Source organism: Solanum lycopersicum, chromosome 4 (assembly GCF_036512215.1).
Source record: "Solanum lycopersicum chromosome 4, SLM_r2.1".
NCBI lineage: Eukaryota > Viridiplantae > Streptophyta > Magnoliopsida > Solanales > Solanaceae > Solanum > Solanum lycopersicum.
In genome coordinates, this window is record NC_090803.1 from 67,308,146 (window position 1) to 67,369,093 (window position 60,948).

The 60,948-nt window shown below is 32.0% G+C and overlaps 9 protein-coding genes and 8 non-coding genes across 21 annotated transcripts in view; 15 read left to right on the top strand and 2 right to left on the bottom strand.

The window, feature by feature from the left end:
* LOC101263111 (uncharacterized) overlaps positions 1–733 on the top strand; it is a 3,477-nt gene extending 2,744 nt beyond the window's left edge. Inside the window, exons 4-5 of the mRNA XM_004238311.4 lie at positions 1–69; positions 389–733. The exon at positions 1–69 is cut by the window's left edge and continues 507 nt beyond it. Of these exons, the coding sequence (XP_004238359.1) occupies positions 1–69; positions 389–502 (183 nt within the window). The 3' untranslated portion in view covers positions 503–733. The remainder of the gene's footprint in view (positions 70–388) is intronic.
* Positions 734–5,638: 4,905 nt separating this feature from the next.
* On the top strand, positions 5,639–8,628 carry LOC101263701 (uncharacterized). The gene is made up of 4 exons (XM_004238313.5): positions 5,639–6,034; positions 6,114–6,236; positions 6,317–6,387; positions 8,139–8,628. Exons 1-4 carry the CDS (start codon positions 5,774–5,776, stop codon positions 8,461–8,463), a joined length of 780 nt encoding a protein of 259 aa, XP_004238361.1. The 5' UTR covers positions 5,639–5,773; the 3' UTR covers positions 8,464–8,628.
* Positions 8,629–8,960: 332 nt separating this feature from the next.
* Positions 8,961–9,066, top strand: LOC112941418 (small nucleolar RNA Z279/snoR105/snoR108). The gene has a single exon (XR_003246702.1). It is a non-coding gene; the product is annotated as a small nucleolar RNA Z279/snoR105/snoR108 (small nucleolar RNA).
* Positions 9,067–13,543: 4,477 nt separating this feature from the next.
* On the top strand, positions 13,544–15,729 carry LOC101264003 (uncharacterized). The gene is made up of 4 exons (XM_004238314.5): positions 13,544–14,167; positions 14,522–14,584; positions 14,696–14,770; positions 15,133–15,729. Exons 1-4 carry the CDS (start codon positions 13,706–13,708, stop codon positions 15,514–15,516), a joined length of 984 nt encoding a protein of 327 aa, XP_004238362.2. The 5' UTR covers positions 13,544–13,705; the 3' UTR covers positions 15,517–15,729.
* A 523-nt stretch (positions 15,730–16,252) lies between these two features.
* Positions 16,253–16,350, top strand: LOC112941412 (small nucleolar RNA R72). The gene has a single exon (XR_003246696.1). It is a non-coding gene; the product is annotated as a small nucleolar RNA R72 (small nucleolar RNA).
* Positions 16,351–17,223: 873 nt separating this feature from the next.
* On the bottom strand, positions 17,224–19,871 carry TUB (beta-tubulin). The gene is made up of 3 exons (NM_001247878.2): positions 19,364–19,871; positions 18,152–18,421; positions 17,224–18,064 (listed from the first exon to the last, which is right to left on the bottom strand). The coding sequence occupies exons 1-3, from the start codon at positions 19,764–19,766 to the stop codon at positions 17,382–17,384; spliced, it is 1,356 nt and encodes a 451-aa protein (NP_001234807.1). The 5' UTR covers positions 19,767–19,871; the 3' UTR covers positions 17,224–17,381.
* Positions 19,872–21,623: 1,752 nt separating this feature from the next.
* On the bottom strand, positions 21,624–27,447 carry LOC101264320 (uncharacterized). 2 transcript variants are annotated; one of them, XM_004238315.5, is made up of 13 exons: positions 27,030–27,447; positions 26,849–26,936; positions 26,540–26,726; positions 26,352–26,442; positions 24,804–24,839; positions 24,578–24,676; positions 23,742–23,872; positions 23,543–23,591; positions 23,367–23,456; positions 23,234–23,287; positions 22,695–22,760; positions 22,041–22,138; positions 21,624–21,954 (listed from the first exon to the last, which is right to left on the bottom strand). In XM_004238315.5, the coding sequence occupies exons 1-13, from the start codon at positions 27,105–27,107 to the stop codon at positions 21,885–21,887; spliced, it is 1,137 nt and encodes a 378-aa protein (XP_004238363.1). In that variant the 5' UTR covers positions 27,108–27,447; the 3' UTR covers positions 21,624–21,884. The 2 variants fall into 2 exon arrangements, with proteins under 2 accessions (XP_004238363.1, XP_025886672.1); XM_026030887.2 differs by having other exon boundaries at positions 26,540–26,693; positions 27,030–27,319.
* A 2,824-nt stretch (positions 27,448–30,271) lies between these two features.
* Positions 30,272–30,367, top strand: LOC112941421 (small nucleolar RNA Z161/Z228). The gene has a single exon (XR_003246705.1). It is a non-coding gene; the product is annotated as a small nucleolar RNA Z161/Z228 (small nucleolar RNA).
* A 71-nt stretch (positions 30,368–30,438) lies between these two features.
* LOC112941408 (small nucleolar RNA Z105) lies at positions 30,439–30,509 on the top strand. The gene has a single exon (XR_003246692.1). It is a non-coding gene; the product is annotated as a small nucleolar RNA Z105 (small nucleolar RNA).
* A 436-nt stretch (positions 30,510–30,945) lies between these two features.
* On the top strand, positions 30,946–31,045 carry LOC112941422 (small nucleolar RNA Z161/Z228). The gene has a single exon (XR_003246706.1). It is a non-coding gene; the product is annotated as a small nucleolar RNA Z161/Z228 (small nucleolar RNA).
* A 75-nt stretch (positions 31,046–31,120) lies between these two features.
* Positions 31,121–31,192, top strand: LOC112941409 (small nucleolar RNA Z105). Its single transcript, XR_003246693.1, has one exon. It is a non-coding gene; the product is annotated as a small nucleolar RNA Z105 (small nucleolar RNA).
* A 5,966-nt stretch (positions 31,193–37,158) lies between these two features.
* Positions 37,159–44,098, top strand: LOC101264621 (protein PSK SIMULATOR 2). Of its 2 annotated transcripts, none has more exons than XM_004238316.5 (13): positions 37,159–37,457; positions 37,810–38,104; positions 39,127–39,443; positions 39,846–39,938; positions 40,026–40,116; positions 40,709–40,802; positions 40,992–41,089; positions 41,335–41,404; positions 42,208–42,311; positions 42,405–42,521; positions 42,658–42,734; positions 42,850–42,894; positions 43,352–44,098. In XM_004238316.5, exons 2-13 carry the CDS (start codon positions 37,856–37,858, stop codon positions 43,797–43,799), a joined length of 1,803 nt encoding a protein of 600 aa, XP_004238364.1. In that variant the 5' UTR covers positions 37,159–37,457; positions 37,810–37,855; the 3' UTR covers positions 43,800–44,098. The 2 variants fall into 2 exon arrangements, with proteins under 2 accessions (XP_004238364.1, XP_069153575.1); XM_069297474.1 differs by lacking the exon at positions 37,159–37,457 and adding an exon at positions 37,475–37,613.
* Positions 44,099–44,625: 527 nt separating this feature from the next.
* Positions 44,626–48,211, top strand: LOC101248970 (monocopper oxidase-like protein SKS1). The gene is made up of 8 exons (XM_019213721.3): positions 44,626–44,848; positions 44,959–45,068; positions 45,510–45,780; positions 45,872–45,974; positions 46,248–46,605; positions 46,766–47,131; positions 47,252–47,330; positions 47,466–48,211. The coding sequence occupies exons 1-8, from the start codon at positions 44,723–44,725 to the stop codon at positions 47,676–47,678; spliced, it is 1,626 nt and encodes a 541-aa protein (XP_019069266.1). The 5' UTR covers positions 44,626–44,722; the 3' UTR covers positions 47,679–48,211.
* LOC112941419 (small nucleolar RNA Z279/snoR105/snoR108) lies at positions 47,945–48,051 on the top strand. Its single transcript, XR_003246703.1, has one exon. It is a non-coding gene; the product is annotated as a small nucleolar RNA Z279/snoR105/snoR108 (small nucleolar RNA).
* A 1,157-nt stretch (positions 48,212–49,368) lies between the features above and the next one.
* LOC112941420 (small nucleolar RNA Z279/snoR105/snoR108) lies at positions 49,369–49,475 on the top strand. Its single transcript, XR_003246704.1, has one exon. It is a non-coding gene; the product is annotated as a small nucleolar RNA Z279/snoR105/snoR108 (small nucleolar RNA).
* Positions 49,476–51,846: 2,371 nt separating this feature from the next.
* Positions 51,847–52,573, top strand: DNAJ (DNAJ-like protein). The gene has a single exon (NM_001247448.2). The coding sequence runs from the start codon at positions 51,918–51,920 to the stop codon at positions 52,383–52,385; it is 468 nt and encodes a 155-aa protein (NP_001234377.2). The 5' UTR covers positions 51,847–51,917; the 3' UTR covers positions 52,386–52,573.
* Positions 52,574–55,078: 2,505 nt separating this feature from the next.
* Positions 55,079–60,745, top strand: LOC101264926 (uncharacterized). Of its 3 annotated transcripts, XR_011220928.1 has the most exons (8): positions 55,079–55,510; positions 55,579–55,627; positions 55,713–55,764; positions 58,097–58,260; positions 58,554–58,667; positions 59,094–59,821; positions 60,125–60,206; positions 60,560–60,745. XR_011220928.1 is itself a non-coding variant. In XM_004238317.5 (6 exons), the coding sequence occupies exons 1-6, from the start codon at positions 55,146–55,148 to the stop codon at positions 59,244–59,246; spliced, it is 897 nt and encodes a 298-aa protein (XP_004238365.1). In that variant the 5' UTR covers positions 55,079–55,145; the 3' UTR covers positions 59,247–60,745. The 3 variants fall into 3 exon arrangements, 1 of the variants encoding a protein (XP_004238365.1); XR_003246670.2 differs by having other exon boundaries at positions 60,125–60,745; XM_004238317.5 differs by having other exon boundaries at positions 59,094–60,745.
* Positions 60,746–60,948: the final 203 nt, after the last annotated feature.

Consider the following 60,948-nt stretch of genomic DNA (forward strand, 5'->3'; position numbering starts at 1 on the left):
TCCCGTGGAACAGATCAGAGGAATATAACTGTTAAAGTGGAAAAGCAATCTTCACAAGCCCTTGAAAAGGTAACCTTTTCCTGCAACTGTCCTTTCCTGTTACATAATTTGTCTGTGTTAATGTTGTTGTTAAGGTTGTTCTTCTTTGAGAGGGATCTCGCCTAGTAGTTAAGTAAATGGCTATGTATCTTCACAGTTGTTTAATCTCATTTTAAGAGCATGTTAGTATGTCAGAAATATGTTATGGCTTATGCTATATTGCTTGGATATTTCAAAAGTTTCATACATGTGTTTGATCCTCCAACACGAGTATAGTGGCATTTTTGGAAGATCGAGCAACATAGGTCTTATGTTATGTAAGCTGATAGATGCTCGTTTTTTTTTATAGGGACAGAGAAGTTCAAAACGAAAAGCTGGTAATAGTATCTTGAGTGCTCCAAATCTATTCACGTCCTCATTTAAGGTACCTAAATTAAAAATGTCATCTCCCTGTGTGACATGACCTCTGTCACCAGAAATTCGGCTTGTATCTATATTAGATGATAGATTTTCGGTACATATGTTCATTTATTGGATCTTGGTTCTTCAAGCTATGTGACAGTAAATTTCAGTCGGTACTAGATGTTGATGTTGTATACTAGAGAGATAGTTGCAACTGATTAGTTGCAACATTTTATTGAACTTGGAGACCTGACTATTCAAGTAAATGAGGATCAGTTATTTGATTTCTGCATTTTCTAGTTCTCTTCTCAATCTCGCAGTCTCTTTCCATTCCTTTAGTACTGATATTACTAATGAATTTGTCTGCGCTCCGCGTTGTGTATCAATAAATTTGAGATACTTTATAAATTTTCACGTGTATACATCTATTAAAGCTAAATTCAGTAAATTGACAAAATTTCAATCAGATAATGAACAAGAGATATATCACAGCAGTCCATGGCTTGTTTTTGCTATACGTCATAGCGCTTTTTTTATTTTTGCTAAAATCCAAACGCTTTATTGCTAATTTTGGTATCGCTTGTTTTAACCACCCTTAAAGTAGGGATTGTGTTCAATGTTTTGTCCAATAAGGGGTGACGTACACGCGGAATTAGTTGAGCTACACAAAAGTTGACTGAGACACTATAATCATTAAAAAAAATGACTTAGTTGAGCTACACAAAAGTTGACTGAGACTCTATAATCATTAAAAAAAATGACTGAAAACACTCATGCTATTGAAAAAATAATATAAAAAATGGGTTGGCATAAATTTATTTTTCGTATGACCACACGACTCAAGTTTTTTCTAAATGAACATTTATATATCATAGCAATAATATGAGTTATATCTTACGAGGCATAACAAGTTTGATCAATATTTCTTTATGAAATGAGCAATAAAGGCAAAAATTAAAGATCCTCATATTTGACTTTGTTATAACTTATACAGAAGATGTGTATTAGCAATATGCAGATAAGATTAAAGAAGATAAAAATACATGTATATCAAACGATCCATATATTATTACTCACTGCATAAAGATTCATATATTATTTACCTCATAAAACCAAATATTGCCTCTCTAAACATTATTATCTAAAGAAATGAAAAACTCTTCCACCCTAATCATACAAATCCTAATCCCTAATCCTAATTATGTACAAGCTATAACACAATACTTTCGATACAAATTAGTATAACAACATACATGAAAATTACTACACAAACAAAAAAAAAGGAACGCTAAATTTTGAACCTTATCGAGTGTAAATTCTGGATCCGTCTTAGCTCAGTATCGAACAATTTTTCAAAGTATACGAAACCAAGTAGATTGAAATGAGTCTTGATAATGAACCATGACCAAAAGCAACACCAAAAGCAAAGCAATTCCCCAAGGAGATCCACCTTCTTGGCTAGCCAAATGGTACACAACAGGCCTTGTAACTCCTCCATAAGGATAAAACCATCTATTACTATCAATCATTATGTATACCAAAAGTATGATAAGAAAAGGTAATAAGAAAGACATAAGCTTCATACTAGCCTTTGATTTTTCTACTGTTGCTTTGTATTCTGAATATGTAGACATAGACATCAAGAAAATTACTAAGCCAAATAAAACTATCAAAGCTAAAGGAGGTGCTGATATTGATTCTAGGGTTTGGTCTCTCCAACTAACTCCTCTTCTTTCTCCTATGAACCAACCCATAATGATATATCAATATAATTCTTAATTTTGAAATAAGAATGTTTTTTTTGTTCTTTGGTTTATTTTCCTATATGGAGCAAAGAGGAATATGTGATTATATATAGAGGAAGAGAGGTGGTGTCAACCTTGTGTGGTTGGAGACAGATGGAGCTTTACTTTGGATGTGGTCTAATCTGAGGTGGATTTTAGAATTTAAAATTTTATGAGTTTTATAATAAGTTTATAAATACTTTATTTTAGGTCGAGAGAAACAATCTCATTATTTTTTACGAGATAAGAGAATAAGGTATGCACACTCAACTTGTGAGATTATACTGAATATGGTACTATTGTTATTATTGATTTATGTAGTAACTTCACGTTTTTTGAGAATTTATCATGAAGGCTTTTACCACAACTTTTTTCTTGTATTCGAGTTTGAGACTGATAATATGAGTAAGCTTCAACATCTTAAATATATTTCCAAATTAATATACAATAATACCTAAATTTATAGTCAAAACGAAATATTTAATGAAATTTGGATTAATACATGTAAATCATCATCTGTACAAAAGTAATTAAGTTCATGTGAACTCATAAACTATAAGTTAATTTCCCCTAGATTTTTGATCATATTAAACTCATTATTTTTTATGATATAAAGTATAATATGATGAATTTAGTATCAAAAATCTTAAAAATTGAACTCCTAAAATTTAAATTCAAATATTCGTACTTGATGTGGTCATAATAAGTTATGGTATAAATTCTGCCCTTTTTGGATTCCATCAGTAGAAGACCGTCCTTTCTTTGTTTAGATTCTACACTTTGAGAAAAGGGGATTGATTCAAAGATAGTAAGCAAATGGGCAAATAAATAAAAAGCAAAGTATATATTCTTTTTTGATTATTATTGCGTAAAGTTACAAAAAAATATCAGTATAATTGGTGTCTCACAACTAAGGTATTGGTCAATTTACTTGTCCATTAAGTCTAAAGTTATTCTGATTAATCACCATCTTAATACCACCTGATTAAACTATAAAACTATTATATAATATAATTATGATAGATTATTTGGGAAGTGAAAGTGTCTGAGCATTATAGAATAGAGACGTGTTATAATTTAGGATTTGAATTTAATAGGTTCTTTTCAAAATTCTTAACATATGTTATGAGTTCAAATATAAAATTTCTTGATATTTTAGTGAATTTTTAGATGCATATTCACATTTGGTATTAATAGAAAATTATGACGTTAGATAAATCTAAAAGTCAAAAGATTACACCCGCTCAAGAGGCTAAAATTCAACTGTTCTCAACTAGGAAAGCTATATATATTGAAGTAAATTTAATTCGAATGAATACAATTTTATTATACATTTTTGTTAATAATTTCTGAGAGATAATTGAATCGAAACAATATATTTAATTAAATTGTCTTAAATTCGTACGTCTGAATAGTAGCAAGAATGATCACAAATCTACCTAGAAAGGTACAACGTGTTTATTTGACCTATAAAAAGACATCGATACAGAAAAAAATATGATTACCTCCAAAAGGCGGAAAGTATAACGAAAATCTTTTTCCATCCTCCTTAATTCTCCTTTTATAATTCTCACATTATAATCAATGGATATTTTAATTCTCACATTATTTACTAGAAAATTAAAGATTTCAACGAAATAGTGTTATGTGCTATGAGACAAGGTGTATTTACTTTAGGGTATATAAAATTATTAGAGAGGTCCTTTTGATATAAATTTAAAGTTATATTTATCTCATTTAATTATTGATATTAATAAATAAAAACTTACACAAATTTAAACCAAAATTTTTATATTAATTATATGGGATGTATGATGTATCACTGATGAAAGAGAGGCTAAAATTATATCCTTTTCCATTAGGAAAAAGCATAAAAAAAATATTAAATTTAAAATTTTAAACTATTTCCTCAATTGATCATACGTATGTAGGGTAATTGAAGATTTATTTCATCACTATTCGCCTGAATTTTGTATATTTGAACAACAAATTTGATGACAAATGGCATGCATGCAAGGATGCAAACGTATTATTTTGATTTAAAAAATTGCTCATATTTCATGATTTTATCGCAATCACAGAAAAAACTTTATGAAAAATATAAATATAATCTTTATAATCTTTTTTCATCTTCCTTTATTCTCTTATTATAATATTCATATCATAATTATATGTGACTGGTTTGTTCTCAAACCAAACTGACCCCTAAAGAATTGAATGTTAAGCATGATAAGTCAAGGTACATGAGAAAAATCTAGGTCCCAATAATGAACAAACTTTAGCCTAAAATTTAATGCAAAATATTATTACGATGAGTTAGGCAGCTTAAATTGTGCCACTTACTAATAATTTTGTGGATGAAATGAAATGAATTGTTTTGATTCAGACAATTGATTGAAATCTTTACATTATTGTTTTATACTTATTGGTTTTGCAATCTCCAAGTCAATGCATTCGATCAATATTGATATTATCTTCATTTTAATTTATATAATATTGTTTAATCTGACATAAAATTAAATAAAAAATATTTTTAGAATTTGTGGTATAATATGCTTCAGCATTTTCTTGAATGAACTGGAAACTTCAGCATATTTATTTTTTAAAAATAAAAGGGACAAATAGTTATTTGTTAAAGTTGTTTCATACATATATAACGAACCAAATATGTACATCTTTTCCACTTTAATTCTTAAAGTTTTTTTTTTTTTATAAAAAAAAGAGACCTATTCAATAATTGAATTCTAGTACCATCTTGGGTTCATCCAACATCTTTGCTATTTGGTGAAAAAGAGAAAAAAACCTTTGACATTTAAATAGGCAAATTTGTATAAGAAATACTATTGTATATATGGTTTATGGATCAAAGTCAATTTCTTGAAGATATATATTAAATTTTTAAATATTGTTAACAAAAATTTTAGTTCCGCCGCAGATCCTTTCACGAACCAGAGGGAATATGAATTAAGAATTTCTTAGATTATTCAAAATCTCAATTTATTCTTCTTTTTCTCTTAACATTTGAATACATCATTTTACTCTATTAGATACATTACAACTTTATTGTATACAATATATTTGATACACATAATTGTTGATACATAACCTCAAATCTCAATTATTTCAAACCTATTCAATATGAATCTAATTTAAAATCATGTATCATCATGTAACGTACGAATAATGACAATAACTGTGAGTTCTGAAAATTCTAGATTATTGTAATTCGGGAAACTTTTGAAATATGATATAATTAGCGTCCGGTACTTTATACATAGTTGAATCATGATCTAAAATTCTGATTCTTAGCCCATTTCCTCCGTATTGGGCCTCTATCATGGATCATTTACCCAAAATTGGGCTTTTCACTTATTGGGCTTAAAACCCGAGAACCTGGAATGCTGTCTTAGGCCCAAAATCAAAATTACCCCAATTGTCTCCAACTTCAAAAAAGCCAGTTAACCAGAAGACCAAATGCTTCTTCTTCGTTGAGAAACCCTTCACACTTCACATTTTTACAGCTGATTTTTTCGAATTGAATCCTGAAAATGTCGTCTGAAGACTCAAAGCCAGTGAGGAAAGTGGAAAGTGACGACGGAGAAAGCATTGGGTCTCTTTTTAACAGCAAAAAGAAACCTAACAATAATGCCGCTTCAAAATCTCAGCCTCTCAAAAAAGCTAAGATTAAGAAAGAAGAAAAAGATGATGATTTCGAAGAACCCATTTCGAAAAAGAGTCCAAAAATTGTTAAGCCCAAGAAGGAAGAACCTTCACCCGTGTCAAAGAAAAGTTCGAGTAGAACTGATAAAGTTGGTATTTTTATTTGTGCATTTTTTGTTATTTTACTGTTTGATTTGTTGGTTTTTTAATTGGGTTTTTTGTGTGTAGAAAGTTGTAAAGAAAGAGGAAGAGGATAAGAAGAAAGGAACCAAAAATGGAGACACCGTTGTGAAGAAGAAGGAAAAGAAAGTTTATGATTTGCCTGGACAGAAGAGAGACGCTCCTGAGGAAGTATGTTCCAAATTTGCATGTTAAAAAAAACATTTTTTATGGTTTCAATCTGATCTAATGTTATATTTTTTGATTTTCAGAGAGACCCTTTAAGGATTTTCTATGAATCCTTGTATCAGCAAGTGCCAGAAAGTGAACTAGCAGCTATTTGGTATAACATTCTACCTTTTAAATGATTTTGAATAAGTTATTCTTGGGTAACTCTCTTGTCGTTAGTGTTTTTGAGTATCGTGATGAAGCTGTCTCTATCTTCTTTGAGTTGGTGTTGGTTGAAAAAAATGAACCTTGAATATTATTATGTTCTTAAAGGTCAAATTTTGTTCTTGTCCTAACAGTGTGTGTGTTATCCACCTGGTTGATGCTTCTGTATTAGCTCATGCTTTCATTTAGCGTTCACTTTGTCGAATGAGTAACTATTCTTAGTCTAGTTGTTTAGATGTGTTCATTTTCAAACTGAAAGAAGAGTAGGGGTAAGAAACTTCTGTTTGTATCTGGGTGCCCCTTAGATGCATAGTGTATTTTTGCGTATTGTACAACAGATAGTGAAATATGAGGTGTGTTGCTTGAATGTCAACGTGTGTGGAAGAGCAAGTTGGCTGGAAACAGCTAAAGAAAGCTTGTGAAGTAAGCAGTTCTATGTGAAAAGAATAGCCCACACTCGTAAACTTATATGTCATTTTTTCGTCCCTTTTTTTTTAGTAAAGAAGCATCAGCATGATAGAAGTTGCATGCCTACAACTGAGATGCTTAGTGAAGTTGCTAATTGAGTAAGTATCCATTGGACAAGGAAATCTGTATCTTGACTTGGCCCTTTTCGCCCAGTTAAGTACAATACATATTTGGCCACCTTAGTCGTAATCTAAGAGGTTAAGCTTACTATGATCATCTAATGCGCTACTTTAGATTTGTTATAGGAAAAAATCTACTTTAGTTTGAATCTGCAGAAATCATCTTTCAAGTGTTTATTTGAACATAAGAAAAAATGAAATTATAAGTATATAAGCTTTGTTATAACTTCATTAAAACTTCCGTCTGGAATGAGAAAATGGATTGTTTCAACCCTTTGACACTATATGATGAGTTCAGCTGACTTCTGACTGAAATTGTGACATATCTAAGGTGAAAACTTTTCTGGTAGTGCATTTTTCCACTTATTGACTATGGTTTGATATCATCCTTATGCAAAGCACTGTGTCCCTGGGCACAAGCTTTTACATTGAGTGCTTGGGGGATTAAGTTAAAGTTGTCACCAAGAATAGTTTGTGATACTAATGAGTGTTGTTAGTGGTTATAATGCAAATTAATATGCGTGTCTGAAGCTTAAGATGTGAGTTTAGACTGTTTAGTCAGCTCATTTGACATGATTTTGATGAAATATTGGTGCAATTACTTCAACCAAAATCCCAGGGCTTACTTATGACTGTTCTGTTGCAGCACATGCGATGAAACTATTTAGCCCATTCTTTGCATTATCGTGCTTAGACGTCACTCAATTTCTTGAGATCTGCTGTGGATTGATGCTAAAAACTATGTCTAATGTTGCTCATCTAATCCCTGATACAAATTGTCACTCTTCCCTTTCTGTCTCACTAAATCCACCCCGATCACCAAACAAGCATTAGAACTAACATAAATTGAAGTAGTTTCTCTAATGAATTTGGCAGCTGTCTCAGTCTATAAATGTTAATAAAGCTGGCCAAACAATGTCTATGCATGAATGGTTCCTCCTCATCAACCCTTTTGACCATCACTGATGCTACAGAAAGGATCTCGATGGATCAAAATGTCTGCTTGCAACTGTTAACAACCAAATCCAGAGTTGTTCATGATGATTATAAAAACTACAACTGTCCCTTGCAGTTGGATTCAAGTAATCATATCCTGATACTGTTGTTCTTGCAGGATGATGGAGTCAGGTTTGCTTCCAAAGGACTTGGCGAAGAAAGTTTTTGAGAAGAAACAAAAGAAGGCCCAGCAGCTAAAGCTTGGTTCACCTCTGAAAACGGTTGTGACTGTGAAAAAGACCACGGAGTCTGTTACTATTAAGAAGACAACATCCTCGTCAACCACGCCATCAACACAGAAAAAGAAAACACCAGATTCTGGAAAAACGGAATCAATGCAGCGGTCAAAGAAACGGAAGCTTAAGGATGATTCTTCTGAAGAAGACTCAGATGATGGTTTCATTGCAACTCTTAAAAGCACAAAGAGACAGAAAGCCTCTTGATGTTTCTAATGGCTTAGTGAAATTGTAGATGAGAAATTAAATACTCTGTTACATGCATTTCAATTTCTCCATTATGTAAAAGTTGACCTTTGTTCTCTCATTTTCTCCATTGTGTTTTTCCAGGCTCTAAACTTTGAATACAATTAAAAAAAAATGTATCTCAAACTTCATTCATTGCCCTTAAGAAATAGGGGCCAGACAGGAGCTTAATTACTTCGAGTATTTATGACTCTGATGGCAATACATGACCGGTGAATCTTAGCGCAAGCACTAGAATAGTTGAAAAATTCTAAGTAAACAATTGATATTTCATTTCACATAGAACTAAGAGAAAACTATCCCATATTAGCATTTGATTATTGAACATATAAGCTGGAAAATGAATTTAAGATAACGAACCACATCGGAGAATGAAGATAGTTATGGGCTGCTTGGGTAAAATAAAGAATGAAAAACATACGATATGATAAATTATGATCCTTCAGGCAAGTTTTAACGGGATGTGATGAGTGGTCAATACTCGCATTAAAATATGTGAGAAGGGTGTCCAGGCTTAGCCTTTTACGACAATTTGGGCGCTCTCAATTTTACCAATCTGATCCCTATGCTTGAATTATCTTATAATCCCCCTACCCCAACCCCTCTAAACACACCCTCCCCATAAGTTAAATTTTTTTAATTTTATAGAACATTAGTTTGTTTTATAACTAAATTATAAGTTATTTACATTTTTTATTGGAATGATATAAACTATATAATTAGTGATAATTTAGACCAGATAAAGAAAAACTCAACCGTCTAGTATTTCATGTAGAAAATTCACAAACAAATTAATAGTTCAGGTATACTATCATTATCATTGAACAATTCGACCATGAGTGATGGGATAAAACATTAAATATTACTCCATATATCACAAATCATAATATTTAAAGAACAGTTTTGTACATTACTCATATTTCAAATTGTAGACTTTGATATTCACGGTTAATTAGGTAAGAACTCAGAATTCATTAATGATACATGATTGATCTCAATCTATGCCAGAAATCTTAGAGACACACTTATACTATATGCTAAGGTCCTATTACCTCTAAACTTATTTTATTAATAATTTTTTATCCCTTTTTGGCTTACGTGACACTATCTTGTGGGCCCAACGTTGATTGACTTTTTTTTCAAGATAGTGTCACATAGGCCAAAAAGCGATAGAAAACTATTTATAAAATAAGTTCGGGAATAATAGGACCTTAATATAATATAACTATATCTCTGAAATTTCGGGCATAAAAGGAGTACTTGTGCATTTTCCCTATAATATATAATAACATTCCTTTTTTTATAAACTAATTTTTATAATCACTAACTTTCGCAGAGATTATTTCATGAAACATTCGTACATGTGAAATAATTTCATACAAGTAATAAAATCAAAATAATATTCCTTTATGTATGATTTATAACAAACCAATATTACAATATTATATGTTTGTCTCTTCTCAATATTGGTTTGTTATAAATCATACATGAAGAATCTGAATCTCACTATAAAGAGGTGATATTTTACTACCTCTTTGTCTATGGACTAGGTATTGAATAAAATTTTTATATCTCTCTATATTGAAAATATTTAGCAAGACACCTATATTTATATACGAATAAATTAAATTAAATAATTTTCATAAATATCATAAATAACAAATTCTAAACTACTAAGATATCTTATTCTCAATTTGTTATTATGTGCTCAAATCAAATGAATGATTATATATTATAGACGTAATAGCATTTTAGTTAATGTAATTTGTACTTCAAAGAGAGGTTTAACAAAGAAACTTAGGTTAGAGAATCCAAAACTTGGGTAAAATGTTAAGATTTATTGAAGATGAGTCAATAACAAATAAATATGAAATAAAAGACAAAATTTGGAGCATTTGTGGATATGCTGTACTCAATGATTAGTAAGTAAAATATCTTGTAGTAGTGAATAGAAAAACTGACACATCCCTACTTATTTACTCCACCATTTATGTCTCTACACTTCCCTTCTTTCTGATTCATTACTACAATTACTTGTTCAACAAGCACCTTTTCCATTTACTTTTTACAACATGATTACATAATTAGATAACATTTTCATATATTAACTTTATATATTTTAGTTCTCATTTATATGACACATATTTAGAGCGTGACTACTTAATAAATTGAATTGGTTGAGAATTATAAAGTTTCAGGTTCAATTTTATTTTGAGACAAAAAATACTTGGAGTTGGTGAGATAGGTATCCTGTTAAATTAGTTAAAGTACGTGAAAGTTAACGCGTACATCACAGAAAAAATAAATTATTTGACATACTTTTTAATTTAATTACGTCCTAGAAATGATGTCACGTTTCTATTATTAAAAATAACTTAACTTGAAATTACATATTTATCCTTAGTAAAATTGTTTATTGCTATACAAATAATCAACCCGTTTTAGATCACAAATTTAAAATTAAAAAAATAAATAAAATCAAACCTTAAATTAAAATGAAAATTCTTTATTAAATTTTTGCATCAAATTAGACTAACAAATTAAAATTGAAAGATTAGTATTTTTTTTTTTATGTTTAACCAAAACTGTAAAATATTAAAGAAATTAATACTGTATTTCAGAAATTTGGTAGCACGTGAAAATTTGACTTGTTTAACTCTGTATGCATTTTATTGAAACAGGCTGTAGTCTTTGAGTCTTCCCACCTACCCCACCCCCCAAACTTTCTGACACGCCACTTATAAAGAAAAATAAAATAATAATAATATTGAAAATGAAGAAAATTTATAAGAAAAATAAATATGATAAGTATTTGGAAATATTTAAAGTAAATTATTAGTTTCAGTTTAAACTATTGATAATTTTAAAAAATTATTTTACTTAACGAATAAAACTTAGATACATATTGTTGTATCATATGATATAACAAGTAACCTAAAACTCTAGTAAGAACATGAAATTCTTAATAAAAAACTGATAGAAGTATTAAAAATATTCCTAAATTTAATGAGAATTTAAGGGTATATTTTACTCATATTATAAAACTAAATATTTAAAATTTAATTAGTCAAATAAAATATATTTTAAAATTGTTAATAATTTTAAAATAAAACTGATAATGCCCGTTTGAATTTAAAGTAGGGCAACTTTCACATATAGCAAACAAAAAATTCATATTTATATGCTATAACAAACTTTGCATAATTGCGCTCCATATGAAACATAAAACTGTATAATTCGCTATACATATACTCGTTTATAATTCGTTGGCCTAAATTGTATAATTCGCTAGCCTATTTCGCTGCAATTGTATAATTCGCTATCCTATTTCACTGCAATTGTATAATGCACAATTGTATAATTCACTACCTATTTCGCTGCAATATTAAAGTGTATAGCAAGAAGATATATGTTTTTCTTTCGCTTTATACAAAAACAGAAACACAATATATACACTTCTGTTGTATAAAGCTAGAGAAAATTGTATTTCACTTCAATTGTATAATTCGCAATTGTATAATTCGTTGACCTTTTTCTCTGCAATACTTGAAGTAAAATGTTTGTAAATTGTATAATTAAGTGTATAACACGAAAATATATATTTTTGCATGTGTATACACAATTTTCTCTCGCTTTATACAAAATAGAAACAGAATTATACACTTCTGTGTATAAAGCGAGAGAGGAGAGCGAGAATGGAGAGTGGCGAGCGAGATTTCTGGGAAAGAGACGCTGGCAAATTTTAGCTAACGTTTGCTATGGAACACAATTAAATCAAACCTAGCTATTCCATTTATTTTAGGTTATTAATTTGCTATTATATACAATTTTCCCCTAATAATAACGTCCGTCGGAATAAATTAAGTGAAAAGAACAATATCCAATCATTTGATAATTTGAATCCACAAATTGATTAATTTAAATTGGTTTTTACAGTGCATCTATTAAAGGAAAAATAATTAGGAGAGATAGAAGTCCAAATACAAATTCAAAGTGTATTTTTTTAAAAAAAAATATTAAATATATTTACATATTAAGTTGAATTAATATTAATATTCATATTTCTAATTATTCAAAATTTATAAAATTAAAATTTTGCTCCACTTTTATTTCAAATATTTCCTTAATATTAGGACTTGAGTCCAAAAACCTCTTATTATAGTCCTAATGTTATTCAGTTAATCTGATGCCAATGAAATTAATTTTAGGACTCCAATTTATATCTCTTATGACCAAATGAAAAAAGAAAAACTTTTCTTGACATAATTACAAGTAATTAATTACATTAGTCCCCTAATAAACTATTCAGATTAAAAAATAATAACAAATAATCATAATTAAGTAGTTAAACTTGTTAAAAGTACATGTTATACCATTGATTTGATGTATGCACTACTTTCTCTTGTTGACCTTACCTATTCTAGACTTTTCTTCATAATAGGACATATATTTGATTGAAAGTTAAAGAATTTCCTTTTTTGAATGTGAAGTTCAGAAAATGAATTTGAAATTAAACATTGTATATTTGTATTTTAAACACACATTCTTGAAAAATATAAAAAAATTTATGATTGTTTTTTTTTAAAAAAAAAAAAAAACTAACCAAAATAACTAATACAATGTATTATATATATGCTCATAATGTGTTATGTTTTATTTTAGGGAGTAAAACTAAATAAGCATTGATTAACATTGTAACATTTAACTTTTCATCATCACATTGATACCATAGTAATACATTTTGTATATATTTTTAATAATTATAAACTATTTGAATCAATCTAATTCAATCAAACTACAAAAAATAATGGAATTGCAAAATAAGAAAATTAATATGAGATGAAAATAACTAAAAGCCATAGTGCAATGAATGTTTGACAGTTTATCTCTTAACTAGAGATCTTAATTTTTCGAACTTTAATATGAAAAGAAGGAAAATCTTTAGTAAAAAACTAAAGAATATTCACTATTTATAGTATTGAACGTCGAACGAAAAATGAAAAGAAAAATAAGAATTTTAAGAAGTAAGGAATTCTATTTTGTTCAAATAACTTGTTAGTTACATTACCATATGTAGGTTCATTCCCAAATAAAGAAAAAAAATAATTTTTTTTTTTTTTAAAAAAAGAGAGGCTCAAAGCATAAACCCTAGACAACCCTCCCATCTCTATTTGTTTGCCACGTGTCATCAGCCACAAACTCCATGGATTTCTCCCCCTTATTACCAAACCCCTTACCACTTCTCCATCTTCTTCTTCTTCTTCCCTCTGCTCTGTTTTTTCTCCCTCCTTCAGAACCGCCGCAAAATTCAACAAGAATGAAAAACAGCAAGCAGAACGAACTGTGTGATTTGTTTCGTAATCCATCTAAAGATGAAATTGAAGTAGTAAAAATTCTACTCGATCTCGAAAATCTAGTGAGAGAAAGACAATATTGTTCGGTAATTTGGGGTTCCAAGAAGAGGAGATCTAATCGACGAATCGATTCTTCTTCTTCTCCCGTCGTCAACTCATCAAGTAGTTCGAAAATCGATGGAAACGAAATTGAACCCAAAATTAAAGCTGAAGTTACTAGCCCTGCTAGCCCTGCTACTCCTCTTTCATTTTCCCCAAGTGAATCTGATGAAAAATCCAAACATTCTTCTCGCAGAAGCTATAAACGAAAGGTACTATTCTCAACCCCCTCTCTCTCTTCTTCTTCTTCTTCATGAATTCATAATTGTTAATTGATTTTCAAAATTGCTTTCATCGATTTCGATATCTAATATCTTTTTCTCTCTCTAGTAACCAGTTTCAATGCCTACCCTATTTCGGATAATTTTTGTTTTATGACATTTTAAACTTCGTTACAACAACAACAACGAATATCACAATTATGAATAACATATGCAGTGAAATCTCAGATTATTTTTGAAAGATCTTTGGCTATGAATTTTAAATCTTGTTGCAAAAAAATTGTATGTTTATGATTGGGGATTTGGTGAATGATTTGAGTTTTAAAATTGTTGATTGGTTTGCAGACGAGGGAGGAGCTAATGGATAAAATAAAACAATTATCTCAATGCAGAGAATCGCTTACAGGGGTAAGTTTGTAAATTCCTTCAACATAAATTTAGTTTTTTTTTTTTTCAATTTTCTTTTCCTAAATTATCCTCTGTCTTTTTTTTTTAATTGATTTAATGGAATTTGTACAGGAAGTGGAGAATGTTCGTAATTACTACAATAATCAAAAAGCTTACAATATGAAGTTGAAAGCAATGAAAGAAGAGGTAAATATTCATCTCTATTTTTGGTAAAAATCTTTATTATTTTCTCATTTTTTTGAGATTTGTGATCGTGGTTGCGTAATTTGTTCACAAAATTGATCATTTGCTACACTAATCAAATGAAAGAACGTTTTAATTTAACTCGTGATAGCATATTATTATTCTATTTTTGAAGTTTTATTATTAGCTTACGACAAAAAGTGTATAATTTAACTCGTGATGGCATATTATTACTCTAGTTTTTGAGGTTCGCATATTAGTTTATGTCAAAAAGTGTAAAATGATAACTTAATTAATATTTTTTTTAAGTTTGCTTGTTAGCAATCAGGTTAACAACCTTCTTCCGTATCGTTAATTAAATACAGGTAACAAGAATGGTGAATTTCCAAGGGGGTGGTGTTAATTTAGGTCAACTTTACTCTAATCCTGGAATAGAGCCCAATCGTCAACAGCCGTTCATTATGGATCAGGTTGCTTCAAGATCAGAAGCTATTCATAGATTTCAATACCCATTGGGCCAGCTGCAACAGGCCCAACATTTGTACTCAAATGGGTTGGGCCCAGGCCCAATGGGCCTTCCTGATCTGAATGTTAAGGTGGAAGAGGCTTTCGCATTGGACCAGTTCGATATCGATAGAATGAATGTTGAAAGGAAGGCCCAATATGCTGAAGCTAGAAGGAAGAGGAGGATTAAAAGAATAGAAATTAAGAACTCATCTGGTTTTATTAGACCACCAAGAAGGAGATAGTAGGTAATTTTTGTATTTTTGATCCTTCCATAGAATGATAGTATTATTTTTTTGTGAGCGATACGGAAGGCCAATCGAGCAAAGCTCTATTTTTTTGCTTTGTCCAATGTCGCTAAGTGAAATTGTATCGTACATTCGTTGAAATAAGTAGATGAGCTATAATGATGTACGAATACTTTTCATTGATCGTATAAACAAAATATTCATGTCTTAGCCCTTAGGTATCTCGTGAAATTAATGTGTGCAAAAATTAGCTTGGACACCCCCTAATACACTTCAAATATAACCACTTATTGTTGGTTTATCGATATATTAAAGAATATCTAATTATTTTCGTTGATTATTGGACGCGTTGATCTTTGTACTATTCAGATCAGAAAGGCATAATGGATCAAAATGTCTCTACTTATATTGATTTTGTTTCTGTCCTAAGTAACTTGGATACTTAACAGGCCCAAATTTTAAAACTGGGCTATTAACTAGGTCCACATAAAACTAGGTTTAGGGTTTGGTGACTGCTGCTATTTATACCAACACTGGAGTCATCCAGAACCAGCAGCTCAATTTCTCTGTGACTAAAATTTCTGCCTTGGCTATATGAAAAATGTTTGGCGTCTTTTCTTCTTCTTTTTTCTCGTATTTATGTGCACATCGACTAATTTCACGATGACTCTTTTCTCTCTCTGTGTTATTTTTTCTTTTAGAGTTTGATTGAAAATTGATTGCAAAAAGGGGTATGCAGATGATGACAATATTTTTGAGGATATAAGAAGCTCAAACTTTATTGGAGTTTGAGCGATGCTTTTTCCTAATACTTCCATGACTCTGATGCATACCTTATACTTATTGCATTTTTTTCTTTGTTGGCGAAATTATGTTCTTCCATGGTGAGATTGTATTGTTTTTTGTTGGTATAATTTCATGGTCGCCTTACACTTGGATTTCAATCATGTGTATAAAAGAAGTTTATTTGAATGAATTTAGGTTTAATTAGGTCTTATGAATCTAACCAATTCAGTATGTTTTGTGCGACTTCTCATAATTAAAGGCCAAATACAGTGATAGATTCTTTAATTTGATCTCAATTTTAATGTTGGTTTTTTTATTCATAAGTTAGATCCTTGAAAGCAAGGGAGAAGCTGAAATATAATTAAAACTTGTTTTAGTTAGATGTTCAATCTAGATATATTTCGGTTCTCCCCTTCATAAATCAAAAATTGAATCAAGTGAATTGAATAACTGGAAATAGAAACAATAAGGGTCCGCCCCTTAAATTAATGGAGTGAAATACCATGTTTTACTATTTAATTTGGGGGATGAAAGAAGCTGAATGTTATTTTCCTTTAAAAACATTGATTAGTTAATCAATTTCTTTGTGTCATTTTTTTATTGGATATTTTGTCTGAAGTACCTTTAAGGCTCATGAAATCACTTTATTGATCTTCCGAAACGTGTATAATTTGGTGAAAAGTGCCTTAAATTTAAGAGAATTGGCTATATGTTACGGACTAATTATAACATGTACTCAGATCATGGGCTAAAGAGAAATGAAATCTTTCTTCCATGTAAATATGCAAAATAGAATTCCGGAAGAAAAAAACATGAATCAAATGTAATAGAATAACTGCTGGAGGAATCATATTTAGAGGAGTACGGATGCTAGAATAGTATGTAAGAAACTGCAATACACCAACAAGTACAAGAAGCTACTGTAATACAGTATATTCATATAGACCAATAAAAGACATTTCATTTCTCAACAAACCAAACACAAAGTTCAAATGAAGAGAAGACAATAGGAAACATAACAAGTTCACTTGGCAGAAATTGAACAAACCAACAATATATCAAATGTAGAGAAGTTTTTAGGATTGGTATTGATCATCAGCAACCTCATCATCATCATACTCTTCCTCATCATCTGCTGTAGCATCCTGGTATTGTTGATATTCTGCAACCAAATCATTCATGTTGCTCTCGGCTTCAGTGAACTCCATTTCATCCATTCCTTCACCTGTGTACCAATGCAAGAAAGCCTTGCGCCTGAACATGGCAGTAAACTGCTCACTCACCCTTCTAAACATCTCCTGAATGGAGGTTGAATTTCCAACAAACGTGGATGCCATCTTCAGCCCAGTTGGTGGGATATCACACACACTAGACTTGACATTGTTAGGGATCCATTCAACAAAGTAGGACGAGTTCTTGTTCTGCACATTGATCATCTGTTCATCTACCTCCTTTGTGCTCATCTTACCCCTAAACATGGCAGAAGCTGTCAGGTAACGTCCATGACGGGGATCTGCCGCGCACATCATGTTCTTGGCATCCCACATTTGTTGAGTAAGCTCTGGCACTGTTAGCGATATGTATTGCTGTGATCCACGAGAGGTTAGTGGGGCAAATCCCACCATGAAGAAGTGAAGACGTGGGAAGGGAATTAAATTCACAGCCAATTTCCTCAGGTCTGAGTTCAGCTGACCAGGGAATCTCAAACAGCAAGTAACACCACTCATGGTTGCAGAGATCAAATGGTTCAAGTCACCAACTACACGAGAAAATAGGCAAAATTAATCATTTGCTTACTTAAACTTGCAGATCATATTATTGGTTACCACTAAAGAGAAACACTTACAACTTGGAGTAGTGAGCTTCAAAGTTCTGAAACAAATATCATATAGAGCTTCGTTGTCAAGGACCATACATTCATCGGCATTCTCCACCAATTGGTGCACCGACAGTGTAGCATTGTATGGTTCTACAACAGTGTCAGACACCTTTGGAGAAGGGAAAACAGAGAATGTGAGCATCATCCTGTCTGGATACTCCTCCCTTACCTTGGAAATCAGTAGTGTTCCCATGCCAGATCCAGTCCCTCCACCAAGTGAGTGGCAAACCTGGAATCCTGATCCATAAAACAAAGAATACAAAACAATCAACTACCACCCCTCAATCAACAAATGGTAATAATTGTGTATAAAGAGGGTCACAAATAGATGCATTAGACATAAAAGTATTCAATTAGATAATATCACTGTCCAGAAATTTCAAGACAGAAACAATATAAATAAGATCTTAGATAAATTTCCAAGAGTATAAGGAAAAGAAACACACGACGATTGACTAGTATTACCATAAGTAAGATCCAGACACATCATAAATCTCAGTACTCGATCATGCACTCTAAGAGAGTATGAATTCTTGTGAGATGCATGATGAGAAAGTTAAATTTATCCTTCTGCTAGACTATACAATTTTATGCCACTCATGTGTGTGCTCTATGAGATTCAGGCTTTATATGAACATTCAAATGTGCACATATGCATCAGCATTATTTCTACCCTGAGTCAGACAAGTTGTTAACAGCAAATATAGGCATTTTCATCATAGAGCATACGATTACGAATGAGTAAAAGAGACCTGTATATGACCAACTGTGCTACCATAGGTACATTCATAGAAACAACAAACAAGCATTAAACAAAATAAAACAAGATCAAATTCGGTTACATCTAGGTTATATCGACTATAAGCACATACATCGGACCAATTAGCATAGGATTTGAAATGAAAATGAGGAAGAGATCTAGTATTGGCACTTGTTAACTACCAATAGGAAGAATCAGTACGCAATTAGCAATAAAATCGAAAACAGAAACTAAAGGCACTGTCAACTATGAACTCATACATCGGGCAAATTAGCATAGGATTTTGGAATGACAATAAGAAAGAGATCTAATATATGCAGTGTGAACTACCAATCGGAAGAATAAGCAAGCAATCCGCAATAAAAACGAAAACAGAAACTAAAGGCAACAGGCACATTCATAGAGGAAATGAACAAAACCTTGCAAGCAATCACAATTCTCCGCTTCTTTACGAACAACATCTAGAACAGCATCAATCAACTCAGCGCCTTCAGTATAATGACCTTTGGCCCAGTTATTACCAGCACCAGACTGTCCAAAGACAAAGTTATCAGGACGGAAGATCTGTCCATAGGGACCAGATCTGATACTATCCATCGTACCAGGCTCTAGATCCATCAAAACCGCCCTAGGAACATAACGTCCACCAGAAGCTTCATTGAAATAAACATTGATACGTTCAAGCTGAAGATCGGACTCAGCGGCGGTTCCTTTGTAACGTCCGGTAGGATCAACACCGTGTTCATCACAGATAACTTCCCAGAATTTGGAACCGATTTGGTTTCCACATTGTCCTCCTTGAATGTGAAGAATTTCTCTCATTTTCTCTTAGTTTTTTTGATGAAAAAAATTGATGAGAGGAATGAGAGAATAAGAAGAAGAAGAGATGAAGATGAAGATGAAGATGAAGGGAGAAATGGGAAAGAGAGTGATATTTCTAGTGGTAATGAGGAGAGAGGCGGGAATACATAAACACGCAATAACTGATGGACCCTACATTATAGGCTGAGAAGAATATGGGTCCCCCGATTTTCACCACCGATATTTTTGGCATCCATTATTTTCTTTTTGTTCTCTTCTTAACGCCCAATAAATTAATTTATCATCTCAAATAAGTATTTTCTTTTCTTTCAAAAAAAATGTGTATTTTTAGAAAAGAAATTAGTTACTAGTTATTATTTTTAGTAAATGTATATAAGATGTTATGAGAAAGATATATGTAATGTTTTGGGTGTTTTTTGATAAATACCTTTATAATTAAAGGAATTAAATGTGTCTTTTTTTAAGGAGATGAATAAATCTTAATAGATTGATAAGTGGTAATGCGTATATATAAAAATGTTGATTTAGCGTGTGAATGCATTGACCATTTGAGTTATTGCGTTGAAATGTAATATTCCTATGTTTTTTTGTTTGAGTTCAGTCAAATTCAACGCATTTACTATACATTTAGCTTAGTCATTAAATATAAAAAAGAATCTTTAAAAGGACAAACAACACGAGATGAAATAGATAGTTATTAAACATAATGCATTCAAATTTATATATATTATCAAAAATAAGATTTATTTTTTATTTTTTTCGTCTATATTTGATGTATAAAACTTTAATTAAAATTAAATCACACACTGTAGGACCTATTACTGGATGGTGCTTTGAACAGTTTGAATTATAACCATGTTGAGCATGAAATTGTCTTATTATCCTTAATGTAGCTCCTCATATATATAGTAAAATGTTTAAATCGTGATCAAGTTCTCTACTCAACTTGATCTTTTTCTGTTTTTGCTTTGATTTGAATTACTCTATTTATTAACCTTATTGTAATCACTTAACACACAAAGCCTACAAACTAGTTCTAGTTTAGATCCAATCAAATTTTGTCAAAAAGTGTTGAAGAATATTTTGCGTTGAGTTACTAGAAACAATTTGGAAACTTAAACAATCATTTGGATCAAGAACTCAATTATTGTCATTTCATTACTGTTTTCACCTCCATTATTTCATTCACGTGGCTATGTTTCTTTTTTATTACTAATATATAAGTTTTATCACGAGCACAAACCCCACAGCCAGTGAGGTATTTATGATATTTGTGGTGTTGACAGCTACTGATATTTTGTCTCAATTACTACAAGGTTTGTCTACTTGCAATATTTTTTTTCAAGTATCCTATCGTGATCACCACCTAATATTATTTTCACTATGTTTTTTTATTTATGAGATGCCAACTCCAACTATTGTACTAGATGGGGACAACAGCAGAGTTTTAGATCTGAGTAATGGTACACTTCAATGCTTGAGCTCATCCACATAAAACTGATCTAAAAAAGATTCCTCATTACTTTCGACTCGAACTACTTTGAATGTGTTTTGACTTCATCAATTCGTTTTTGATTAGTCGTGATCAGCCAAAAATGCTAATTTAACCCTGTTTAAGACGATCTATCGAAATGTGACTGACAATCCAGAACAAACAAAATGACAAATAGGTAATAAAATTTACTTCTTTACCTTTTTTATAATGTTCAAGAGTATACTTGATTCAGAGGATCTGTAAAGTTTTTCCATTTGTTTGAAAAGACTGACAAGGGCATGAATACAACACATACTTGTATCCTATGTTGCTCCGACTCTGAGGAGAACTCCAGATGTAGTGCATTTTTGGAGGATCCGGCATGAGGTGTGGCTCTTGTTTCGGAGAGTCCACGACAACATAGCTTTTATCATAAAAGCCTATTCATTACAACAGACGAGAATCACAGAAAATGTTACTAAAATAGAGTTCAGAAAAACACACGAAATTAGGAAGTTTATATGTCCTTTGGGGTCTTTCTTATGCACATCTAGAAACATTACAATACAAAGATCAACAGCTAAAGACTTGAATACAGGACATCACCAAAATGTAGAACAAACGAATTCTTGTAACAGCTGCTTTCATCGATTCTGAAGCATGGATTCGTTGCAGTATTTCTTGAAATTCAAGCATTCTTCCACAATGAAATCACTACAAAATTTGATTTCAGAAAGTCGTGTTAGTGACACAAATAGCAACCTTTTTCATCATAAAAGCAGCAACAAGTGGAAACTTACAAGATCCGCTCAGCCATATCTGATGTTTCCCATCTGGGACTCCACGGGTACTCAGCAGTGACTGGAGACTTGATGGGTAGACCTTGAGAATTAAAGTGCTATACAAACATGCCAGTGCACAGATATGAGCACCAAGTCAATTGATACTACAACAACAACTACTACTACACCTCGATACCAATCAAGAAGCACAAACAGATGAGTAGAAGGGAAAGATGAGAAGTATGCCACTCCTATCACAGAATGGCGGGCAAGAATTGGGGCATAACCACTACATTTTTTTCACAAAAAGGTTCTATGCCTAAATATTTACATGTTCATGAAGGCAAACTAAAAAACGCTCGAGTATTACAAACAACCATACCAAAATATCTAAAATCCTGTCACGTTATCTTTCTTAAAAAAATAAATCCTGTCACGTTATTGAACAACAAGATCAACAACATAACCAGTGAAATTCCACAAGTGAGGTCTGCAGAGAGTAGAGTATATGCAGACCATCGTACCCCAACCTCATGGAGGTAGAGAGGTTGTTTCCACCCTCAGCTCAAGTGTGGCAAATAAAAAGAAAAGGTACATGGAGGAAAAAAATAAAATATAGTAAAGGTAAGAAGGCACCAATATAGTTCAAGGGGACCTAAACAAACTATTTACCTGGGAACTCTGAAGCATCAAACTTGGCTGCTGCTTAGGGAACTGAAGTGGGATGGCAACATGAACCTAAAATATAAAGGATATTATAAGATTTATCTACTAATAATCGCTCATCAATAACATTTAGATATAAGCAGCAGAAGCAAAGATAATCAATCAAGGGAACATGGTCTCCAGTCAGCATGTCAAACAAAGCTTTATCATGTGGAAGAAAAAAGAGCAACATATTTGCTGAAAGAATTGCAAATATAGGTAAGACCATGACCAGTTTCTCTATGTTTTTGAGTTATTCTTATAGATGTATGGACTACTTTGTATCAGGTGTTTGCATTCATTTGAAATCCTACTCAATTGTCCATCGTTTTTCAGCTATCAAAGTCTTCTCCTCCCCCTCCCTCTTGAGAAGCAAAACTGAAACTTATGCACCCAGTCGTCCCGAGAACATGCTTTAATTAATTAATAAAATGCCTCCAAGCAATCACATCAGGAAAGAAATTTCTACTTTGTGTGTCTGCTTACAAGTTATTAAGTTACCGTACCAGAAAAGTAAATACCCCAGAGGAAGATAGAAAGGTCGCCTTCCTGCAGAAAAGCTGACAAACGAAGAAAGGATCATTAAACATGCCATCTATCAGCGGACATACTAATTACTAAAGAATTAATATTGCATACTGGATCTGCTTCCACTGGCCTTCCAAAGAGAGGAGCTAATGCTATAATGAGCTTCCTTCTACTTTCAATGGATGCAACTGCATCTTTAATCTGTCAAGAGCAGATGGACAAAACAGGAAAGAGAACTTTAACAAAATAATTTGGCATAAACCCCAATGGAGAAATTAGTAATTAACCTGTGATTCAAGCATCTCTTCTAATGTCGGAAGGTACTCAGCCATACACCTAAAAATTTAAAAAGAAGAAAGAGAAAAGAATTATGAACATAAGATGATACCGCAACTTTGTTGGAAAGGATAGCATAACAAAAATGCTCCTCAAATAGGAGAAGGGTTGACAAGGCTGCTTGCTTCTGCAGCAATAATCAGAACTTACATTCCATCCAACCATGGAGGAAGCCTGAAATCATCAATTGAGAAGACAGCCTTCAATTCAGGAGAAGATACCAATTTCAAACGTGGGGCAGAAGGAGCACTGGAGTATTTCCTGCCAACTGGATATATAACCTGTCACATTAGTAAAGTTAATCAAAAGAGAACCGAGAAAGGAAGAAAAAATGACAAGCCAAAAGATGATTAGACAAACAAATTACTCATTTAGTCTCAATGATAAATACAAGCTGAAGAAACAATTAAACCAACAAATGAACTATTTAACCTCCACAAAAAGTTTCAGTTTTAACACTTAAATGATGCAGCTTTAGGAATGATATGAAAGCAAGTAAATGACAAAAAAAATGTATTGCATTCATTCATCCAAATTTTCCCCAGAAGATATGCAAAAATAATGCTTCAAATGATCCTCAAATGATGCCATGCTTAAATCTCCTTCAATAGTAAATGACAAAAAAGATGTATTGCATTCATTCATCCTAATTTTCCCCCAGAGTTACGCAAAAATAATGCCTCAAATGATGCGATGCTTAAATCTCCTTCAATCAGTATCTTCTACTACTATGATTCTTTAAGAAAAAACATTTTATTTAAAATGTGATCTTCATTCTTCTAATTATTATAGCTATTACATTTAAAACTAAGGAAAGCAAACTAAAATAGATTTCAGAGACTAGGGCTTAGTTTCAGTTGACAATCAAACCATATAACTATTTCATTTGTGTTGGAGATATTAAAATTTAATCAGTGTTTTCATCTTCTGGTAATATATACAGACAAGCATACACAATGTACGGAAAGATCCTTCAGAAAGCCGACCTGTAGGTATATCTTCTGTGGATGGCGCCAAGTGGATCCTGCAACCATTTTGTTTAAATCCAAATCCAGCAGTGGGACAGCAAATTTAACCTCTTCTGGCTACACTACAATTTAATGGCACATAAACCATCCATACAGTCAAGATTCGAACGTTACGCAGGATAATCCTTCCACATAAGAGCAGAAAGGGGATTACTAAATGCAGGTGTTAGTGACAGTGGAGTACCTTATCAATATTTGAACTCAAAGACATTTCAATCCCCTGCAACATAATGATCAAAAACAGAACGAAGTATAATTAAAGCTCGTTATAGAAAGAACAAATTATAACTTGAGGAGGAGAGAGCCGCGATCACACTTTTAAAACCCCTTCCCCTCTATAGAGTCTTCCAATCTAATAAATTAGGCAAGAAAACCATCAAAATTAGAGTTAACACTTGCACTCAAATGAGCCCTATGAATCCATCACACATAATCTTAATAGCTAAACCTATAAGCAATAGGCCATCCACTGTAAGAATTGAAATGTAGCGACATATTAAAAATTCACCACACAGGATGATGTATGCTACCTAGATCAATTTGGTCTAGTGTTAACCACCTGCCGATTGTCAGAAACAGCAAATTTTGACATACACCTTAGAAAGCAACCATAGACTAAGTTGCTCAGACTCAGGTTCAGGTGTCCGATTATGGGTATGGATCTAGAGATCACATCCTCTATGATCTAAATTTTAAGATTCGGGAATACGGATCCATGTATGTATACGAGTGCGGGGATTCGGCTTAAAATAATTCCAATATGTAAAAATAAAGTTCTAAAACCTAAATTATGAGATATTATGTGGAAAACATGACGAGAATCCCGAAAGGAGATAAAAGGAAAGGGAGTGGCAATAGATATTTATATATACAAGGTATTTCATTTTCACCTTAGTTTTGATTACAGAAATCATCAAATATGTCTCGAATTCCTGCATCGAATTTGGTCAAAGTACCCATAATTAGTTGACTAAATCAGGTACAGATCCCACACCTACGTCGTTATGATACGGGTGCGGCACCAAAGTGAAAAGTCTAAGCAACTTAGACCACATATGCTCATAACCTAAGTTGCTTGGACTCTTCACTTTTGGTGCCAACACGGGGTGCCGCACCCGTGTCGACACGACATCGGTGCGGGTGTGGGATCCGTGTCCGATTTGGTCAAGTACTTTGACCAAAATCATTGGCGAAAGTCTTGGAAAGTTTTATAGATTTCTATAATCAATACAAAAGCTAAGATGGAATTGAAGAAAAATGGAATGTCTTTTATATAGAAATTTCTACGTCACTCCTTTTCGTTTAATCTCCTTCCGAGATTCTTCTCTAGATGCCTGTAGTAGATGCTTTACACACTCCAATTTTTTTGGGATTCTCTCTAAGATTTGATTTTCAATACAAGTATCCTTTTACTTCTTAGTTATAACGAATCAAGTATAATTTGTTGGTTGTCATGATCATGCCAATAATACCAATGCAATAGCACACCTAGCTCCATTGGGAGGAACTCCTGATTCCATATCATATACTTACATTGGAGGCGAATTAGCAGCAGACAAAGACTAAATTAATGACAAGCTAACAAGTTCGGAAAATGTTGGAGCTAGATTACACAACACTGTCCCCATTTTACAATTCAATGAAATTACAATGATCACCTTACTACCGAAAGGTGTCCAGTGCACACGAATAATCTAACCCAAACAACAACTTGATGATCAAACTGAATTACCTCTCTGGAAAGCATTGTGCTGATTTCAAACTTCAACCTGTCATCATCAACTTGTTCAACTCTTTTCTTTTGGTACGCCTTGTACAACTCCCTAACAACCATAAAAAACTAAATCTCAGCTCTTCTTTTTTCAGAAAATGTTCCTCACTTTACACAAACTAATGATGTGAAAAGTGAAAATGCCCAACCTCAGCTGCAGAACCAGAGTGAAAAGACTAGTCGGATCTCTATTATTCCAGTCAGTAAGAGGGTTCTTCAATGACTTTGAGTCACTAGCATCACTGACAGCATGATAAGGTCGAAAAGTTTCATCTTCCGACCCAAATATAACATCTGGTGCTGCTAATGGATACACAGCATTGTACATCACATCCCCTACCCCAAATTTCATCATCAAAAATACAGGTTGGTAACATGATCAAACTATATACAGCTAGACTAATTCACTATGCAACCTTGAACAGAAATGTAAATTAGAAAGCTAAAAAGTAACTCACATTTGATGAAATCAAGACAGAAGGGGATTACTAACGAGAACCGATCAAGCAAACCAGTGTTTTTGCATCCTGAACACATATTTTCTACCTGAACAAGCTTCAAAGTTCCTTGTCAGTGAATAACCATAAGCAAGTTTACAGAAATGACCTAATTTTTTTGAGTAAAAGCATATAAAATGACCTTAACAGAGAATGGAGCGTGAGTGACTATGTAATTCAGCTGTGCAGCGATGAGTGGAGGGACTGCGTCGATCGCCATGGCGGAGAATCGTCGGAATTTCACACAGATTGCTTTAACAGCCGTCGGAGTTCAATCGGTGCTTTTTTTAATCCGGCAACGATACGGATGGATACGGGCTCCGTCTGATAATTCGTTGGGCTTATATCTTTCTTAAAAAGTTTAACTGGTAGCCCCTTTCAGCTAACTAATTAAATTCTATTAAATATTTTTGCAATTGCACGTTTTCGTCTAGAGAAATAGCCTCCGAAATTAATTTTGTTATTAGGAATGGAGAAAAATCGACAGCTCGATAGAGACTTATTCGATCATCATGAATGACTTTGTGTAGCCTCTTTGTCGTTGTTGCCTTTGAAATTTCAGGTTTTAATTATATTTATTCAAGTTATAAATAATTTTAGAAACTTCTTTTTTGTTCATTAATAGTTATCTTTTTTTAGAAAGATAATACTATAGTATAAGCTAAGCCGTTAAATACGCAGTAGATATGTGATTACATGATCTCTTTCACTATTAGTAAATATACCAATGTTATCAAAATTTATTAAATTATTATATATTGATGAAGAAACTACTTTATTAGATGGTACTCTTATTTTTTCTGTTTTAATACAATCTTTGATGGTATATCAAGTTGCACAAAATAGGATGGATTGTAAGTTAGTTGATAGGATCTTTGTTTTGCCAAAAGCATTAGCTACCTTGTTGTTTTGTATGAAAATGTATGTTGTACCATTGTTTTTTGTAACTTCTTCAATAAGGATTTGGTGGACATTGTGGTAGCTTCATAAATAGGGTAAGAATGCTACATGGGTTCTATTAATTATATAGTTTATTGAAGTGACCTTGATTAGGATTTAGGGGGATTCACTTAAGCTAATAAGGCCAAAAACAGAGTATGGAGTTCATTGGCATGAGAATCAAGCGAAGTAGAGACATAAGCGGATCCAAAGAAAAGAAGCAGGTTTGCAGATGCAATCATGAATCGAACCAGATCGAAACATTCAGCTGTCGACGGACAAAGCCAGAACGTCGACCGCAAACGAAGGATGGCCAGGTGCATATAAGCTACTATAGGCTGAAAGTTGTCACTGGATTTAGAGTTAAGCAGTTACTATAGTGTATGAGAACTCTTTACTATCTCTGGAATCTAGCTATGCTCTTACATCTTACAGGTCCCCGTCAATTCCTTTGAGTTTCGGTCTTGCGACCGTACTCCCCAGGCGGAGTGTTTCACGCGTTACTGGGCCCCTGGAAGAAAAAGTAGAAAAAGAAATAAATATAGTGATAATTTGATTCTTCGTCGCCATAGTAAATAGGTTAGAAAATAGAATTTAATTATTCATTTTTATATTTGTTTATCTGAATTAGTATTATAACTATTGTTTGTACACTACATTAATTATATCATTCATATGAAATTGTAAAATAAATTTTCTTTCTCTGCATAGTGATGGTTAGATATGTTTTCTTCTACGGGATAGAATGTTGGCTAAAAATAAATATTTACATTCAAGAGATGAAGATAATAGAGATTAGGATGTGTCCCATGAGTGTGTGGATATATAGTAATAGAGATAGGATAAGAGCCAAAGTTTACATGTAAGGTGGTATAACATCTATGACATACAAGATAAGAGAAGCAAAATGGAATGTTTTTAGAATATGAAGTGAAGTCACGAGGATACGCCAATATATAGAGGTGCGAGATGTTAATTCAAATATATATATATATATATATATATATATATATATATTTGAATCATATATGAATCGAGTAACTTTTAATCGAATGAGGTTAAGGGCGGACCCACATGGAGCTGCCCGGGTGCTCGAGCACCCATTAAGCTCATATCGAATTATGTATATTTATATCAAAATTAAGGTAATACCATATACAATAAAAGTCGAGCACCTAACAAATAGATGTATTAGTTGGCATGGTGGTTGGAAGTGAGTTCTCAAGGTCTTATATTGCTAAAAAAATGTCCAGGTTCAATTCCCTGTAATTACATTTTTTTTTTCTTTCTACCTTTTCTTTTTCCTCCTTTCACGAATTGTCGTATTTCTAATTTTTCTAAAACAAAATTATTTTTTGAAGATTATTTTTCTTTTTGATTTTTTTTGGCTATTTTATATAAATATAATTATTTTTTCTTTTGACAAGTATTAAATTTATACATTTATATTTATGATAGATAGCTTTAAGAGTAACCTCGATCTTAAAATCTTGAATCGTTTACTTCTCATGTCTATTATGTAACTTAATCTCCAAAAAAATATAAACAGATCTTTCATTACTATTAACTTTTTCTTCTCATCAGTCTACAGAAAAAATAAAAGGGAAGGAAAAAAATGTGTTCTAGCGCCTTTATTTTAGTTTTTCAATTTAAAAGCGAAAGAGTCTTCCTTCCCTTGGTTTGTCTTTTTGGTAACTACAATTGTACGTGAAAGTATATTGTTTCTCCTCTTTTTTTTGAACCAATTCAAATATTTCGATTGTCTATTGCATTGAAAAAATAACATCTATTTTGATGAATTTTAGCTTGCAGTTACGCTCTTTGATTGATATAAGTTGAAAATGGTGAGCACCCATAGTTATAAATTTCTGAATCCGCCACTGAATGAGGTCCATACATAACTTTGGCCCTACTTTTAACGACATGAAGAGGAATAAAGATAGATCAAAAAGAACCAAATAAAAAGTAATTAAAGATGATATAACCCGATTCAGCAGACTGAAAAGATATCTGTAGGCCATTCGATAATTAACATAGCACAGTTATCGAGTATTATCACACTTTATATAGGGGCATTATTTTGTATACACTTGGTACACTATGGCTATAACTTAAATAACATAAAACGATGGGAAAACAGGCCATGACTTAAATACTACTCCTCCAATCGGTTATCCACTATTTTTCTAGTTCATGGGCCATTCATCTTGTTTAAGCCCAGAAAGAACTTTCGAGGTTTAACTTGTAAGTAGTCATGGAAACCCTAATGCATTCCGATTCTATAAATATACTGGCCGCTCTTCTTCTCCGCCAGGCGCTCTCTGAATAACAGAGTTTATCAATGGTGGAATTTTGTCTATTTGGGTATCGGAGGTTGAAAATGCTCTGTTTTTGTTTGATTTTTCATGTATTTGTTTGATTCAATTTTATTTCTGTTAATATGTGAAGCCGCTTGATGATTTTTGGATAATATTCTCACGACGGTCGTCTGAGGTACATTTATGTGCCTAACTGATGATAGATCCAATTTTTCTGATGGTTTCTTCTTCTTTTTATGTTATAGAAATCTTCAATTACAGTGAAAATATTCAAAATTTTGTGATTTTACAGAGCAAGCATAATGATGATGCAAAATTTGTTCCGATTATTCATGAATGGAATACCAACCTCCTACTCATTCTGAATGCTTGCCTTTTTTTCGAATAATTTTTCAACTCTTATTTGCAAATTTGAACTGTTTGAATATGTTTTACTGTCTCTGCATTCTTCGCACGATGAGGATCAATGTTCATGAGATCGAAAGGTCATTGATATCATTAAAAATTAACAATTAGTCCTTTTCATTCTGAGTGCTTTTTTAATTGTTTGTAGTAAATCATAAAATCCTTTTTTTTTTGTTCATTTTGATTTGGTTTTATTAAAAGTAAGGGTCTGAAGTTTGACTCTTTGGCAACTTGAGCCTTAGGGATGAATGCAGAACCCTATATCAATATTCCTCCTGTTGAAATTATTGCAGGCTTATTTGATAAACCTGCTAAGATATATCTTCGAGGGAAACACTTTAATTATACAGTAAGTAGTATTGTTGAACTTTAACACAAAGGTAGGGTAACGTCTGTGATCACCGTATGATGATTTTTGGATTAAAATTCTCACGATGGTCATCTGAGGTACTTTTTGTGTGCCTAACTGATGAAACATCCGAATTTCCTGATGGTCCTTTATTTTATTTTTTTAGATGAAGAAACTTTGGATACTTTTTTCCGTTTGAATTTGAAATATATATCGTGAGAACGAGCATAATGATGATTCAAATTATTTTCCGATTAGTTCATGAATGGAATACCAACCTCCTACTCATTCTGAATGCTCGATTTTTCCTTTTTCTTGATTTGGTTCAAAAAGATTAACATGCTTCAATCAATCTTTTGCAATTTTACTTCACAAGTCTAAATTATCTTATTCTTGTTTTCCTTACTGTGTTTGACACTAATTTTACTTTTATCTTTTTTCATATAACTTTGTTCCCAATCATATATCATTGTACTTGAATCCAAATTAGTTAAAGCTTCTTATTATCTTATTCTTGTTTTCCTTACTTTGTTTGGCACTAATTTTACTTTTTATCTTTTTTCATATAACTTTGTTTCCAATCATATATCATTGTACTTGAATCCAAATTAGTTAAAGCTTTTCTGGATAGACTTGTTCTCGAACTTCCAACTCATACAACTTGCAATCACTCACCAACAAGCTAGGTGATTTAAGTTATATTCAATTTTTGGGTTTACAAAAAAGTCAAATTTAACAGCACATTTTTGAAAGTAAATGAACCACAAAGGGAATGTCGATCCTAAGTAGGACATCTAAGTTTGGAAAAAGTAAGATGTGTTACCCTAAGCAAATTGTATTTCTACATTCAGCAAGTAAAAAGTGTTTTCGTAAATTAAAGACTCAATAATTTTAAATTAAAAAAAATAATCTCAATACCTTTGACCTCTATTAGAAAAGATGTTGCTTCAAAAATTTAGGTACATTTGTAAGATCATCATTTGATGAATAACTAAAATAAAAGTATGACTTTGAAGAAGGCTGTCTATACTTTAAGAAAGTTAGGTCCTCATGATGACAATGTGGGTGAACACTTAACGGACAATGAATTTAGGCGAAATACTCCCAATTGATTGTCGTGTTCTATTTTTAGAATTAAATTTTAAAAATTTTGATTAACATTTTAAAATGTATTTTTTTATTATATTAATATGTAAAAAATTATAATTTATCATGTAGATTTATAATATTTAATTTTTTTATTTAAAATATCGAATCAATATGATTTAATTTATTTTTGAAAATTAGTCAAATTGATTTTTAATAAACGTGTAACATGACAAACATTTCAGATGGAGAGGAGAGTATAAAAGAAGATCATCACGATTGACAAAAACAAAACTAAGCAAAATTAGTGACAATGAATTAGACCATAAAGTTGATTACTTGTTAAACTAATAAAACAGCTGACTTTCTTTACTTTTAAGACACGAATACAAATATAAACATTTGACGTTATTAGGTATTAAGTATAGAACGAAGAATGGTATGTATCCCTCGTAAAACTAAAACAAGACTAAATAATGGTAGCATAAACATTTAGGAAAAAAGTTATATTTATTGAATTGAATGGCGGAATATTTTGATTTTCTTAATCTATTCTCATGTTCGAGACAAAAGGATGCGCTTCTCTAAGTATAAAACGATAGTGAATTTCAAACTTGTCTTTGCTCATCCTTATCATTATCGCTCCAACCATTTGTCGAAACATATTGATTTCTTGTTCTTTTATCAATTGGTTATTTCTCTCCAATCATGTTTCTCTTTTCATTTTGGATGTGGATTAGTTCACAAGATGGAATGACACTCCCAAAGTCCCAAGCTATCTATTCTACAACCTTATTCTCACGAATTCGGAGCCTAAAGAGTATAAAATATTAACAAAAATTCTAAAATGATGTATAAAATTTTATATTAATCAAAATGGCAAAATCGCTGGAACAACAGCGATTTTCTCAGCCGGAAATAGCAAAATCGCTGTTGTTCCAGCGATTTTGTCATTTTGATTAATATAAAATTTTATATATCGTTTAAAATTTTTTATTAATGTTTTATATTCTTTAGACTCCGAACTCTTATTCTCACAATGAAACTCAATAATTGTGGTAACTAATGTTATTGCTAGAAGGGCACAAGTCGAGAATTATTTTATATGGCTTCTTCATTTATTCATCGGTCATGAAAATTTCATGATTATCTTTTATTTTAAATATATACTCGAATTATTATTTGTATAATATTACAGTTCTCAATTGTTTCCTATAAAAACAGTCTTATGTAATGTATCAAATATATATACTAGTGCAATACCCAAATATAGAGCGTGCAATTTTCTTATTAATTAAAAATTAGATTTTGTGTGGAAATTTTAATTATTTATTTTTTCAAAAGTGTGAACGTCGTAGATGCCTGCGTTGCATATAGTTGAAAGTTATTAATGTAATTTGACTTATCCAATGATAATCCCCCACGTGTCCATTAATCGACCTCAATACATTTGAATATAAAAAAATACAGTTGACTTTGTCTTTTCTTATTCTTCAATTTTAGGAGTCAACGTTCCACCGGACATAAAAAAAATTAAAATGAAATTATTTGAAATTTGTAATATAAAGTTGTCGGATAAAATTTTATTTATTTATTTATTTAACATAAACGGTGATTTTTGATGAATTGTAAAGGTAACTGTTTGAGAAGTCCATAAATAAAATATTATTTTAAAAAAATATTTATATATAATTCAAAGATAAATTATTACGTAAAAAAAAAAATTATGTACAGTGTTCAAAATTATAGATCACAAAAATACATTGATATTTGGCCATTATTTTTTAAGTAGTAACCGTTTTGTCTTGCATAAATTAGAGGTGTATTCTATTAAATCAACCTTTTAAAATTATGTTATGGGATTTAAATTAAAATATGTACATTTTTTTTTGTAATTTGTAAACTTTGCAAGTGTATGACCATTCAATTCTATTTAATTTTAATTATTTTAAAAATATTTGTGTATAATTCAAAGATAAATGATTACATAAAAAAATGATTTGTATATAGTGTTCAGAATTATAGATCACAAAAATATATTAATATTTGATCATTATTTTTTTAAGTAGTAACTTGTTTGTCTTGCATAGAAATGTATTCTATTAAATCAACCTTTTAAAATTATGTTATGGAATTTAAATTAAAATATGTACATTTTTTGTAATTTGTAAACTTTTCACTATTCAATTCTTCCATTTAATTTTAATTCAAAGGCTTTAATCTTGTCTGTGGGGTCAAAATCCGGTGGGGCCTACACAAAGTATATTACTAATAAAATTTCATTTTATTTTGGTCAAAAGTGACTATTATGACCTCACACTTGTTTTGTTTATGTTTGTCTTTTGCTTAGTGGTTTCGTTACACAATTTAAGATAATTAGTTGACAATTAAATGTTATTAGTGATAAAATTAGGGGGAAAAAGGATTGGAATTTTGGTATCTTCTTATCTAGTGGATTAAGCATGCCGGAATTTGTTTTTTTTATAATTTTGGCATATTTAGCTCTCATTAGTCATTATGGAGTAGTAGCAACAATTTTATTTAACTTTTTTTTAAGTATATAATCTCCACGCGTTCTTAAGTATAAAAAGACAATTCAGTACATTAAGTATTTTATACTGGGAAAATAATGTGAACTAACAAATTATTAATTCAAATTAAATGTTATAGTCATAGTTTATTTTATTTGTAATTCGCACCAAATATCTCCTTTTTTTGTCATCTGAAACAGTATACAATTAATCATTTTTTTTATATATAATTAGTCATTTTATACATTTTGATATATAATATGTAAAATGTGTTTGTGTTTGTATAAAGTGACAGAAAACTGTATATACAACAAACATATATTTTTGTTCTGTACACTTGAGGATCATTTGATTAGAAACAAGTTATTCCAGGATAATTATCCGAAGGGTTACCTATCGTAGGATAACTTATCCCACCATGTTTATGGATAACTTATCTCATCTCTATGTTATAAATGGTAGGATAATTAAGTTATCCTATACATGATACCAAATAAGATACAGAAATTTTATCTCCATCGTTATTTTCTTACCTTATCATTATTTATTTCTATCCCTCACACCAACGACCCTTTATAATTATACAAAGACATAACTTATTATACAAATTACAATGTACAAATGAATTTATGCAAAATTGAACAATTTATATAAAATTGGACATATCTATAGAATTGTACAAATCAAACGCTCCATAGCAAACATAAAATTTGTCATGGAGTGTAATTATGCAAAATATAACTATGACATACAAATATGACTTTTATGTTTACTATATGTGAAAATTGTTCATCTATATTCTTACAAAGTTTGAGCAAAAGTAACCGCCTTTAGAGTATGAAGTATGTAACCTATGATAGTTGATTTCGGGGCTCTCGTGGCTCAAACTTGTTATTTATAAACTATACAAAAATAATTTTTATTGTTGCTCCAAAACTCTCAAAAAATATCCAATTACAATGTATTAAAATAAATATTAACTAATACATACACATTAAAGTTAAAATCACGCGTTAAAAGGGTCAAAAGTCATAGGTGTAGAGCTTATTTTAATATGAATGATTTTGTATAAACAAATCCAAAAGCATATTCTAGTTTAACTTCTAGACATTCCAAAATTTTGAATGTAAAAGTATATATATTTAAGTTTTAAGAATTCATAAGTCACAAAATATCAAAACAATGAACTTGCATATTTTATAATTATAATAATTAATAATATATTCATTATAATTATAATTTATTGCAAAAGTCTTAAAAAGACGATATGCATGCTGTCTTTCCCCTAATTCAGACATTGCATATCAAAACTTAGACCTATATAATAAATATAGAGCTAAAAGTCATAATGAAAATAAAATAAACACATATTTTATATCGAAGTTATATCTTAATATTATTAGCCTATAAATACCAAAAGGAAAATGATAAAATCAGTTTGACAAAAGGAGATGAATGATAAAAATTAATTGAACTGATATTTACACAAGGTTACATTATTTTATCATAAGATCAATTAAGTCAAAGTTTAGGTGAGATATATTAATTAGTTATAGTTAAGCAATAAGAATGTAAATTTAAAAAATACTTTTATGTGTTTTACTATTTGTTGAATTAATGTAAATAGCAAATACGAGTAAATTATTATGAAGATGGAGAAATAATGATGGTGATCGATGTTGATTAGTACAATTACTAATAATATATACTTAGGTCAAAAACATACAAAACCTTCTTTATGTGAATTAGATTATAAAATTCCTACATTACGTATTCATAGTAGGAACTGCAATATTCATAATTCATAGATAGTGATTTAATTTATTTTAATTTAAATGAATGATAATGAAGTTTACTGAATTGAGTAAATAATTAAGCTACTATATAGTTTGATACATTATATTTTACATGTACAAAGTCAATTTTTTCTATTGTTACCCTTCTTGTCTTCTTGACATTAAACATATAATATTACTCTATATGTTGTTATTAATAATTTGGTAGGATCTATATATGTAATTGGTGAGTCACTTCTTTCTCTTCCACGAAAATTTAAATAAAAATAAGCTTGAATAAAACTAAATAAGATTGGATGAAAGAAAATAAAAATTAAACACTTTATTGTTGTAGAAGTAAAAAAAAGTTACTCAATTATTAATTATTATAAATTGAAAAATCAATGGTATATAACTAATTAATTAGTTAAAAGTCAATTTATATTATTAATCATATATCTCGAGGGTCGAAAACTAAACCTCAAGATAACAAAGTTATTATTCTACCTTTTGTTTTCAAGTTATTAATACTTTTACAATCGAACTTTAAAAAAAAAATTAAAATTAATATCGCGTTACACATTAATCTTACACTATCCATCAATATTTTTTGCGATTGTTAGATTATTTAATAAAACTTAGGAAATTTTTATCATTCAACACATCTTATTTATCCTCAATGATAATCATCCCTTTTTTCAAGATCATAAAAGAAATATATTTTAAGTAAAAATTAAGAAGCCATTTTGTTTGACCTTATTTATTATAACTTTCCTTTTAAAAATTTTTTATTAAAATTTGATTCAAAATATATAATCAAACGCGAGATAGATATTCGAAAAAGGGTATAATGGTAAAGAAAAGTATCCTCCCGTAGACCGACGGTGACCATACTCCAATAGAGACAGATTTTTATAAAGAAAAATAAGTACGGCGGGCAATTCTTCGGCTCCTTAAACTGATATACATTTCAAGAAGACGACTTTTTGTGCCCAACTTTGAACTTTTCCTCTCTAAAGAGTCAAACCCAAAACCCAAATTCCAAACCATAAACACAACACAAACACAAAGTACAAACCCAAAAAAAAGTAAGCAAAAAACGGCAATTTTTGGTCAAGTAATTCAGCTGATTGTCCGTGTACTCTGAATCTTCTTCTTGCTTCTAAGGTGGGTAGTTTTTACTCAATTTTTAAAATTTTTATTAGTCTTTTGTATGGTTTCTCATTTATGATCTTGAAATCCCAAAACCCCATTTCAGAATTTTACATTTTTGTTCATCTTTTTCTCTGAATTCAGTTTTCTTCTTCTGGTGTTTTAAGTTTGGTATGTTTGTTTATTTTGGCTGGATGAAAAAGGAATACCCTTTTTGAGTTTTTGTGTTTTAGTCTTGAAATAATTGAAAATGGGATGGATTTTAGGATCGGGTTGTTGTTCTTGGATTGTTTTAGCTTAAAGCTGAATGGATTGAATCTTTGATTGATGGATTTTGTTGTTTTTCTTGTTTTTTTCTTTTGATTAGGTGTAAAGATTGTATCTTTTTGTACCATTTGAGTGTTGGGAGCAAAATGGGAGGTGTTTGTACAGGTGGGACAGCTAGGAATAGAGTTGAAATTCACCATGAGAGCCCCCCGGGGTCTTCGAAAAAGGGGAATTCAGTTGAGAGCATTGGGAAGCAGAAGAAAGCTGAATCTTTTTCGTATCCTGATGTGGGTGCTTTTCGTGGGACGCCTAATCTATATGATTCTGGTGAATTGTATATGTCTATTTCAAGGGAGTTGAAGCCATCGACACCTGCTAGGACAGGAGTGAACAAGGTACTCATTTTTATGGAAACATTAATCTTTGTTGATGTATTTGGATGCTTGTTCTATAGCATATCAAAGCTGATCTGGTTGTTTTTATTCTGTGTGTCGTTAATGCTAAGCACTCTTGCACGCCTGATCATAAAATTGCCAACTTTCTCCCTTATTATACACGAAGGAGAGAATTTTCCTTTTAAGAATTGAAGAGAAAGAAAATAGGAAAGAAGAGTCAATTGACCGCATAATCAAACTTCTGCATTTTGTATTTCGAGGTGTATAGTTTTTGCAGAAGCTGATGGAGTGATTACTGAATGAAGGAATTGGTTGGATGAATTAGAATGTGCCTAGAAGTGAGAGGACCAATATGAAAAATGGAACGTAAGTTGTCTTTGATGTGCTTGTGCTAGAGCTGGACAATGCTGCAAGTCAGTTCTGTTGCCTTTGGCAAGTGAAAGCAGTTCAAAGTCCTCTAACCAATACAGTTCCACCAACATGTTGATGGATAAGAGCCTTTGGTAGATATTTGTACATAGATCATACACTCACGATTTCGAGTTCATATGGTAAAATTTGACATTTTTGCATTCTTGAATTCTGCCCGAAGTCCGGTGATGCTATAGGTATTCGCCGCTTCTCAACACATGGTCTTGCAGTCATAACGTTGTGATTGTATTGGAGAAATTAGCAATTTTGAAGCTTGTGTGCGTGTCTTGACATGATTTTTTATATTGAAACTTTTGGTTGCTCTCGAAAAGTTTGAGATGACTCCTTGGAATTGGAGATAAATCGCATAGAAGCCCATATTGATTGGTTTGTGCCGAAACGGCCCATATGACAACTTAAGTATGGCATGCTTTTGGAAGCTTGTATTGGATTACTTGTCTATTTCTCTTGTAACTTTGGCAGCTCGTTGCACGAGCCGTGTTTGAGCAACTTTCAGTTTTCTTTTTCTTGTTTTTTCACATTTTAAAGTAATCTGGAATCTTCATATGCACAACTGTAAGGTAACAAGACATGAATTCTTCTTGTGATAGGCTCCTAGCTCTTTTCTTGGGAAGGCCAGTATAGTCGGCCTAGAAAAAGCAGTTGAAGTATTAGATACACTTGGGAGCAGCATGACAAATTTGAACTCTGGAGGCTTTATGTCAGGAACGACATCAAGAGGGAATAAAATATCTATCCTAGCATATGAGGTAGCAAATACTATTACCAAAGGTGCAAATTTGTTGCAATCCCTTTCCAAAGAAAATGTCGAGTATTTAAAGAAGGAAATTCTACCTTCAAAAGGAGTGCAACAATTGGTTTCTACTAATATGAAGGAACTGCTTACTATTGCTGCTGCCGACAAAAGGTTAGAATTTTAAATATCCACCTCATACCCCACATAATTAAATATTAATAAGCTACTATCTAATATATTCTCTAATTGATAACAGTAACATAATGGAGGATACATTCCTATATTAATTTTACCTACATTTTTTCAGTACTTAGGGTAAGTACTGACTGAAATACAATGTTACTAGTGTAAAAAAAAATATTTGTTTACCTACATTTTGGAAGTTCAAGGTTCAATGTATCTTAAAAGACTACTATGGAAGAATGTATAAGTAAAGTCTTAATTGGTTGAACATTAATAATTCAGACTTTTGAGTCAAACTACAATTTGGAGGCACCATCAGAATTTACAAAAAGTTGTAATGCTGTAAGCAGTATAAGCCTCGGTGAAAATAAGTTTTTATGTTTTCTGTAGGGAGGAATTTGACATCTTCTCTCGCGAAGTGATTAGGTTTGGAGATATGTGTAAAGACCCTCAATGGCACAACCTAAATCGATATTTTTCCAGGTATGTTAACACCTTTTTATTGTAGATGAGTTAAAACCACTCTGGTTTCATTAAAGATGTTTATCATAAGTTGTAACCACTTCTCAGGTTGGACTCAGACACTCTTACGCACAAACAACTAAGATCAGAGGCTGAATTGATGATGCAGGAACTGAGCACTCTGGCTCAGCATACTTCTGTAAGTTCGTACCTTGTTTTGAAGTGCATGGTGGCTTTCTACTAATTTTTGTTTCTCAACATGTTACGTGTTTTACAGTATAAGTAAATCCTTCCTTCTGTTCTTGGAGTGAGAATTTCTTTTCATATCCTTTTTACTTTCATGAACTGTAACAATTTTGGGACAATATTGGAGTGGTTTCTTCTTGAGGGAATGGAGGGTCTTTCAGAAACAGCCTCTCTACCTCACAAGGTAGGGGTAAGGCCTGCATACACTCTACCTTCCCCGGATCCCACTAGCATGTTGTTGGTTTCTTCTCGGCTTTATAACTTCCTTGATGTTATACTAGACCTATTGTATGAGATTTGCCAATATTTACATTTACCAGCAAGAATATTTTCTGATTTATGTTGGTTGTACTGTCTTGTATAAGGAAAAAATATATTAAGAATGGTATGAGTTGAAGTGTAACCAAGACGGGAAGTTACTTGATTCTTTTCCTATGTCCGGTTTTATTTACTCTGAAGTTGATGTTCTCTCTAGAAGTTATGGCTCACATCTATATTGATATTCCAAAGTCATTGATGAGACACTGCCACTGGTATCTTTACAGGAATTATATCATGAAATGCATGCACTGGACAGATTCGAACAGGATTATCGGAGGAAACTTGAGGAATTAGATTCCCTAAATCTACCTCGAAAAGGTATATCAGTGTTACTTTTTTTTTAGTTCTCTGTGATTTGTCATTTGTGCAAACTTAGCTGGATGACGGTTTGAGTAAAAATGTTGTGCAGATTCTTTTTGTGTATATTAAAAATGTCTTCTTTGGATTCTTCATTTTGATAATTTGGTAGATTAACATACAAATTGACACATTTTCTTTCACTTGTAGGGGAAGGTCTCATGATGTTACAGAGTGAGCTAAAACATCAAAGAAAGATTGCGAGGAGCTTGAAAAAGAAATCTCTTTGGGCTAAGGGTTTGGAGGAGGTACTTTGACCAAAACTTTTCTTTATCTCATTTTCAAGTAAAGCATTTTTCACTTTTCTAATAATCAAATTAGTAGAACTCGTAAAAAGAGAACTTTTTCAAAATTACCGTGGAAATTGGTAAGCTCATGGAGGCAACAAGATCTTCATTTGATTTTGTGATTGAAATGAAAATTGTTTTTTTCTTTTAAGAGTGTCATTATTTTCAGCGATAATCACTTAGTGATCCCAAATTAATCATTGTAGGTTGTGGAGAAGCTTGTTGACATTGTTACGTATATACATCAAGCAATTGTGGAAGCATTTGGGGACAACGGTATGAGAGTACATGTATTTTTTTGTTGATCAGTTTAAATTTGATGGCTGTCGTTATCAGCATTCTATTATTTGCAAATAACGAAGCTTAGAGTATCTAACCTTCATTGATGTTTGATAAATGGCTGTTTGCGCTCCACACCACTAAATTGCACCAGCCACTTCATTCTTTTGCCTCAGATACCTTTTACATGTTAACATTTTATCTTATTGAACTATTTTTCATTAATAATGGTTATAGAGGAAATCCTAAGCCAAATCCTGACTTTAAAAAAAAATGTAAAATGGTACGGGAAATTAAACAAAAGGGTAACTCCTGAGGAAAAAGGGAGGACAATCTTCAGTGTTTTTCCTTTTTCGGTCTTCAGTCCAAGTTTTCCAAGTCACTACAATTGCGTAACATTTTAGGAAAGATGACAGAGTTGTGACTAATCATTGATCTGTACATTTACCAAGCGAGGAATTCTTACTAAAGATTACGGCAAAGTCAAGCTATATATTCTCTCCGTTTCAATTTGTTTGCCCTGCTTTCTTTTTTAGTCCATTTCATAAAGTACGTCTCTTTCCTTTTTTGGCTACTCGTTAACTCCAACTGTCTATGTGACACGTTTAAGACCACAAGATTAAAAAATCTTCTTTATTTTCTTTAACTCCGGATCAATCAAAACCACACAAACAAATTGAAATGGGGGGAGTACTCTAGCTATTTACAATGCAGAGTTAACTTGCATATGTACACACATTGTCTCTTCTTTCCCAGAGTATGCTTTCTTAAATATAGACGAATCTCTATGCTTGTTGCAGGATTGACATCTGCTGTCAAGGAGCCTGTGAAGAAACAAGAAAGATTGGGAGTAGCTGGTCTGGCTTTACACTATGCTAACTTAGTTACTCAAATTGATAACATTGTAAGTTTTAGTGCTGAATTAGAGCGATACTGATTGCGCTGTTTACGACTGCTCCAATAGTATTCATAACAATGGGATTTGATATCATGTCAGGCTTCACGGCCCACCGCTCTTCCCCCTAACATGAGGGATGGATTATATAATGGATTGCCTCCTTCCATAAAAACGGCCCTTCGTTCACGTCTGCAGGCGGTTGATGCAAAGGAAGAGGTTTGTCCTCCATATTAATTTCTCATTCTTCCCCCCTTTCTCCCTTTTTCTCTTTTTGGGGTCTAATGATACCTCCCGTTTGCATTTAAGTTCTATATCTGTATAAAATAGTTTCTCCACGTTGTGCTTTTTGCAGCTCACAATTCCGCAGATTAAAGCAGAAATGGAAAAAACTCTTCACTGGCTTGTCCCAGTCGCTGCAGATACTACGAAGTATGTGTTTCGACAAAAGCTCTCCCCCCTAACCACCACCACACACACGCACAAACTTTTGCTAATATATGCTGATTCTTTTTTGTGTTTTTCTCTCTTGGCAATGGGATAACAGAGCACACCAAGGCTTTGGATGGGTTGGAGAGTGGGCCAACACCGGGTTAGTTCCATAAGTCTCTACATGAGCAAAATTGAATATTTACATTTGCAGTTTAGTTTGGATAGCATTCTTCAAGAATATAATATTTGGAGGCGGATGCAGCCATGCACTGTGGGTTCAATTGAACCTCGTTTATTCTATATAACATCATTTGTTTTGATATAATTTTTTGGTTGTGATAGTGAATGTTATTAATAGAGAATATATGATACAACATAACATGAACGATTGGTTCAAAGAAAATATGGTTGTTATATAGTTACATGCTTTATAGGATGCCAGATGGCTATTATAGAGAGGGCTGACTGTATATATAAGCATAATTTCAATAAATATTAGATTTTTGAACCCATAATTCAGTTGTACAATGATATCTGTTAAGGACTTCAAAAAATTGAAACATCAAAGTTTTAAATTTTCGATCAGCTTCTAATGTTATTGGTTTTTTCTCTTTCAGAAGCGAGTTTGGCAAGAAGAACCCTCCACAAGTTTCCCTCATTCGACTGCAGACACTCTACCATGCTGACAAACAGAAAATGGACTACCATGTCCTTGAACTAGTGACATGGCTTCACCGTTTGATCAGCCTGGTAAGATATAATGGGCCCAAGGCTTTTCCAGGACGATCACCAACACGCAAAGGACTTAATCTGCAGACTGAGTTGATGATGAACACCAACTCAAAAACACCTAAGATTCAGATTTCTCTCGAAGATAGGACTTTACTAGAGAAAGTGATGAAACAGAAATGTTTGGTTCCTGGAAGAAGCAAGAGTCAGGAGTTTCTGTTGCCCAAGAATCGGCAAAAGGTGTGGGCGCTAAGTAGAAGCATGGGTAACTCCCCTCGTACCGACTTTCAACATCCAAAGGCTACTGTTTTGGATATATTAGATGGCTTACATTAGCATTTTGAGTTGCTAAAGAGAGATCTCAAGCAAAAAAAAGGTTCATTTTTTTGTTTTCTTGATTCTTAGCTCCCTCCTCCTATGGAACTAAAGCCTCTTTGTATATAGTCTCTCCATCATATGGTGATTGGGAAAAATGTTATACTGTAGCATATTATTATCGCCAAAATACATTTAGATTCTAGTGGAATTGAATGTTCATGGATGACAGGGAATGATGTTTATTTGGGCATTTTGCAGCCAACTTACTATGAATGTTTTGGTAATATGAAATGTAACCATTAGGATGAAGTCCCAAACACTCTATTTTGTTATTGGTCCTAATAGCTGTCATATTTTCTATAAAACCCTGCCGCAGGTATTCCGGTTAATACCCTTTTGAGCCGAAGGTCTATCAGAAATAATCTTTTCTATTTCCACAAAGATTGGGCCAAGGTCTCCTCCGTACATCTTATATATATTCAGCATTTAAATAAAAGATAACTCAATTTGACAACCTATATGCTTTTGTTATGAATACATGTAATTGTAGATATATATTCACACGACAATGAAAAATCATTTTTTTTGTGAATATTAAATTTTGAATCGGTAATTGTAAAAGTATAATAAGTTCCATATAAATAACTTTCAATATTGATTTTGAATACATATCGTTTACAACATATACAGTGTAGTCTCATCTATATCTTTCGTACGAATAATAAATTAGGTATGAGGCAATTTTACTAAGGTATATTATGATCTTCCTCACAGACCTTGTGATCCACCTATATCACAATGAAAATTCCTAATTAAACTATTTAACTTCCTTCAAATATCTTCACATTAGTTAATTTCCAGACATAAACTATTATTACCAAGAGAAGTTTCTATAAAACAATTACTCAAAAGTTTTTACTATTATTAACTGAAAAACAAAAATGAAGACTAATTTTCTCTTTTATATTTTTACAATTTCTACTTTTGTTAGTGTCCATTCAAAACTACTTCACTTTGATTGGGTTGTTTCAATTTCCTCTAATGCACTCATTGGAGATCCTAAAGAGGTCACTTTGTTTTAGTATTTTTTTTCTTAACCTCAATTTTTTTTTGTTAATTATGTTTTTTTTAAAGAATATTTAAAATAACTATTTTTTTTTTGTGATGGTGAAAACAGGTTATTATGATCAATAATCAGTTTCCAGGGCCCCTTTTGAACACAACAACAAATGATGTGGTCATTGTCAATGTTTATAACAACTTGACTGAACCTTTCCTCATGACATGGTAATTTATTTAATATTTTTGTTAGTTATTTCTAAGTATGTTTTATGACCATTCATACGTCAGCGGTGGATATAGGACGAGTTCTGTGGGTTCAATTAAACTCGTTGCTTTTAACTTGAACTAAGTATACATACACGATTTTTAACGATATTGCATATATGTAATGAAAGTCAACATGTAGGGACTACAGAAAATGCAACTATTGAGACAACTCAAAAATAAAATTAGTGAGGTAAGGTCAAGCTCGGAAAATGATTCAATGGATTCGAAAGAATAAATTTTGCTCTGCATGAATCAAGTTCTTCCATGAGACTATGATCATACTCATTTTGCTCGTTAAGTGTTAACTGTATTCTGAATTTGTCTCTGATACATTCATGATTTCTTTAGAACAACTTATATTCAATGATCTTTAACTTAAAATATTGCGAAAACTATAAGGAATGGAGTGCAATTAAGGAGGAATTCATGGCAAGATGGAGTTGAAGGAACCAATTGTCCAATTATGCCTGGAAAAAATTGGACATACAAATTTCAGATGAAAGATCAGATTGGAAGTTTCTTCTATTTTCCTTCACTCTTTTTCCAGAAAGCTGCTGGAGGCTATGGTCCTATTCGAATCAACAACGTTGAGACTGTTCCTCTTCCATTTACGCGTCCTGATTATGAATATGATATACTAATTGGAGATTGGTATTTTGATGAGTATAAGGTATGTGTAAAGTCGTAACATAAGTATAAATGCTATAGATTATGAAAATGCACAATGTAGTTTAGTTGTAACCTTAATTGTTTTTGTGAAGGACTTGAGAATTTCTCTAGAAGATGGATGCAAAATGCCTTTTCCAGATGCCATTCTCATCAATGGTATGAGATCTGATCAAGCTACCTTTGAGTTTCAACCCGGTAAGTTTACGTTTGTATAGAGAATTACCAACAGTTGTAAGATCTGCGTACACTCTACTCTTCTCAGACCCCACCTAGTGAGATTTCACCGGGTATGTTGTTGTGGGACCGAGGTGTAGTTGTGCGATTTTTAAATCCTTTTGACATAAACAAAGCATTTTGTGTAGTCATAAAGGTACTAGCTCGTGTTCGTATCTTAGGTGGTTCTGAATCCCCTTGTTGAAAATCCTGATTCCGTCTAATGACATTTTGGTTTCTCTGTTTCGTCTTCAGGGGCTACCTATAGATTGAGAATCTCGAACATAGGATTAAAAACAACCTTAAATTTCAAAATCCAGGATCATGAAATGCTTTTGGTGGAGACTGAAGGAGCCTACACTTCAAAAAAGTACCACCAAAGTCTAGACATCCATGTTGGTCAATCTTATTCTGTTCTTGTTACTGCAAAGAACCACAGCTATAATAGCTCGTATCATATGGTGGCCTCTTCGCGATTCATCCCCAGGAAACTTTCAGGTCTTGCTATTATACGATATCCCAATTTTGATGTTGAACCCTTGGTTGCTGTTTACCCTGATGAACCTTCTCAGGACGAGTTCAGATTTTCACTGGAACAAGCTCTATCAATAAGGTACAAACAGGTTATAATGCAGGTTACGGACTTTTGATAAATTATTTATACATATTAAGTGAATGGTACTGTAGCTTCGCCCCTTGACAAAGTACAAACATGCTTGTTTGTTGTAAGAATAATAATGTTTGGAAATTGAAACTTTCAATTATTGAAACAGGACAGATTTATTAGTAGGAGCTGCGAGGCGTAATCCTCAAGGATCTTATGTATATGGAAGCATTAACATAAGCCGGACACTGATCCTCCAGAACGGTGAGGCAGCGTTGGATGGACAAAATCGATACACAGTGAATGGGGTATCGTTTTTGCACCCGAGAACACCACTGAAGCTGGCAGATTATTTCCAGCTAAGTGATGTTTTCGAGCCTGGTTTTCTTCCTGCTTCACCAGTAGATGATGTTCCTAGACTTGGTATCTCAGTCATTGATGCCAATTATCATGATTTTGTTCATATTGTTTTCCAAAATCCGTTAGACTCGTTACAAACGTGGCATTCTGATGGATACAACTTCTTTGTTGTCGGGTAATTACAGTTAGCTCGATTTTGGGATATTTGTTCATTCACTTAACCGTTGATATAGCTAAACCTAACTTGCTTGAGATTGAGACGTAGTTCTTATTATAAATCTTGAACGTATTGCAGAATGGGACGCGGTAAATGGGAGGTGGAAAAGATGGAAACATACAATATGATTGATGCTATTTATCGCTCAACGATTCAGGTTAGAGTTGTGATTATTTTGGTACTAGGCACTGTGAAGCAACCTTTTATAACATGTTAAATCACACTGAGAGTTGTAAAACTGATTTTATTTCGTTGCAGTATATATAAGTTAAATTTCTCAACGAAAATGCAGGTGTATCCATATTCATGGACCGCGATACTAATAAAGTTGGACAATCAAGGGATGTGGAATCTGAGATCACAGGATGCAGAAAAATGGTATCTTGGACAAGAATTGTATATAAAAGTGAAAGGAGATGTGAATGATCCTTCCAAGATTTCTCCAAGAGATGAAGCTCCAATTCCTGCAAATGTTATTAAATGTGGAAAAGTTGCTGATTTATAAATTTTGATTGTTAGTAATAGTATTGTTTTAATAATAGACTTTAGAGTAAGCCAATATATATAAGCCTTTGATTACTTCTTCATTTTTAAAGGATTGGAAATGGAATTGTGTTTCATAGAAAATATTATCTCCGTACATAAAATTTAGTAAAAATTAGAAGTGAATATCCCACATCGCAGAATGAAGAGAGTTATGGCTGGTTGGCTAGAATAAACAATGGAGTCTGTGTGCTCAGTTAAAGTATGATCCTTCAGGCAAGTTTTAATGGGATATGATAGGTGGTCAATACTCGCAATAAAATATGCGAGATGGGCGTTCCAGCTCAGCCTGGTTACGACAATTTGAGCGCTCTCGTTCAAACCAATCTGATCCCTATTATTTATTTATTTTCCCCTCCCCTCCTCCCCTTTTAGTAAGATTTTCAAATAAATTTGATTTTTTTCTCCCCTATACTTTATATTATTTTATCTTCTCTTATTGTTACTATTTTTGTTTCTTAATTTTATAACTATAAACAATAAAAATAAATTTAGTGTAAGCTTAAAGAAAATACACGCTAAAAGGAAGTAAACAAAACGCTTCCGAGGGAAAATAAATAAATTAAACAATGGAGGTGGCTGGTCAAAACAGCAAATAATATCTCTCTATAGCCTCAAAAGTATGGTTAAATATAAGTTCCGGTAATGCCCAAGTATCCTTCAACTTATGCTCGAAATCTCTCAGACACACTTATACTATACTAAGGTCCTATTACTCTCCTTAACTTATTTTATTAATAATTTTTTACTCCTTTTTAGCTTACGTGGCACTATTTTGTGGGCCCAACGATGGTTGTTTTTTTCGAACTAGTGCCACGTAGGCTAAAAAGGGTAGAAAATTACATATAAAATAAGTTCAGGGGGGTAATAGGACCTTAGTATAGTATAAGTGTGTCTCTGGGATTTCGGGCATAGGTTGAGGGGGTACTTGGGTATTTTTCCAATATAAGTCTGACAATATTTTTTAAGAAACTATGAAATAAAGATATTTGAGTAAAAGGATATGACCAGTGATGACTCGATAGTGTTTAAAAAGATATTTGTCCCTTACGCCTTCATATTCATGGGACTTCATTTTTAATAATAATAAGTTATAAATTATTATTTTTTAACAAATATTGAATGCTATTTATAAAAAAAGTTAACTTTTCATGAAAAATGAAAGGAAATATTAAAACAAATTTGAAAGATTTGAAATATTATATCTCATGAAACATGTTATATGACTTCACTTGTAACAATATCTATAAACAATATTTCAAAAGAAATTTTTGTATATATTATTTGAACTTTCTCGAGAAAAATTCATATTTATACACAACTTCTATTTCTAAATTTTCAAATACCACTTTATCTCACCATCAACAGAATAATGGCCTCTGAATGTTTCATCGAGGATAAAATAAGTATTTTAAAGTCAAATTATTACTTAATATAAAAACGTATTACTTTTTTTAAATAAACTAAAAATAATATAAATTATATAAATTGAAATAGAAAAATATTATCGGATGAATTGGTAACTAAGAAATGGAAGTAAATAATAATAATCCCACATTGGAGAATGAAGTGAGTTATGGGTGTTAGTGAGTAGAATAAATAACTAAGGCAGTGGACCGAGTATAATTTTGATCCTTCAGTCAAGTTTTAATAGGATATGATGAGTGGTCAAATGCTCACAATAATTTTGTGAGAAGGATGCCTAAGCTCAGCCTGGTTACGACAATTTAGGCCTTCTCAATTTTATCAATTTGATCCTAATTTCTAAAGCCATTTATTTTAAACAAATCTTTGCTGGATTTGGACTATTAGACTCAATAGACTTTATAATCAATATGATACCTTTAATAAAAGTGAAGATGGCTTTAATTGGATACTAAGTGAATAATTTTATTTATTATGAATTTGATTTGATTGACATGCAATTCTAATTAGAATTTGCTTAACTAATCTTGTATATATATCTAATTCTGTTGTTCCAAGTGGTATCCAAATTTAGCATTTCTAGAACGATTTCGGTTTTGACATGAGGAATTGACAAGGACAACTAACAATACAATGTAATTATCCTTATCTTTGATTATGCCTTCAGTAAACTTCACGTGTATAATTACATATAATCGATATATTTAAGCCTACTTCTCCTTAGATCCACCAACATCAACCTTTCACATATCATATTATTTAGGAATCTAAATACCTCTTATTTACATGTTTAAATCATTCTTTAAGTGAAATATATTTAAATTCAAATATCCTTTTTTTTCTCACTACCAACGAAATAATGGACAAAGGCCTACCAAACATTCACAGGAAACTACTATTACTACAATTTTAAGGTCATGTTATGGATTTATAGAAATTCATAACTTTTGTCGTATAGATATAGATATAGATATATATACAAAACTCAATTAAAATATCAATAATAATTTATTTGAATTCATAATTGTAATGATATGGTGAGTCAGTACAAAAAACCTAATACTTCAATGTGAGTTGCCAATTAAGAATGGAAGTAAATTATCCCACATTGGACAATGTAAGAGAGTTATGGAGATTGGGTCGAATAAATAATTGAAGCAATCTACTTAGTAAAATTGTGATCCTTCAGCCAAGTTTTAAATCCTAAATCCTAAATCCTAAATGTGAGAAGGGCGTCTAGGCTTATCTTGATTACGACAATTTAGATGCTCTTAATTTTATTAACCTGATCTTTATTTCTGAAATTAATTTCCAAAAAATAAATAATTTTGTATTATTCGTTTTTAACTTTTTATTTAATATTTAATATCTCTTACCTTCATATTATTTTGACTCTTTTAATCACTTTTTAATGAAACAAAAGAAAACATGTTTGTAAATTAGAATGTGTTTTTTATTTTAATTGGTTAGCTTTTTGCCAAAGGAAAACACAGTATGTGAAAGGAGACAACAAATCTTTGCTAAATTAAATTTTGAGACAATGGGCTAAATCGCAATGGTGACTTTAGACTTCATTACTCAATAATAAGACACCTTATTATAAAAGTGAATTTGGCTTTTATTGGATATATAAAGTGAAAAATTACAAGTGTTGTAAAAATAGTTAGTGATTTAGGTGGAATATATAAGGTCAATACTCAATATGTTACTTTCTAATTTTAATACTACATATTATGTATTTGAATTGATTGACATTCAATTCTAATTAGAATTTGCTTAACTAATCTTTGTATAAATATAAAAAATTTAGCATCTACCGACGTGAGAAATTGACAGGGAGGCTAGCTGCTCCTAATACGCGTTTGGTTTCTCCTTTGTAGATATGAACCGACAGGACAAACTTTATCATTTAAACATGTGCTACTTGTCTAGAGCCCTACACTTATACGTCGTCAGCTTGATACAAAATTTAAGAAAAAAAATAAAAGAATTTTGAAGTTTGAGATACTCGATGATCATTTCATTATGTGATACAAGAAAATTTTAAATTTAAATTATTTTATTTTAATTCATTTAGAAAAAAAAAATTTAATATTTTTTTAATTTTAATTTTCTGACATATTTAAAATAAATTCAAAGAATTTTTTAATACTTTTCATATATTTTAAATTGAAAATAAAATTAATTTTTTTAGATACTTTATTAAATTAAAATCAGATAAATAAATTAAAAACCCACGAAAAGTCAGGCTGAGTCAGCAATGATAAGACTATACTATCCAAAAGGAAAAAAACCCGACCTCACACGTACCACAAATCATGTCGCTACCATTACTATGAGCGTATGGGAGCTTTTACTACTTCAATTTTATTTGATATTAAACCATAAATATTTAATATTCCATGTTTCACGATATGTAATCAAACGGTATATACCGTGGAGTATGACACAATTTTTTTAAAATTAAATATACAAATTCTGAATTTGATAACATAAATAAGTTGTAATTGCAAAATGACTAATCGTCTCAAACTCATATTCAATACTTCTTTCGTTAATATTTTTAATAACTAAAATAAGAAATGTTAAAATTAGTTTTGCATCATTACGGCACTGTTCCACTTACACTTTTTTTTTCCTTCGTATTCCAAACTTTCGCTTATAAATAGGAAAAATGTTCTTCCATTTTTTTTCTATCTATCCAAAACATTCACTCACACGCTATTATTTTCTCCAATAACTAACCAAATTCTTCTAGAACAATTATTCCAAATCTATGGCTTCTTCTTCTTTTCTTCTCTCCACTTCAATTACCGGCTCTAAACTCTCCGCCGCTGCACCACCGCGGAGTTCTGTTAGCTTCAAGCAGCGGCCGTTCTCTGTTTCCGCCGCGTACTCCACTGCGGAGAGGACTTCTACTGCTACTACTAGTAGCTCTACAATCGCCTCACATACATCGTTATACGAAGTTTTAGGGATTCAATTTGGAGCTAATTCTCATGAAATTAAGTCTGCTTACCGGAAATTAGCCAGAATTTTGCATCCAGATGTTCGTAATTCGTCGGCGGAGGACTTTATAAGAGTCCAATCAGCGTATGCTACTCTTTCCGATCCGGAAAAACGTGCTAATTATGATCGGAACCTATTTGGAAATAGAATTGCAAGGCCTGTTGATTTCTCAACGGCGGGAGCTCGCAGCCATTATACTGTTCGCCGAGGATGGGAAACCGATCAGTGTTGGTAGAATTTTTCGAAATCTCCCGCCCGATTAGTCACAAAATTTAGATGAGCACCACTTAATTTCTGATCGTAACTCAAATCTGAAATTTCTTATAACGATAATAAGACCCGTTATTTGTACAGTACATGTAAATGTGACTTTATGTATATAATACTTTAAAAATTTGTTATGTGATTTGGGATTAAGATAAATAATCAGACTATGTTTTTGAAGTCTGAAAGTTCATCAAAATTGTTCACTCAACATTTGTATTATTAGAATTTACGATATACTTACCTTTTTTTTATAACCACATAAATAATCTTTAATATTTAGTCAAATACTATTACGTACGTAATTTGGAAAGCAACAAGTATAAACTTTTTCATTCGGTCAATGCTCATGTATTCCTTTCATATGTTTCTATTAATGTATGTTTGAGATATATTTTAAAGTAAAAATTGAAGTTTGAAAAATACTTTTTTTGTAGATTTTTGATCGTGTTCCATGACTTCTCACATGTCCTACTTGTGACTTTGTGAGGTGAAAATGTTGCCAATTTAGTCCACAATATCATAGGTCCCCTACTCTATAAGATAAGAATTACAAGTCATAACAAATCGATGTGATAAATTTTCTATTAAATTTTGATATATTTTTTTCATATATAATAAATATTATATCATAATCATCAAGTTTGCAGGATTTAATTTAAATATTATATTATATTCATATCTTTCACTAAATAACTTTTATTTTTATGCTTGATAATATAATATTATTATAAATTTTTTTATTTAAATAAATATATTCACCGAAATTCAGACGTTCTTTGAAAAAAAATAAAAGTACTAATAATGTCACTTCGATCCATGTTTTGAATTCAACATCTCATCATTACGAAATCAAGAGCAAGTTGAGTAGCATCTAGTAAGTGAAATCTGTCATCTTTCTACAATTGCAAAATATAACACATTATATATTTGTCTTTATTTAAGTAATTTTTCTTTCTCAAATTATTTGAGGCCTATGGTTTTTTCCAATTTCGTAGATATTATGTTAGTCATTTATGATTCTTTTCTCTCTTTTAGTCTTTATTTGGAAAGTTGTTATAAGTTTTTGATAGAGATTCTTATAATAGTATTTTAGAAGTTCATAATTTATTCAAGTAAATTTTTTTTAATAGAATAAATTTCTAATATAAATATGTTTTTACACATAAAAGATATAGAAAATACTAATAACTCTCTTACTTATATTTTTTCAAAAATGCAAAATTCAACTTTTGCAGTTATTTTGTGGCCATCAAAATTGAGTATTCTCTAAGACATGTCATCAAAAATTTGTTTAAGATATTGTTCTCATGATCAATGGTAAGCCTATATTAACAAAGTTATTTTTTTTATATTAGACGTGTTAATCATTGGATGTTTGTCGCAATATTTCGCTTTTTTGATGAAAAAAAAAGGTGATCTCCTTATATCGTCTTATGAAATGATTAATAAAAAAAGAAAAAATTAAATAAGTGTTAATAAATTTAAATGTCGATATCGAAGGAGAAGAATTTCATCACGAACGAATAGCGAGAGTGACAAAAAAAGATCAATATTCTTAACAGGAAATTGAAGTGGAAATGAACATCCAAGAGCCGTTGCCTGTTGAAATTCGACACCTCCCTTTTTGTGATAAGCTCTCCTAATTTGAATCATACTTTAGAAAAAGTATTCAGTTTAGATGTCTTTTATGTTTGAGCTAATTTAGCGTAATATATTGTTAACATGATGTGATATTAGTAAATATTAAATATATGTGCATGATTCACACGTGGTGTATGTATGGAATAAAAACATATTATATTTGAAATAATATTAAAAGGATGAATTGAAGGCTCCAGAGATGAGTTATCTTCGAAGAATCACCATTACATATCTGGTATCGATCACGTCCATCATAACGTCATAACAAACAGAACTTATGTTACTAATAAAGGTGGGAAGCCATGGTCCCAAGTAATACGTGTAACAATATATATGTCCACGTATAGTATTTCTATTGGACGGCGTACTAAGAGGCCCAAGGATGATGCCTATAGTTGGGCCATGTATTTACAAAAAGGGAACGTTCACTAGCTAATAAAATAGCCTTCTATAATTTGATAACTATTTTTAGCTACATGCTATAGGAAGGAGAGAGGCGAGCAAGACGGGGAGAGAGGTGAGAGAGAGAAGGCAAACAGTGGAGGAGAGGTGAATTATATATGTATATTAGTTAGATAATTTTATATTATACAAATATATTTGTATATATGACAAACGAGATTGAGAGAAAGGGGATAGAGGACAACGATATTGGAAAAGGAAGGAGAAAGGCGAATGATATTGGGAGAGAGGCGAGTGAGAGAGCACAATGAGTGGGAGAGAGGTGAATTGTATATGTATATTGGTTAGATAGTTATAACTTGTATATATATATTGATTAGATAATTATATATTATACATATATATTTATATATTTTAGTGAATTATACATAATATACAAATGTGCCTAATTATACAGAATCAAAGTCAACCCACATAATTATAGCAAACTATAACTATAGTGAATAATTAAATAATATAAATTTACTTAATCGCGTACAAAATGGCCTGGTTCATGCTTACCTCGATATCGAGGCCCAATATCTAAAATATGGCCCTTTTTACGCTTACCTTGATATTGAGGCCCAACTCATTATAAGTTCGTGAATACAAGCAAAACGGGAAAAGCTAACACAGTCGCACAAAAATGGCTAATGTAATGAAGCCTCTGATGAATTGGCCAAAATGGCATCACTATTTATACGTTCGCGCTTCATTCATCCACTTTGTTCAATCTCAATCTCAATCTCCACTCTTCTCAACCTGCAATGTTCGCCGACTGCCGTCGTTCACGGCATCACCTTCCGGTTACCGGCAAGCTCATTTTCGTTCCGGCGCGGCACTTAAATCACGTGAAAGTCCATTACCGTTAGATCAATCAGAGGGCGACAGCGATTCCGATGAAAAAACAAGGAAGAGTCGTAACGAGAAGAAGCGTGAAGCTCGACGCGCCGTCCGGTGGGCTATGGATTTAGCTAAGTTCTCTGCTCCTCAAATTAAGCGCATTCTCAGGTAATTAGATAACTTTCTAGTTACAATTGACTAAATGATATAAGTTAATGTTTCATATTTCACTGTAGAGTGGCTTCAACGGAGCAAGAGGTATACGAAGCCGTTATGCTGGCCAAGGTAGTTTTATGTTCTATCAATTGTGAGGTATTATTGCTATTTTTTCGTTGTTAGTGAGTGTAACATGTTTGCTCATTTGCCGCAGAGACTAGGTCCTGATGTACGAGAAGGAAAGCGAAGGCAATTCAGTTACATAGGTATGCTTTAAGATGCTTACTTTCTCCATCAAAGTGATCTTTATATCCAAATGTTTTATAGCATCGTTCTGTATTCAGATAAGCAGAAGTTGTAAGTTATAGTACCTTTAATCTATTAGATATCTCAGTTGTATACTTATATCCAATGTAGGATTAATATAGTCAATATTGATTACTTGATAAGTAAAAAGGAACTCGCAAATTACTTAATTAGCATGGTAGTGAACTGTTTTAAAAGATGGCATATAATCAAGAGCATTTGGTAGGAAAGAAGGAGAATATATGGAGTATAAGGATTTAGGAAAGAAGTATAGTAATCTCAATTTGCTAAAATTGAAAAAGCAGATGAGTTAGTAGTATGCAGTGCCGTATTTGAAATTCATAAACTTAATGTTTTACCTTGATTCAAATCACATTACACTTTTATCCATTATTTTGAATTCATTTGAAACTACACTCTAAAACATGACATTTTAAATTTACAAGTATGGATCGCCTCTTTTTAGCAGATGTCTCTATCAAAATGGGTCTATTACTTTCCTCGACCCCTAAAGGACAAACATGTTGACATGAATCCGTATATGGTTGTAGTTTACTTACACCAACAACATCAAATTATTAGAGAAGAACAGTACCCTTGGAGTTGTATTCTTCCTTACTAGTTGGTGCTTATCCCGCATATATATATTCTACCTTAGTGTTGGTGCTTATCCCGCATATATATAGTCTACCTTAGTGCTGGTGCCATCTTCTTTTTTATTTATTTGTATAAAATGGCGGGGGGGGGGGGGGGGGTTTCGACATTGAGAGGGACTACACTGGGTATGATGATGTTGTAGGATTTTTAGTGCTGGGGCTACCTAAAACCGCTCTTCCAGTGATTTTGTGATGTTAGAAACAATTCATAAATTAACAACTCAAGAAGAGGGAAGCATTTTTTGTCAATCTATTGTCGGTCATATATAATCTAAATTTCTCTGTATTGTTCAACCTCTGATCTTGTAAACATCTTAGTTTTCTTTGCCTCACTGGAACAACTATGGGATCTATGGTTCTTTCCGTCTGATAAATTCAGTAACTGATTTATCATAAGCTTTCTCTAGTCATCAATTTTACGCTATAAAAACAAATACTTGTGTTACACAAAAAAATAACAACAATTGGTGAAAGAAGTTTATGTCGCATAGAATCTTCTTGTAGTTCATATATTTTGCATCCACAAAAGCAAATAATTTATGAGATGTAATAGTAGGCTTTTAGGGGATTGATGCAAAAAGATAGAACTGAGCAGTAGGAATGCTTGTGAAACTGCCTTCAGATCTGATGCATAACGTTTGGTAATTTATCGAGTTCCTTTTGCAAAGTTTTTCATTCTCACCATTTGTCATCGGAGTGGCTTCTGTGACAGATTCAATGGAAAGGGCTCAAAGGAAATTTGATCTCTTTGGTGCAGAATGGAATGGATAAACAAATTTGTGAGTTGAGGTTGATGATCCCAAAACGTTATTGGGATAGCAAAAATAGAAATTAGTGAATGGTAATAGAGTTCTAATTTGAATCCTTCTAATTTCCTTATCTCATACTTTTTAGGAGGTTCATGCAAATGGAGGGTAAACACTGAATAGTAATACTGCAGCGCTGTCAATTGAAAGAAGAGGAATCAACTTGATATTATTCTTGAACAGAAGCACACTAATAATAAATTTATTCTTTTGAGAAGGGTCATTCTAGTGAAAAAGGTGTTGGTGTGTCACTTAATGTTTGACCTATATATGCTATCTCTTATTAGAAGATCCAGCAAATTATATACAGCTGTTTGAGTACATACATGTTAATAACAGAGGAAGCAATCTGAAAATTAGATATCCCTTGTGAATGCATTATCCACTTCCTGCCTTTTCATTTCTTGTTCCAGGCCACAGTGAATATGCTTGTCATGTCTTTTGTTCCATTTTCTCTAGAACTGTGCTTTGTATAATTGATTTGTGAACTGTTCATTCCCATGACTGAAAAAATCATGATGTTCGGTATGAGTTGTGGTTTATTAATTGATTGATCCCTCATAGTAATTGTGATGCATCATATTACTAAAGTTCTATTAATGTTGTTATTTATCTACATTTTGATAAGAGATTGTTTACATTGATGGTTTGAATTCTAAAATCTATGCACTCATAAACCATGGAATTTTTCTGCTGAATATTTTGGGAGTAAGTTAACCTTGGAAATGTTTGCAGTGTTATAATTTCAGTTTCTTGTCTTGAAATTTGATCACATGAAATTAATGTATGTTGGATCTATATGCTCACGATGTAATATGAATTCATGTTAGGTAGATTATTGCGAGAAGTTAAGCCTGAATTGATGGATGGTTTAATTCAGGCAACAAAAGATGGAGACCAAACTAAATTTCAGGCTTTATCTGGTTCGGAACTTTCGGCTACCGAAGATGTTGATGAGGAAGTTGAAGAGACTGAATATGAGGATGACGAAGAGGTATGTCATAATCTCACTCCTCATTTTGGGGATCAAATTTCTTTGGCTGCTTTACTGTGTTTAAAGTTATGACTGAGCACAAGAAACTACAATCGCGAATCTATTTCCATGAAAAATGAACAAGTATGAGAACAACTGTTCTGCTCGTCTGTTTAATAAAAGAGCTGATTACGAAACCTGCATAATGTGGGTTAGATAACATAACAGGACAACAATTTAAATTTTACTTGGGAACTAATTTCAGGACTGCAATTGAAAGTTTGAAGTTCTCTTTTTCTTGTGCTTATTTTCAGAGTTCTGAGGACAATATTGCTTTAGCCGATAGATGGTTTGATGGCTTGGTCAATAAGGACGTTGACATCTCTAAAGAAATCTATTCTCTAAGTGAGGTTGATTTTGATCGCCAGGTTAGTTCAGATGTTATACGCAGGTCTGGAATTATCTTCTTTTTTGGATTTTCTGGTGTATAAGTTGAATTGACACATAATTTTATGATTTTCATGCTCAATCTCTTCTTGTATATGTTCATTTCAAAAGACAAATAATCGGTAAAGGAAAACTAGTAATGAAGAATTAATATGGACAGATCAGTATTTCAGGCTGTCAAATGTGCACCCTGACCTTAAATGACATAGTTGTTAGCTTAGTTAACTGCGCGTTTCATTACAATTAGCTTAAAGGTGTCAACAATTTACTTGTGCTGTTTTTATGGAATAAGCTGCCCGTACTTGAGATATTAAAGAAAAATTATGTGTCTTTTGTATGTAAATTATAATTTGCTTGTCTTGCCATGGTATAATATTTATCTGATTATGTTCTATCTCGTTGTACAGGAGTTACGTGGTCTTGTTAGGAATGTACAATCAATACGTGAAAAAAGGAGCAAATCAGACGAGGGGGAAGGAAAAGTAAACACTGATGTTGTCCGTGCAGAAAGGTCTCTCACACGTTTCCTTCGAGACCTAGCGAAACAGCTTCACAGCTAAATAGAATATCAGATTCATCTGTGAGAGTATACTCCATGCTGGCCATCATTAGATCCTCAAAAAGTACATTAAAATGTATTTGTAATATTTCCTAGTACATGCATGTACTATCTGGAAGTTAGATCTCATTCCTCTGCCGACAAGGCTTCCTATTTCCCCTCTATTATTTTTCTCTACTTTTCTAGGGGAGGGGAGGGGATTTGGGGGTGGGTGATGGGTGACAGGAGAGAGTATTCTTTCTACTGTAGATCAACATCCACTGTTCAATGCCATAAGCCATGAACTTTTGAGTGAAACACTAGTACTGGAGTTGTGATGTTAAAAACATTGAAAATTTTGCATAATGTTTGCTTGATAGATGACATTGGGATTGAGAGCTTGTTTGTCTTTATGGAAAACTATAATGAAAGAATCTTTTGGTTTCGATATGTCACTCCTTTTTTGTATCAGCTGATGCTACTGAAAGAGAGGAAGAGGAGTGTCTGCTATTGTTGCTTGGAGTAATATTCCACTCATTGATTGAAGGACAAAGACATCGATGACATTTGTGTTGGCCGTCGGCTGTTGCTGTACAGGTAATGTGTTTTATTCAGAAACTTGAGTAACAGAGAAACGTACAGATTGTCAAAATACATTCCTTTCAAGTGATGTTTCATTTTCACTGTTTAACACATACATGACTCATCTTTTAACTTTATTTTGCTGATTCATTGGACTGTAAATTTAGAATTTTCTTTGTTTAATTTCTTTATTAACGGCAACATGTTGAACGCATGATTCGTTCTTTGTAAAGAGAAACACTTCTCCATTTATTCAGGCAGACAGTGGTTTGGTGTAATTCAAAATTGCTGACTAACGTTGATGTGTATACTGTATAGGTTCAGCTCATATGTTGTATCTTGAAAAACTGTTGTAGATAACATGGAGCTATCAGCATCAGTTTACAAAGGTCGTGGCCAGGTCATTTTCTGCTTATTTAAGTTCTGTTCATCTACCTTTTGGGTGTGATTAATAGCCATTCCTTTATCATAACTACATAATAATATATGTTACATGTAAGGTGAACAAATTGTTGAATCAAAATGAAAAATAAAATAAAATTAGGAATTTGTTTCTGTCGGTAGTTTACTTTTCTATGCTTCATGGATAAAAACTTTCGAGGTCAAAACTTAATATATGTTAAACTCGAAAAGTGGTTAGTGGATGCTATTTCTACGATTATACGATTATAGGAGTGGCCAGTGGAGAAAGGGATAAGGTACCCACTTGGGGGTATATGTGCTACTAATTAGTGCTTAATGTCTTTGTCCCAGCGACTCCAACGTCTTGTCAGACACCAAAAGATAGTGACTCTTAACCAAATGCCTTTTTGTGAAAAAGATGTCACACATGAACAGAGTAAATACACTGCCGCCGTGGATACACTTAATTTAGTCATGTTAATATTGATATTATGGGTTGTATACTATTCTAAGGTTGAATAATACTATTTTGATAAAGTAACAGAGGTTTAAGACTGATTAGTCTTCAACCCGATCAATTTTTCTGTCTGATTTTTCTTTCGACTTACTACAAAATTCAAGAAAGTAAATTAAATTTTTAAATCTTGTGCTCTTAAGTTAAATATATGTCGAATGTATGGAAAAAGTTATTTAGTTTTTCTTGGTTTTTAACATGTGCAAGTTAAAAAAGGAGTTAATGA

What these genes read in the sequence shown, in the direction of transcription:
- LOC101263701 (XM_004238313.5), top strand. Translation starts at nt 5,774, where the DNA reads ATGTCGTCTGAAGACTCAAAGCCAGTGAGGAAAGTGGAAAGTGACGAC. An exon ending in GTTCGAGTAGAACTGATAAA is followed by an intron (nt 6,035 to 6,113) that starts GTTGGTATTTTT and finishes TTTTGTGTGTAG; the next exon opens with AAAGTTGTAAAGAAAGAGGA. An exon ending in AGAGAGACGCTCCTGAGGAA is followed by an intron (nt 6,237 to 6,316) that starts GTATGTTCCAAA and finishes TTTGATTTTCAG; the next exon opens with AGAGACCCTTTAAGGATTTT.
- LOC101264003 (XM_004238314.5), top strand. Translation starts at nt 13,706, where the DNA reads ATGGATTTCTCCCCCTTATTACCAAACCCCTTACCACTTCTCCATCTT. An exon ending in GCAGAGAATCGCTTACAGGG is followed by an intron (nt 14,585 to 14,695) that starts GTAAGTTTGTAA and finishes GAATTTGTACAG; the next exon opens with GAAGTGGAGAATGTTCGTAA. An exon ending in TGAAAGCAATGAAAGAAGAG is followed by an intron (nt 14,771 to 15,132) that starts GTAAATATTCAT and finishes AATTAAATACAG; the next exon opens with GTAACAAGAATGGTGAATTT.
- TUB (NM_001247878.2), bottom strand. Translation starts at nt 19,766, where the DNA reads ATGAGAGAAATTCTTCACATTCAAGGAGGACAATGTGGAAACCAAATC. An exon ending in GAATTGTGATTGCTTGCAAG is followed by an intron (nt 18,422 to 19,363) that starts GTTTTGTTCATT and finishes TTTATGGATCAG; the next exon opens with GATTCCAGGTTTGCCACTCA. An exon ending in GAAGCTCACTACTCCAAGTT is followed by an intron (nt 18,065 to 18,151) that starts GTAAGTGTTTCT and finishes TTTCTCGTGTAG; the next exon opens with TTGGTGACTTGAACCATTTG.
- LOC101264320 (XM_004238315.5), bottom strand. Translation starts at nt 27,107, where the DNA reads ATGGCGATCGACGCAGTCCCTCCACTCATCGCTGCACAGCTGAATTAC. An exon ending in ACTCTGGTTCTGCAGCTGAG is followed by an intron (nt 26,443 to 26,539) that starts GTTGGGCATTTT and finishes TATGGTTGTTAG; the next exon opens with GGAGTTGTACAAGGCGTACC. An exon ending in GGCCAGTGGAAGCAGATCCA is followed by an intron (nt 23,288 to 23,366) that starts GTATGCAATATT and finishes TTCGTTTGTCAG; the next exon opens with CTTTTCTGCAGGAAGGCGAC.
- LOC101264621 (XM_004238316.5), top strand. Translation starts at nt 37,856, where the DNA reads ATGGGAGGTGTTTGTACAGGTGGGACAGCTAGGAATAGAGTTGAAATT. An exon ending in CTAAATCGATATTTTTCCAG is followed by an intron (nt 39,939 to 40,025) that starts GTATGTTAACAC and finishes ACCACTTCTCAG; the next exon opens with GTTGGACTCAGACACTCTTA. An exon ending in GTCGCTGCAGATACTACGAA is followed by an intron (nt 42,735 to 42,849) that starts GTATGTGTTTCG and finishes ATGGGATAACAG; the next exon opens with AGCACACCAAGGCTTTGGAT.
- LOC101248970 (XM_019213721.3), top strand. Translation starts at nt 44,723, where the DNA reads ATGAAGACTAATTTTCTCTTTTATATTTTTACAATTTCTACTTTTGTT. An exon ending in TACAACTTCTTTGTTGTCGG is followed by an intron (nt 47,132 to 47,251) that starts GTAATTACAGTT and finishes AACGTATTGCAG; the next exon opens with AATGGGACGCGGTAAATGGG. An exon ending in TTTATCGCTCAACGATTCAG is followed by an intron (nt 47,331 to 47,465) that starts GTTAGAGTTGTG and finishes ACGAAAATGCAG; the next exon opens with GTGTATCCATATTCATGGAC.
- DNAJ (NM_001247448.2), top strand. Translation starts at nt 51,918, where the DNA reads ATGGCTTCTTCTTCTTTTCTTCTCTCCACTTCAATTACCGGCTCTAAA.
- LOC101264926 (XM_004238317.5), top strand. Translation starts at nt 55,146, where the DNA reads ATGGCTAATGTAATGAAGCCTCTGATGAATTGGCCAAAATGGCATCAC. An exon ending in AATATGAGGATGACGAAGAG is followed by an intron (nt 58,261 to 58,553) that starts GTATGTCATAAT and finishes GCTTATTTTCAG; the next exon opens with AGTTCTGAGGACAATATTGC. An exon ending in AGGTTGATTTTGATCGCCAG is followed by an intron (nt 58,668 to 59,093) that starts GTTAGTTCAGAT and finishes CTCGTTGTACAG; the next exon opens with GAGTTACGTGGTCTTGTTAG.